A 72,089-nucleotide genomic window follows, 5' to 3' on the forward strand; every position below is an offset into this window, starting at 1 on the left:
AGAGTGGGACGCAGTGTTGGAATCCTGCAAGTTAGTTTCCCTGAAGTTGTCTGACCGCTTAACTCTATGTATATATATTACATAGGTCCTATTTTAACTCCTGTCCAATTGGCTAGATATAAACCATATTACAGGCCATTATGCCCTACGTGTGGTGAAACATCTGGCACCTTATACCACTTGCTATGGTTGTGGCTTGGGTGTGGCTTTGAGCCTTGCTGCCAACCATACAGGAGTGGATTGCTGCAGTAAACCGTACACTGCCATACAATAAATTTATATATACACATAGGCGCTGCCCAACTAAATGACATAAAATATGGGATAGATGGTTAGATCGATCCCTTACAAGCACAGAGGAGGAGCAGCTTAATATGTAATCCTTGCTGAATTACTTTCCCTGAGATGTGATGTCTATGTTACCTCATTTACCTTTACCATCTCTTGAAGCCTTTGTTTTGTAATGGCTAAACTCATGATAAAGTTTTAGCTTCTGTAGAGCTTTTGTACGTATCTCCAGCCACTCTAATGTGCCTCTTATTGTTAAGCTGTCACAATTGAGTATGTCTCCATTCTTTAGACATTGTGCTGGGATAGCTTCTTTAGGATTGTCTCTGTCGTAATGTTGTATGTATCCATACCTTTTTTGTAGCCATTGTACATTGCTAATCTTTTTTTTCTTCTAAATAAAAAAGTTTGGTTTGATAAAAAAAAGTTGTGCTGTATATGTAGAGATGACTGCCTAGTAAAAAATCCATCCTGGGGTTTGATTGAGTGTAAAATAAACAGAAACACTTAGCCCTATGTCCCACTAAATTAAAAAAAAAAGCACATACGCCACTTTTCTCATCCAGGTTAACTAACGCCCAATGTAATTCATCCAACTTCGTCTGATCCCAGGGCATCATGGACATGCCACCTAGGGTTGTGTAATAAGGTCAAGGCTCACAGGAGAATGGTGTTCACATCACTATGCTGGGTTTAACTACAGTTGGCTCCATGTCAATCATTTCTCTCACTTCCCTCTTCTTACTTATGAAATCAATTAGAGCAAGACTGCATAAAGACTGGTTGCTGTTTATATATAATAGAATTTCTAGTACAAAATGATCACCGATAGAGTTCCCTGCAGGGAAGCACTTTGCCTGTATAATAAAGCAAACCTATAATGAACATGAAGTAAGGCTATGTAGTCATTAAAAACCATTCAATGTATTTTTATATGTAATTATATATATATATATATATATACATACAGTTGTGTTCAAAATAATAGCAGTGTGTTGAAAAAAGTGAATAAAGCTCAAAATCCTTCTAATAGCTTTTATTTTCATACACACAAATGCATTGGGAACACTAAATATTCTATTCCAAATCAAATCATGAAGAAAAATAGATCAAATTTGTGTTGTTCCTCTAAAAATAATTGAAGAAAAGTGCAAATCAGACTGTTCAAAAAAATAGCAGTGTTTTGTATTCTTCTTTACAAACTCAAACATTCACTATATAAACTGAAAAATGTTTGAAGATTTTGCTTTCCTTTGAATCACTTAATATTTAGTTGTATAAGCACTGTTTCTGAGAACTGCTGTACATCTACATTGCATGGAGTCAACCAACTTCTGGCACCTGTGAACAGGTATTCCAGCCCAGGATGATGGGACTACATTCCACAGTTCTTCTCTATTACTTGGTTTTGCCTCAGAAACTGCATTTTTGATGTCACCCCACAAGTTTTCTATTGGATTAAGATCTGGGGATTGGGCTGGCCATTCCATAACGTCAATCTTGTTGGTCTGGAACCAAGATGTTGCACGTTTACTGGTGTGTTTGGGGTCGTTGTCTTGTTGGAACACCCATTTCAAGGGCGTTTCCTATTCAGCATAAGGCAGCATGACCTCTTCAAGTATTCTGATGTATTCAAACTGATCCATGATCCCTGGTATGCGATAAATAGGCCCAACACCGTAGTATGAGAAACATCCCCATATCATGATGCTTGCGCAACCATGCTTCACTATCTTCACAGTGTACTGTGGCTTGAATTCAGTGTTTGGGGGTCGTCTGACAAACTGTCTCCGGCCACTAGACCCAAAAAGAACAATCTTACTTTCATCAGTCCACAAAATGTTGCGCCATTTCTCTTTAGGCCAGTCAATGTGCTCTTTGGCAAATTGTAACCTCTTCAGCACATGTCTTTTTTTCAACAGTGGGACTTTGCGGGGGCTTCTTGCAGATAGCTTGGCTTCACATAGGTGTCTTCTAATTGTAACAGTACTCACAAGTAACTTTACACCTTCTTTGATCTTCCTGGAGCTGATTGTTGGCTGAGTCCTTGCCATTTTGGCTATTCTTCTATCCATTCGAATTGTAGTTTTTCGCTTTCTTCCATGTCTTGCAGGTTTTGGTTGCCATTTTAAAGCATTTACGATCATTCTAGCTGAGCAGCCTATCATTTTCTGCACTTCTTTATATGTTTTCCCCTCTCCAATCAACTTTTTAATCAAGGTATGCTGTTCTTCTGAACAATGTCTGGAACGACCCATTTTCCTCAGAATTTCAGAGAGAAATCCACTGTAACCAGCATTTACAACATTTGCTGCCTTCCTTCCTTAAATAAGGACAATAATTGCCACCTGTTTTTCAAAGAATGAATGACCTCACTAATAGAACTCCACACTGCTATTATTTTGAACATGCCCCCTTCAATTAGTGATTCAATTACACAGAATTGGCAGCATGCATGTCATGACTGTTGGGTCTGTTGGATTTCTATTACTCTACTACACCTGCTAGTAAATTATTTGCCATGTAGAAATATCATTTCTACCAAAAACAGTGATTGATCAGGTTAGTGATGTCTGACTGCTATTATTTTGAACACAACTGTGTGTGTGTGTGTGTATATGTATATATATATATGTATGTATGTGTGTGTATATATATATATATATATATATATATATATATATATATATATATATATGAATCCTTTTTGAGATCCGCATCCTGTGGTCTTTTGCACAGCAGAACTGGAAGATGGGTCATCACTACTAGAGCTCTATTAGATGCAAGTTGATTTTAAGCACAGTAGCTCTTGCTCAATGCACATGAGATTTGTTACCTTGTTGAACAGATATTCCCTGAGAATACATTATGGCAGGGTTTGGAAACACTCCAGTAAAATAGTACTGAAGTACACAATACTGTTATAATACAGGAATTGCTCTGACTGCACTTATTCTACCTTGCATTTACAAGGAAAATTATTGGCAACAATTATATTCTTCAGCAGAATAGTATATTTACATAGTAACATAAATTTTAATCACATTAAAACAACTACATAAACTTAAAATAGGATTGTAAATTGATCTTAATATCGGGTAACCAATATAGATAGACAATAGCAGGTGCTGCAAGTTAACAAGGAACAGCACAGATCTGATAAGGGTGAGGCTGTAGGGTAAGTTTGTAGATGTATTTTGTGTTGACTTCGGTTACACCTTCTGGGAGGTGAAATCTGAATGATCGCATGAGAGTGGTGAAGAAGATAAATAGCTCATAGCGGGCAAGCTGCTCCCCAAGACATATCCGGGCACCTATAAGTAGGGAAAAAGTATGTATATCAGACAAAACCTTAAAAGACAATTGGCATCTCTTAGTTATCACTTAATACCCATGAGCATAGGATGAGAGTTGGCTGATCTAGCCAGTTTCAACTGGGTAACAAGCATATGTTAATATGGAGCTCCCGACCTTGTTTGGTCAGGGAAACATCCATCAGGCAGAATCAGGCAACCATTTCCTCCTCGCATGAATGGCTCGCATGACTAGGAATGCTCTACTGAGCATGGACTCTCTTACTGATCCCACTATCTAAATTGTTGTGAATGTTGTTCTGACCACTCTATCAGGTTTACAGCCAGCCTATTTGGAAAAGTAATATTATCTAAAAAGGTAAACCTACAGGTATGTACTTAAAAGGTCATCCGCATATATTCTTTATTACATTATGTCCACTTGGAATGCCAGTGGCTATTGAAAAATATTCTTATCAGTAGATGGCATTAAAAGTTAAAATGGACAATAAGGTGTCATTTCAGTTGTTAATTTTCAATGCAAAACATGCCAGATAGAAAAACACTTCAATATTAATAAATTAGCAGATCAACCTACCACTTGATCATATTTAAACTTAGTATAATACCTATTCACTGATACTATCTAATAGTTTGAACCTAATCAGTTAAAATGTTAACTTAATACATATGCCTACAACAGTTTTTCCAGTTTTAAAGTAGAATTCCACTTTTACTTTAGTTTGTCTGGGCCAAGCTAGCCCAAATTAATAATTTTCTTTACTTATGCATGATTGTGTCGAGGTGCCCTGTCCATACAATTTAATTTTTCAGTGGACACCACCCCTAATTGCAATGAACATTGAAGAATCCTTTTACTGCCCACAAAGGACAGAAATAGGTGAGTGTAACTTTATATGTGCCATTGAGAAATCACACAAATAAAATAAATGTTTTAATCCTAATTTAAAATACATAAAAGCAATAAGCAGCTTATTAAAGGATCTTATGTATATAACCAATGTGTGGTATCTGGTGTCTAGGATTGGCGCGTTTCGCGAGGAGCTCTTTTCCCTCGGGATCCACGCCGGTTATATATACAGTAAGTCAATTGTTCTCTATACATAGCATGTATTAATATGAGAACATACAGAGATCCAAAATAAGAAAAAAAAAATCCTCAAGTGCCTTAGAATGCAGCCACTCTTTAATAGTTGAATTTCACATTTGATATGTACAGTATGCCCATGCATAAAATGTACGTGGGAGTCTCCTATATGTATCCAAGCATGCTGTTAGGACTACTTTTAATTAAACAGGCATATCTTCAGTCTCTCTAGAGATCTCTCTCAGAGCAAGTCATGTATTCATTGATAAAAATTTGTGTCATTGATGCATTCAGGCCAACTCCATTTAGTTGCGGCAGAAGAAGTAATCCATACTGCTGCTTTAACACAGCACTGCTTACTGTATGTAGCTACTGCTAGTATATTATGAAGACACACGGTGGCTGTATAGCTATGTAAAAGAAATAGTTCCTATGGGCAAGCTTGGCCCAAACAAACAGTTTCAAGTCATATTAATGCTGAAATTCTTCCTTAACAATGCATGAAAAAGCTAGATAAAATGAGGGGAAGAGAAAAAAGTTCTAATATTCTTTTTTTTATGATAAATACACATACTTATTAATTTCACATTAAATAAGAGCATGCACAATGTTTTGTAATACACGGAGGGGTTAAGGCATTTGTGACCAGAAATGACAATAGCGACAAAGCAACATGGTAATCTCTGATGTCTTTCAGGCTGTACATGAACAAGAAATCAGACAATATGAAAAATGTAAGTATGGAATACCCAAAGTAAATAGCACAGTCATGTACACCCTTGTGTGATTCAGTTCCCATTGCTGTCACACAAATAATGTACTATAGCAATACGGTGTCAGCCAAAGAGAGCAAGCTAGCTGAGGTGGGTAGAGAGCATCCTCAGCCTCTTAAAGCCTGAGACAATTATGTCAGATATAACTTTATTACAAGCCTGTACTATGCCATTTATGTTAAATAAAAAAAAACACAAAACAAAAAAAATAGAAAAGGTAGGGAAGTGAAAAAAAAAAGAAAAAGATAGTGAGAAGATTGCAGATCCCTCCACTTTCTGATCCAGGTGCTCAGCTCAAATATCCTAGCAAGCTAGGTCTAGGTATGGAAACCCATGCTAAAGCAGGCCCTCCCTATAATGGCATAATCCCCAAACTTTATTTTATTGCTCAGGAATATCATGTAATTGTGCCACAAGGTTCTCTATCAGCTTAACATCACTAATTCTAGTACGTAGTGTTAGAAGGGATGGAGTATCTCTTTTTCCATCTGGATGGCTCCAGACATTTGGCTGCACTGAGCAGGGGCGGACTGATCGGGCACTGATCGAGGGCCCGAGGTCAGTAGGGGGCCGCATGAGATGCCCCTGGTACCTTTTTCATAGGCTTTTTTGAGTTTGGCAAGGACACAGGGGCCCCATGATCCCCTATTGCCCGGGGGCCCCATGAGTTGTCAGTCCGCCCCTGGCACTGAGTATGTGTGGTAGTAGGTTCTTGGCATTTTTGGAGAAGGCCCGTGGAAGCAAATCCATCAGGAACATTTTAGGAGTAAAGGGAATACGTTAAACGAGGATGCAGTGAATAAGAGCATAGATTGATTCTCAGTAAGTTTTTCTCTTTTACATCTATAACAGTGATCACTGACTGTGGGGAGGATAGAATGGAGAATCTCTAGAGTTTGGTACTAGTGAAAGGGTATCTTATATGGGTTTTCTTTATAGAGTGTACAAAGCAAACTTTCTGACACCTGGGACCAAATTACTTGCCACCTCTCTAGGGACATCTCCTCCTAGAATTTATTATTATTATACAGAATTTGCTCCCCTTTATACATGTAATAATGTTTCTCTGTGATTTGCAAAGAGAGTGTATTCACTATTTTGTTGATGTCAGATACTGATCCCTTTTGCAAAAGGCCTATGAGGACGGTTCTTTCAAATGATGCTAATTTGAAGAATTACAAGGAGGATGTGGATTGGGCATAAATATCCATACAATGAATTATTTGGTAAATTAAATTTATTGTGGAGTTCTGCAAAGGAGAGTAGCTTCCTAGTCCTAACATCTACTATGTGCCCAAATTTTAAAAAAAAATCTTCGACATCCAGGGAGAGGTCATAGATAAGGTCAGGCTGTTCAGTATTTTAAGACTGAACAGAATAGCTGTCAATAAGGACGCCTCTGAAATCAGAGGCTTATGGTTTTCCAGAAATGACAGAGGAAAGACATAGTGTGGAAAAGCCTATGTGGTTCTACAGTTGAATTTCTATTCTGCAGCAGGGAATTAGGGTGTATAGGCACCATCCATAGCTTTTCTACGTCACTCCATTGATTAAAGGCATATAGGATAGACCATAAAAGTACAGCTCGCAAGTGGGGTACTTGGCAATATTTGATCAAATTTGAAAATGCCAGGCCATCTTCATTCTGAGAGGCAAACAGAACTGACTTAAGCCTAGTACACACGATCAGAAAATCGTATGAAAAACTTCACTTTAGAAGGGGCAAGCTCGGAAATGTTTCTCATATGTTACCAGATCATTTTTTGTCTAATAAGTACAGTTTTTGTCCGAAAATATAATACAGATACAATACAATACATAACATGACTTTCAAATTTTTATTCTGTTGTACAAGAATATGTTCGAAACTATAGTAACCTCTTCACTTTTGATATGAGACTAGCATACAAAATAAAAAAAGGACAAACATTTGTCCGATATTCTCACCATGTGTACAGGGCTTTAGAGACTCAAATGGGGTTTATTTAATAAAGGCAAACAGACTGTGCACTTTTCAAGTGCAGTTGCATTACTTTTCCTTAGAGCTTTGTGTATGTGGTAAAGGTTTGCTGATTTCCATCATCCAATCATGCGAAAGTAAAAATGCTCTTTTCGATGTACCTGACTGGATATTCTTTACAGAGTGAAGCTTCACCACATCACTAAGTTCTGGGGAAAACGAGTGCAACTGCACTTGCAAGTGCACAGTCTATTGTATTTGCCTTTAGTAAATCAACCGTTACGTATTTAGTAGTCCCAGGTGTAGTTCAGTGGTAGTATCTCAAGGAGGAGCTTTGGGAGGATATTCATATTAATAGCAGCTATGCAACCAAAGAAGGGAAATCAATGCTTCTGTTCTAATATCACGAAAGAGAGGAATAAAGTTTTCCCTGTATAATGTGTTATATATGGGGGTAATTTTTTCTGCCAGATATTTTATTGTGGATGTCTGCCATGTATACGAGAAGCAGCTGGTGAAGTTCTGGATCATGAGAATTGTTTTATATCATGACAGGAATCTATAATTATCCAGGGCCTTTGCGAGTTAGGAAGACACAAGTTGGAATTAGGGTGGGAAGTTTGTAAAAAGCAATATTTTAAAGGATAAGTTCACCTTTAAAAAAAAAAATACACATTTTATGCAAGTAAAAAAAGGTGCATTTACTATTTTTTTTTATTAGGAGCCTGGAAAGCATTGCATTCGCTATCAACAAATCGGTCAGACACCTGTAGGCTATCAGTGTAGCTGTCTGCCCATACCTCCAATAAGGTCAGACAGTTACTCTATTAGAGCTATTATTTCCACAATAACACTAATAATCATAATGATAATTATTGCCAGTCTTTCCTCATAAGTTGACAATTTAGTAAAGGAAGTGCAATGGACTACAAGAGCGTTGACTAGAGCCCTTGCAGTTAATTGATAACTATAAGCTGTCAGCCACAAAGGTTGACGGTACTTGTAGGGATCCACTCACAGAACAGTGAGTGGATCCCTACAACTGAAATGTAAATGAATGACCTGCACGGCTGTGCTCTTTTAAAATTGTGACAGTGGCTGCAGGAACAGGAATATGTTACATGTTCCTCCATAAAAACAGGTGGAACATGTGACATGTTCCCAAAGGTGAACTTATCCTTTAAATTATCCATTCTTTATTGATTGAAATGTCATGTATATTTGGATCTTTCCATTAACTAGGAAAAAAGGTTGAAAAGTGGCCTAGGGAGTTTTGATCTTGGTGGAGGGATGGGCATAAAGTGCTTTGGTGGCTTGAAGGAAAGGGCCTTTATGGCCAATATGTTCAAAGGTGGCAAAGAGGCTAATTCAGCCTGTCAAAAGCCTTTTCGGCATCGAGACTCAAAAGTAATGTGTCCTGTATTTCCCTATTCACTACATCTATTAAATCTATGACTCGCCTGCTCATCGAAATGGTATAAAGACTACTTGATCTTTATGTAATAAAGGATAAATTCCCCTTTTATAAAAAAATAAATAAATAATAATAAATGCACATCTTTTGTGCAGGTAAAAATTAGCAGTTTTTATTTTTTTACAATGCAGTCTGTAAAGCATTGCACCCGCGGTCAGCAGATCGCTGCTAATGCTTTACCATGTGCTGTGGTGCGCTACATGGGAAAACATGGTGCATGTCCAAATTTTTTGTCTGGCTTGGTGCATTATATGCAACATTAAGTGCATGTATTAATGTAACACACTGGAATGGTTAAGTGTGAATCCAGCCTTACATGTCTTGTCCTCCCCCTCCCCATATAACTGGATATTGAAAGAAGAAGCTCTGTGCTCTTTCAACTGCAGCACATATCATTGGCTTCTTGTGCTGCTTTTTATTCTTCCAGTCAGAGCTGTACTGGAGGCTGAAAGAGGCTCATACCAGGCCAAATTCAGGAAATTATACTGCTTGCATTTAAAAATACATTTAATGATGTAATAATGAATTCAGAGCTACGTTATTTGGTTGTTTTATTTCTGCAAGAATATCAGCTTCAACAGAGCTATGAAATGCCTCTATTAAAGTGGAACTAAAGTCACCATACTTGCCTCCTCTTCAACAGTCTGAAGTCTGCAGGGCGGTTCTTTATTGGTGCTGGCATCTTCTCCCTGCTCCTTCTGAGTGACATAACTCGTGGACATACAATTCCTCTTCTGTAATAAAATACGATTACCTCTCTGTTCGTAATTTTTTGTGGCATGAGTCAGTCATCCCAGTACACAGGGACAATGAACTGCGCATGCACAGCTGAATTTAAATGCCATAGAAGACTGTGAGCAGGCAGGTAAATGTAAAATAGTAGAAGAGGTATTGATTGTTTCTTTTGTGATAAATAACCTGCCTGTTCGTACATTTTTTCATGCTGTTTTCAGGTTGGCTTTCAATTATAATTAACTTAATACTATGCAAATGTTTATTAAAAACAAGACTTTTGTACAATGTTGATGCTAGGCAACTGAAGTGCTACATAATAGTCAATTAAATCAGTAAGCTGTAATTACCTCCAGAAAAGGGTAAAAAAGCTTCATTTGTTAAAAAATTCCCATCTTTATCCAAAAAATTATTTGGATTAAATTGATCAGGTGTCTTCCAGTACTGGGGATCAAAAAGCACAGAGTCCAAATTGGCCAGCACCATTGTATCCTGACATAAGAAAAGATGAAAGAGCTATTTAGCATTAAGTACTGGATGTATAATGTATATTAACATATGCAAAAAAGGGCAATTCAGGTGTTAAGGACTTGAATGAAGGGTCTTTTGTGAAACTTCAGTGAGGTTAAGAAATAAGTAAACAGTAAACACAAATGTAAGGACTCATTGCACCTTTAACCACTGCCCCTACACAATGTAAGCCAGCATATTAGAGTGCAGACTGGTGTGAACAAGTACTAAATGATGAATACGTGAAATCACAGAACAAATATGTACTTGCCTTTTTCAAAAAGTAATTATAGAGATCAACTTCTTTTACACATGTCCGTGGAATGCCTACAGCTGAAATGTTGGCATAACGCTGGATTTCATGGATTACAGCATTGGTGTATGGAAGTCTTTTCCGGTCTTCATAGCAGACTAGTTTGGATCCATCAAGAACAGTATCCAGTTCCTCATGTACTTTTTCTGTAACAGATGACAGAGAGCTATGAAAATGTGTTTTGACTACCAGTGATCAGCCTGTTCTGTTAGCACTGATATGCAGATATGAGCTATTCAAGCATAGCAATGCAGGGAAGCTGCTGTTGCAGATCTTACCTGTTCTGGCAGGCAGTTCACGTCCTGCCCACACAAGCAGTGGCAGTAGTAAGATGCTCCCACTTTGGGGGTTCTTTCTTAACCCTTGCAAAGCACCAAAAGAGCACCAGAAACTGTGGAAGGGGGGGGGAGAGATGTCATTCAGATTGTAGATTTAGCCCAGGGATAGCCTGCCAGAACAGGCAAGATCTGTGACAGCAGATTCCCTGAGCTGCTCTGCTTGAGGAGACCATATCTGTAAATACCTTATTGGCCCCCTATACTGTGTCCTCCTGTACTTTGCCCTCCTGCCCCCCTGTACTGTGCCCTCCGTCTCCCTGTACTGTGTCCTCCCACCACCCCATAATGTTTCCTCCTACCCCCTCTGTACTGTGTCCTCTCACCCCCTTGTACTATACCCTCCTGCCCCCTATACTGTACTCTCTGGCCACCTGTAATGTGCCCTCCTGCCTCAATAATATTGTACCCTCCTTCCCCTCGTGCCATGCCCTCCTGCACTGTGCAGTCCTGTCTCTTTGTACTGTGCTCACCTGCCCCTATACTGTGTCCCCCTGTATTGTGCTCTCCTGCCCCCTGTACTGTGTCCTCCTTTCCCCCTGTACCATGCTCTCCTGCCCCCCCCCCCCATACTGTGCACTTCTTCCTCTTGTACTATACCCTTCTGCCCCTCCATACTGTGCTCTCCTGACCCCCGTTTTGTGCCCTGCTACCCCCCTGTACTGTGCCCTCCTGATCCCAGTATTGTGCTCTCCTAATCCCCCCTGTATTGTACCCTTCTGCCTCCTCCTGTACTGTGCCCTTTATGTTGATAAGTCCTTGATTTATGGCATGTTTTCTCATTATTTGTAATCAATTCTATTGAAAGTACTAATAAATATTTGTTTAATTTTATCAACTATTTAAACTTACATAGAGAGTAGTAAACTGAGGCAGGCTGGTAAGGGCTCCGGTGCATTACTTTGCCCAGGGCCCATGATGCTGAGAAGACAGCCCTGCCAGCAACTCCAGAGAATCAAACTTAAAATGGAGACAAATAATGTGTAATTCTATTCAGTTACTGTTATGATTCACATACCCCTCCGCATTACATAAGCAGGAAGATGACTCCACAACTTCCTAGTTTATTTTTACAGCTTCCTGTGTTTCTTGCATGCTCAGTTGGGAAGCTCCAAAGCTGAGCCAATAAAGAGAGGTATCATCAGCCTGGCTGTGAAGTATAGTAGCGGTGTGGGGATCAAAAGACTGACTGAACAAATTTCAAATCATATGGCTGATACCAGCTTCATCATATTATTATGTACCTGATGAAGACTGGAATGTTGGGGAGGCCTCTTTGCTGGGCAGCACCTCCTGCCCAACACTCCTGAAGGTGGAGACAGAGAGTGTAAGGGCAAACAGTGGCACAAGTGCCGGAGTAGATGGCTGGCGGTGTCTACACTGTAGATGGGTAGAGCTGGTAGTTGCAGTCCTTGGAATGGGACTCAGGAGCAGCTTGGCACCAGAGCAGAAGACAGAAGTAGGACTAGGAGACGGGCAGCATTCAGCAGTCAAAAACGACCAGGCAGTGAGGGACCGAATCAGCAGGCAGGGCAAGTCCAGAAGGCAGGCCAAGGTCAGTAACAGCTGGACAAAGCAGTACAGAAACAGCAGGCAAAGGCAAGTCCAGTAAACAGGCCAACGTTTAGGCAGGAGCAGAAGCAAAGTCCAAAGGCAAGCTGGGTCATACACAGATAAGCAGGTACAGCTGATCAGGTCAAAGGAACAAGCTGAAGACCATTCAGCAACTGCTCATAATGACACACCAGTTTAAATAGGCCATTGGGCGCCAAGTGTGCATGCGAATTGGAATGTGGGCGTGACCATTAGCATGTGCACATGCGTTCACAAACGTGTGCATGATGAACTGAAATGGTACATCTATTGCTTCTTCTCTGAAAAGTATCAGCATGTGAGCAATGCATAGGAATATGCGCATAAGCTTGTACTGCTTTTCTGGTGCTAGGAATTCGGTTTCCCTTACACATATCTGTAGCTTAGCTGTATTGTTAGCTGTTTGCCTAGAGGTTTGCTTTTTGAATCATATTTCTGTTTAATGAGAATAATGGATATACCAGGGGTCAGCAACCTTTTTCACATAAAGTGTCAGTTTGCAAGCATTAGGCCTCATGCACTCTGGGTATATTTACAGCTGCTCTTTTGGGTGTCAGGCCTTTTTTTTCTACAGCTGGTGAACTCGCCTGCATTTTATTCTATGCGTTCATGTACTTATAGGCATTTATCAGCATTTTTGGCAGGGGCGTTCTCAGACTGAAAAAAAAAACCAGAACAGAATGCTCTAACTCTGAAAACGACAAAACTCGCGTTTTTTAACACATTATCCTACAGATAATGCTACTGGCGTTTTTATAACGTCCAGTGTGCATGAGGCCTTAGACAAACAGTGTGCCAATAAATGATAGTGCGCCATAGACATATAGTTTATTTTTCAGTTTTGCACCCAGCTGCTAATGGTAAGATATATTCATCACTGATACCATGTATGGAACAGTAAACTGAATTTCCACTTTTGGTATGATCCCTATCTCTGTTATTCATTGCTTTGTTGTACTATTTATGGACAATTTGATGTTCATTTCAACACACACTCTTGCTTCTGAATTATCTGTTGTAAGTCGGCTTGAAATGGAATTAACACCCTGCCTCTACCAAGATGTGCCACGGTGTGAAAAAAGTCAATAATAATTTCTCAATAATAAGTTCTCCTATAGGGAGTCATAGACAATACTAATGCATCCCTCCCAACTTTTTGAGATGGGAACGAGGGACGCCTATTAGCAAATATATGTGGGCATAGGTCACACCCCCTGACATGCCTTCTTAAAGGAAGAATTATACAAAAAAGAGATTAATTAAAGTCACATGTGCTTTTTTTTTACTACTACTATTCTGTTATACTGGCTTTTGAAATGTACAAATGCAGCAATTTAGAAATTGAATGAAGCTGAATGTTTAGCACTGTGAAACACTTTTTGAAAGATAAAAAGTGCATTTTATATACAACTATACAGATCAGACCAAAATGAGGGACAAATGTGGAGGAAAGAGGGACAGAGGGACTTTATTCCAAATCACGGACAGTCCCTCAAATTCAGGGACAGTAGGGAGGTATGCTAATGTCTAGTTTTTCACCATTTGCCTGCCTTTTTTTGGCCACAGCTTCTAGAGTTCAGTTTCCCAGTGTGGTGTGAGGAAAAGCAGCAATGCTTTGTGATATAATTAGAATAACAGTAATACCCAGCACTTATCTGAGGACTACCCTATGATTTTGTTTTTACAAAATTCTTGAAAGAAATTGTAAATAGGCCAAATATCAGCTGAGCACCACAGAATAGACAATGGCTAGGAATTTCTTTAGGGTCCTTTCACACGGGGCATTACGTTTTTTTTCTTCAGTTCAGTCAAATTTTTTTCGAAGAAAAAACGGATGAGTTTACATCGGTTTTTTTCATCCTTATACATCCGTTTTTCATCCGTTTACATCCGTTTTTCATCCATTTCGGGGTTTTTTTGCAGAAGAAAAATAAGGTTTTCTTCTGTTAAAAAAAACAGATGTTAACGGATGCGGACATTAACAGATGTAAAAAGATGTTCATCCGTTTACATCCACAAGTCCATAGAAATACATGGGGGTTCGTTTTTCATCCGTAAACGGACAAATGAAAAACGGACATATGGAACGCCCGTGTGAAAGGGCCTTAAAGTAAAGGTTTATCTGCACTGCCCACAACTAAGTACAAGTCATTGATGTGGCTTCATCCTGTCCTACTTACGTTGTATATGAGGATAAGCCACCATGTACAGCAGAGCCCATTGTAGGGTGGTGGCCGTAGTTTCTGTTCCAGAAGGAAAAAGTTCTGTCACTAGTGAAATCAGATTTTTCTCATTAAATGTAGAAGATGCATCTTCTCTGGTCTATAAATTATGGAAAGCAGATGTTAATACAACAAACGCAAAATAAACATGGGGTATATGAGGCTGGTTATATTGTGCAACATATTTATATGGTAATCTAGGCAAAATGGTGTTTGGATTTTGAGTTATGCACAACATTATTGTCCCATCAGACATGTTTTAGCTGTAAATCTGTGATTTTGTCAAATGTGTCATCAATCTTAAATTGATCATTGGGGGTAGACAGAGTGTAAGCTGATCATGCAGTGAAGGGGTTTAGAAGATAAAGCAGGAGCTGGTCATAGTCCATAAAGGAAGGCATAAGAGGCAGAATTAAAGCAGTATTAAATCCATAACCATAAATGTAATATATTGCAGCTTACCAATCATTAGATGTGGTGGCTGACTAATGCCGACCATACATGGTTTGAAATTCAACTGATTTTTCGTCCGAAAATCGGACCTAAGAATTTTCACTCTGTTAGTGGGTTAATGGCACGACCGATTTTCGTGGTTCCTCCCCTTTTTGGTATTCGGGCATGTTGGAAAATTTGTGAAAAACTAAAGATTTTTGACTCAATGATGGTCAAATCATACAAACTTTTTCAGAAAAGAATATGCTCATGAGCCGTGACCTGGAAGAAACAGAAGTTTCACCTGTTATATGGGTTGAACCTTATGACTTGGTTGGCCGATTTTCGAAATCATTGATGGCACCATCGGATTACCGAGCCAATTCGATTTTTGGACGAAAAATTGTTCAGAATTCGACCCATGTATGGTCTGCATTAGTTTTGTTTTTAGGTTTTCTTTCCTCAGCTTGGCCCTGGTGATCCGGCTAGTAACACACATCCTGTTTTTGAGTGCCTTCAGTTTGGATGTACACCCTTGTACAGCAGCATTGTCAGTCTGGGCAGAGGGGAGTGCTAGATGTACTAGCAAATTTAAATACACTAACAAATTGAGGCCATAACTCCAGCTCACACTTATTAAGCAGTCACAGTATTTTTTTTTCCTTTTGGGATACAGGTTTTACATATATAAAAGCCGACCACTGTGACTGCCTCTGTCAGTGTCAAATGTTTTTTCTCAACCCTCTTACAGCTACATTTACTGGACAGCCTGTTTTGTAGCAAAGCAACAGACTGGCTGGATCACCAGGTGAAAATAGGAGAAAGAAAGCCTAAAAAATAAAACTAATGCATGTAAGAATTGGTAAGCTACAATATAATAAATGTTTGCTTTTGAGTTTATTACTCCTGTAAGGTTATCATGGACATGGGAAGGAAGATTGAGGAGGCAGAAAGGAAGTTGTACATTGCTAGTAGTTATGGGCAAAACTGCCCAGGGTTGATATGCCAATGGTTTGGTGAATCATCTTAGAATCCTGGCAAACCTGAACATAGAGGCAAATCCCAATGAAGTCTATGGGTGATGAACCTTGTTGTCGAATTCTGGCCATCTATTGCTAATACTCATGGGCAAAACCACCTGGGTTTGATTCACCAAAAGTTTGATGAATCTTGTTTGAAATTTGGTGAGCCTGAACTTAGAGGCACATCCCATTGTAGTCTATTGGTGAAGAATCTTGTCAAATTCTGGCCATTTTTTACTGCTAATAGATGAAAGAGACATGGGAATCCAGGCATTTTCACAGTACACATGTACTAATAAAAAAAAGTAGCATACAGTGGGGAGATGGCCTTTTCATTTGGCTTTAGGGCCAACATTTAAAAAACATTAATAAGTGTCATTAAAGCAGAGTTCCAGCTGAAAAATAACTAATAAAAGTCAGCAGCTACAAAAACTGTAGCTGCTGAATTTTAAAATACAGACACTTACCTGTTCCTCGGTCCAGCGGTGTCTTCACCACAGCTGGTTTCATCGGCCGTCTTCAGTGTGGGCACCCGGCTGTGACAGCTTGCGGCTTCACAGCCAGGTGCCCACTGCACATGTGCGAGAAGTGCTGCGCTTTGTGAATGGCCCCGTAGTCTTCTGGCCACCATGTGCAGCTAAGCACAACTTCCAGCCACTATGTGACCTATTTTAATTCTTTATACTCCTGACGAAGCTCTGTTTTCTGGAGCAAAACATGTAGAGTTTCTTTTTTTCTTTGGGCCTTTCTTTGAGAGCACTTTTTGAATGCACATGGTATTCACTCCTCACCCCCCTTTTTTGGAGTGGTCTGTACTGCGTTTTACAGTGCATCATTTGCATACCTCAAGACAGTAAGGTATTTTTGATGGATATGGTGACGTATGGGGCTTGTCCATGAGAGGCTGACATTTAAGCCCATGGATGAGTGTACCATATTACATATCTGTAGCAAGATAGATTATACTATCTAATTAGTTTTTTCCATCGGGTAACTCCATTTCCTTAACAGAGATTATATATTCGAGCTGATAGGCTTATGATCAAACTACAGTGTCTCTTTTTATGCTGTCACTTCATCTAAAACGGTATGGTATTTGATTTGGTCTGGTGTTAACCATTTGGATGTAAGGTAAATAATTGCAATGGTATCCAGTCATATTGTTGTGTGCAGTACATTGCACTCCAACAGGCATTAATTACAGCTGAGCATACATTTTTTATATATTTGAATAAAGGTTATATATTTTAGATTCATCAATTGGCCAGATGGTGTGTAGGGAAACGCACCCTCGTCCAGTATAGATTTGTTATTTGCCAAAGATGATGATTTACAATTAGGGCTTAGTTCAATAGTGGTAGTTGCAATTTTTTTCTGTCACACAATATCACTGCAAACTTCAGTACCCTATATTTTTCATAGGCAACGCTTTAAAGCTGTATGTGGCATCAGTACAATTTCCACTGACAGTCTCATCCAAGTGCTACCTGTGAACAGAGCCTCCGACCAACCCCAGATGCAGACATTGTGCTCCCAGGGTCAGCATTTCTACGAAGTTCTGGCCGCACCCAAACTTGCAGCAGCTAATCAGACAAGTCAGTGAGCGGCCATAGCACAGAATGATGCCGTGTCCAGAGGCGGCTTTTTACCACATCTGAACACAGCAAACTGTCCACAGTTACAATGTGTGCCTGTGTGTATGTAGCTGTAAGTATCACCATACATGGTACAATCTGTCCATACAATCTTTGTACAATCAACTTTGGATTTACCAATATTATGTAATAGGAAGACCTACCTAAATTATCCGATCAATTTATATTCACTCAGGTAGGCCTGTACACTACATAATTGTTGGTAGAACTAAAGAAGATTGTACAGCCAGATTGTGTGGGCCATGAAAGAAAAAATATAGAAGTGGCCCCATGGGATTGTCACCCCTATCACCCATATCACCCATTTGTTTTTTTATATAAATTTCACTCCTAATAGAGGGCTATGATGATTGTTAATTCCATGTCTCTCTGTGGCTGCTTTGCTGGTTCTTTCTACTTTGTGTTTCAGGTAATAAGCTGCCTGCTGTTGCTAGGAAGATTTACCTCAGCAGCTGAGCACTGGATTGGTGACAAATCTTTAGGTGGAAACATCTAGCCAATAAGTGTAACCTTTCACTTATATCCTCTCCTGCAACTGGGCGGAGTCAACATTTACCTCAGGTCTGTCAGCTGGACTCACCTCTGGATTCTCCTCATCCTTCCTTCTGGATCTTTTGACCTGCTCTCCCAACCTCCCTCCCTCCCTCCCCTTTGTTAATTTTTCCCTGGTTGCGGTCCACCTTTATGTGGGGTAATGCTGCCCACTTTGTGGGTGGACATTGGTTGGTACGCTGTTATTTGGTTGGTATAAGATATTGCTGCTTGAGCCTTGGTGACTAAGCATGTTGGTCTGTTATTGGTTAACAACGGTTCTGTTTTTGATATTGAAGGTCCATCTTTATGAGGTTGCCCACTTTACGGGTGCACAGTGGTTGGTAAATGGTTATTTGGTTGGTATAAGATATTGTTGCTTGAGTCTTAGTGACTAAGCATATTGGTCTATTAATGGTTAACAGCGGTTTTGGTTGGTAATAAAGGTTACATTTTATTTTATAATTAAAATTGACTTAAACCCAATAAAGGGGCCGCGGCCTAAACTTTTCCTCAATCCTTATTGCGTGTTTATTTTATTAATTAGGTATGTTCTTAAGGTATGACGGGTGTTCATGGGGTGTATAAACCCATGAAATTTGTGTGATGAGCTCAATATTGAGGAAAACAATTACTTTTTCAATCTGGTCCAGATAATAGTCAATGACATCTTGAGGTTCTTCCAGTGAGCCATTCTCCTTATGGATCTGAATCTCCTTTATTGTAAACTGTCTCAGATAATTCATTTTGGCAAAAGCAGTCTGGTGTGGTCCTGGCACACGTTTCATCAGCCAGGGAAAAACGTCATACATCTAAGTGGAAAACAGAAAGCACACAACTTGTTAAATCTGTATTGTGATAAAAACAGCAGCTCTGTGCAATAAGTATTATACTTGCATTTCTGGTGCCCTCTATGTCTCCTACCTTAACTTCATTGCATCAGTGCAGCATCTATCAGGCTTTTTAGCATGCAATACTTTTGGGAATGTTGGATGCCTGTGTTCCTGTGCTATGGTTCCATCGTCCAACCCCTACAACTCCTACATCAGTGCTGTGACCTTGACTGTACTAAGTTGTATTGAACAGAGTATGGAGTACTTCAAACAGCTTCCTGACCTTCTTGAGTGTTGTAATGATCCACAGTGCCTTTGTTTTTATTCTATACTGAGGTAGGGATCATGTGATATGTTGCAGCTTACCATTCCTTATATATGCATTAGTTTTATTATTCAGGCTTCTTTTATTTTATTCTCACCTGGTGATCCTGCTAGTAACATACTTGTCTTAGGGTGACAATGCTCACTTGATGTACTATCTACAGATGAGCAGCATGGTTATCCTAAGCTGCTCTCCTGGTTTGGGCTATAACACCTCCCCTTCCTCTCATCTTTATTATATAGGAAGGAGGTGTACTGTAGTTCACAAAAGATAGCTGGGAAGGCTGATAAGATTGAAAATGTACTTTAGCTTCCAAAAAAAAAAAAGGAAAGAAAACTAGTACAGCCACTACATCTGAGGATTACAGAGCTGCAATATATAAAATTTTTGTTCTTGGGTTTAGATATACTTTAAATATTAGCACACTCTGGTACCTGTGCTGACCCAACTCCCCCACCCATACCTTTACCTCCCTTCAACCGTTCATATAACTGCTATGGAGGAGCAAAGGAAAATATCATAGCATGTCACTTGAGTGACAATTCTGCATTTGCTGGGGCTGCTGATATCACATTCAATATAGCTCAGGGCTTGTGAGTGTCTATACAAGGGAGGCTTTTACGTGTACTATAGATAACATACATAAAATATTTCAAATGCATACACCATGCCTTGAAAAAGTTTTTTCATGTTACAATCAAAAACATACATTTATTTTATTGGGATTTTATGTGATAGACCAACACAAAGTGGCACATAATTGTGAAGTGGAAGAAAATGATAAATGGTTTTCAAAATGTTTTACAAATAAATATATGAAAAGTGTGGCGTGTATTTGTATTCAGTCCCCCTTTACTCTGATACGCCTAACTAAAATCTAGTGGAACCAATTGCCTTCAGAAGTCATCTAATTAGTAATTAGAGTCCACCTGTGTGTAATTTAATCTCAGTATAAGTACAGCTGTTCTGTGAAGCCCTCAGAGGTTTGTTAGAGAACATTAGTGAACAAACAGAATCATGAAGGCCAAACAACACACCAGACAGGTCAGGGATAAAGTTGTGGATAAGTTTAAAGCAGGGTTAGGTTATAAAAAAATATCCCAAGCTTTGAACATCTCATGAAGCACTGTTCAATACATAATCCAAAAATGGAAAGAGTATAGCAAAATTGCAAACCTACCAAGACATGGCCATTCACCTAAACTGACAGGCTGGGCAAGGAGAGCATTAATCAGAGACGCAGCCAAGAGGCCCATGGTAACTCTGGGGAAGCTGCAGAGATCCACAGATCAGGTGGGAAAATTTGTCCACAGGACAACTATTAGTTGTGCACTCCACAAATCTGGCCTTTATGGAAGAGTGGACTAAATGCAATTTCTCCTGCGCTCCGGGACCCAGGCCGGTGGTGAGTAGATCAAATCCCAACAAAACAACCGCCGGGGCATACAAGGTCGTGCAGCTCCAAACCAAGGCTGGAGAAGTAAAACAGCTGACGCGTTTCAAAGGTCATGCCTTCTTCCTCAGAGCTCTGAGGAAGAAGGCATGACCTTCGAAACACGCCAGCTGTACTGAGTGTCCACCCCCATGATGGGATTCGCGCTGGCCTCTTGCCTTTGAAGTCCCTGGGAGGACTTACATGCCTGTTTTATTTGCTGTTTGTGAGTACCATTCTTTTACTAAATACATTTGGTTACTGAGGTAATGCGCAAGGTTGGTGCGCTTCTTCTTGTTTTACTTCACACTTTATGGAAGAGTGGCAAGAAGAAATTCATTGTTGAAATAAAGCCATAAGAAGTCCCATTTGCAGTTTGCAAGAAACCATGTGGGGGACACAACAAACATGTGGAAGAAGGTGCTCGGGTCAGATAAGACCAAAATGGAACTTTCTGGCCTCAAAGCAAAACGATGTGTGGCAGAAAATTAACAAAAACATGGTGGTGGCAGCATCATGTTGTGGGGATGCTGTTCTTTAACAGGGACAGGGAAGCTGGTCAGAGTTGATAGGGAGATGGATAAAGCAGCAGGCAAGGCAATCTTAGAAGAAAACCTGTTAGAGTCTGCACAAGACTTGGGAGTGGGGCGGAGGTTCACCTTCCAGCAGGACAACGACCTTAAACATACAGTCAGAGCTACAATGGAATGGTTTAGATCAGCAATGGGCAAACTACGGCCCGCGGGCTGTATACGGCCCGGCGGACCTTTTAATCCGGCCCGCGGAGCGTGATACTGTCAGGATGGCTGTCAGGATGTGTGTAGGCGGGCCAGCATGACGAACGCGAGGGGAGCTAGGCTCCTCTCACAGTCCACCCTGAAGACCGGTGTAGCATGAAAATCTGTCTCCTATGAGGATCTGTCCCCCTCGACGTATCTGCGCATGTGCCGGAGATCACCGATCAGCTGCTAATGCCTGAAACTGGCACATGCGCAGATACGTCGAGGGGGACAGATCCTCATAGGAGACAGATTTTCATGCTACATCGGAACGGCGCGGGAACACGGCGAGAGGAACGCGCGGAGCAAAGGTAAGTGAATTGACACAGGGGGGACTTGGGGACTTAATATGGGGGATGAATTAATATGGGGAATGAATTACTATAGGGGGGATGAATTACTATATGGGGGATGATTTACTATGGGGGATGAATTACTATATGGGGGATGAATTACTATGGGGGATGAATTACTATATGGGGGATTAATTACTATATGGGGGATTAATTACTATGGGGGATAAATTACTATGGGGGATGAATTACTATGGGGGATGAATTACTATATGGGGGATGAATTACTACGGGGGATGAATTACTATATGAGGGATGAATTAATATGGGGAATGAATTACTCTGGGGGATGAATTACTATATGGGGGATGAATTACTATGGGGGATTAATTACTATATGGGGGATGAATTACTATGGGGGATGAATTACTATATGGGGGATGAATTACTATGGGGGATGAATTACTATATGGGGGATGAATTACTATGGGGGATGAATTACTATGGGGGATGAATTACTATGGGGGATGAATTATTATATGGGGGATTAATTACTATGCTTACTATGGGGGAATATTACTATACTTACTATGGATGACACATACACATCATTCATCTACTCTTGGTCCGGCCCCCGGGTCCAATATATGAACCCATTGCGGCCCTCAAGTCAAAAAGTTTGCCCACCCCTGGTTTAGATCAAAGCTTTTTCATGTGTTAGAATGGCCCAGTCCAAGTCCAGACCTAAATCTAATTGAGAATCTGTGACAAGACTTGAAAATTGCTGTTCACAGATGTTCTCCATCCATTCTGACAGAGCTTGAGCTATTTTGAAAAAGAAGAATGGGCAAAAAATTCACTCTCTAGATGTGCAAAGCTGGGAGAGACATACCCAAAAAGACTTGCAGTTGTAATTGCAGTGAAAGATGGTCCTACAATGTATTGACTCAGGGGGGCTGAATACAAATGTATGCCACACTTTTTACATATTTATTTGTAGAAAAATGTGAAAACCATTTATCATTTTCCTTACACTTCACAATTATGTGCCACTTTATGTTGGTCTATCACATAAAATCCCAATAAAATACATTTATGTTTTTGGTTGTAACATGACAAAATGTGGAAAATTTCAAGGTATATGAATACTTTCTCAAGGCACTGTGTATGGGAAGAATACAACTTGGTGTCTTTAAGTGCAAACCTGCCTGCAACATACATCTTGTTCATGTTCAATGCAGCAGCTATGTTAGCTAATCTTTTTTATACATTAAATTATGCACAGATTTACATTAATGCAGTATGAAATCTCCTCTTTACAGGATTGTCAGTGAAGCCAAAATTACCAAGACAATACCTTTGCCCAAGCTGAGCCTCCTCCCTCCAGAAGTCCACGATTGCTTTTAATTAGTAATTGATATGTAGGGTCATCAACAGAGAAACGATGTCCGTAAACCACAGCAGATATTATATTTCCAACAGTTGCACTAACAATATTGAAGGGGTCAAATGGGGCTCCTAGATAAAGAACACAGTAATTTCATTTTTTTTTTTGCATATTAGAAGTAGCATTTTGTTACTCTAACCCAGTGTTTCTCAACTCCAGTCCTCATGGACCCCCAACAGGTCATGTTTTCAGGATTTCCCTCAGATGAAACAGCTGTGGTAATTACTAAGGCAGTGAAACTGATCAAATCACCTGTGCAAAATAATGGAAATCCTGAAAACATGACCTGTTGGGGGTCCATGAGGACTGGAGTTGAGAAACACTGCTCTAACTGTACATTTACAATTGTTGAAATCAGAACAGCACATCATTTATTTCTCACCATATGTGATCAACAGTCAACTTCTCTGCATTAGAGAACAGTGAAAAGTAAACCTGTAAGCAGGTATAGTTAGCTAGTCTGCCATTAGGTGACTCTGTCCCAGAATAGTGCTTGTAACAGAGAATAGTATAATCCGGTAATCGGTCCCTTGTAGACAAGAGACCTCCTGTAGTGATGTAATCGGTGAGTTAGTGCCCATATTTAAGCCAGTTTGGAAGAAGCCCTAGTGCAGTTGGGGCAGGGGAGCCAGAGACCCTGCCATCATGTAGATGTAGTCAGCTAGTGGAGGCCCTGAAAAGGGTTGGAGGACAGCGAGATGTTGACCTGGACCCAGAAAAGGCAGCATCCTGGCTCTTATGGAGGAGAAGGCTAGAGTGAGTCGCTAAAGGATTTTTAGGCCAGGCCAAGTGTTCCCTGGAGTGAGGCTATCCCCTTGGAGGACTTGGGGGAAGTGTACAAAAGCCAGGGGTGATAGCAGTGATACTGTTTCAGGAAGGCTACCTGTAAGGAACAGTTAGCTGGATACACACTGCCTAAGGCAAACTAGGACCCTCTGAGTGAGTACTGATGACCCCAGGGAGGAGAGAGACTGAGTAGTGAGGATGGCTTACTAAAGTGTACTGTGTGCTGCTTTCATATGTGACTGCTGTGGTTCGTCCACTATATGTTATTGAGAAAATGTAGTCAAGTGATGCCAGATAGCATGTCTATGTGATCTGACTGTAATGCCATCTTAAAGTGACATCAGTAAAGTGCAGCAATCCGAACTTTTTGTGTGGACATTCCTTCCTTGGGCTATAAAGATCAATGGCTGGAAATGTCATGAGAAGGCCTCTGGCAAGGGGATGGGCACAAGTTGACAGGGGGTTAAAACCTCAAGCAAGAGGGTTTTTGTTATGGCAGCAAGAAGAAGAGGGGCAGGGACTTGGCACCATTACACAGCCATAAGCCCCCTTACAAACCCATAATGCATTTTTAGATTTTTAAAAGTAAACAACTAAGATTAGACACAATGTGATACTCCTATTACGTTTATTGGCTAAAAAACCTGCTCCGTGTTACTGGGGCCCTGACTCATGGCTAATTCCCAGCAACTACCACTGCATTGTCCAGTAAGAGCGGCCTTAATCTCTGAAGAAGTACTTTTACTGGACATTGGAATGGCAGCTGGAAAAAAAAATGTTATGAAATTTGAATTACTTGTAAAAGCAGGCGCAATGTAAAGTGATATGCAATGGAGGGCAAATCATCATACCCACTCTCCATTTTAAATAAGCATCTTGGTTTATCAAATGTTTTGCTCCAGAAAATATTACCAATAATGCCCATTTGAAACCTCTGAATGCACCGTAATTCATATACAGTAATAAATATGCCTCTTTATTAACTTTTGTTTCAGCTAAGTGCTTCAGACAGTCAGATAAGTGCTGCAGCAATAAATGTGCTGACAACACTAGGAGAGTTAGACTACTACTTTCACGCACAAGCAGCACCCCGGCTCTCCAGCGGCTCCCACCATGCCCCTGAACTCTGCTCTAATCAACACAGGCTTGCTCCCTAAGCATACTGTGGATTACTTCAGCATTCCAGAGGGGAGTGTGTTAGGGAACTGGGCTGCTGCTTGTGTGTTAACAGTGTTTTATTAACCCTTGCTACAGTTGGTATAAAAAGTAAAATGGAGCATATTTATCACTATATATATATAGCCTGACTCCATTACAGTAATAAATATAAAGGGTTCAGTTTGTCTTCAAATGAAAAATGTAATAGAAGGAATTAGCAGCTTGCTAACACCATTAGCTTCCAAAATGGTAATTAAAATGCTATATTCTTTTTGAAGTCCATGTAATACTCAGCAGCATACAGCCTCATACAGCCTAATTAATAGACAATAGAAATGATCATATCTCAGGATCCATAGTAAGCTTCATGTGTCTGACTGTTTTGCTTGTTGTGGAAAGTAACAAAGAAGATTTCCCTTAAGATTAAATCAACCAATCAATTCAATGACACCTCTAACCATTGTGTGTGTGTATATATATATATATATATATATATATATATATATATATACAGTTGCAAGAAAAAGTATGTGAACCCCTTGGGATTATGTGGAGTTTTGCATGAATTGGGCATAAAATGTGCTCTGAACGTCATTTAAGTCACAACAATAGAAGAACACAGTCTGCTGAACATAATACTACACAAACATTAGATGTTGCCATGGTTTAATTGCACATAACATGTAAACATTCACAGTGCAGGGAGGAAAAAGTATGTGAGGCCCTAGTTTAATGACTTCTCCCAGAGCTATTTGGAGCCAGGAGTGAGCCAACCTTGACTCCAATCAGTGTGATGATATTGGATGTGTTGCTGACAGCTGTCCTGCCCTTAAAAAACACACACCTGTTTTGGGTTTACTGGTTTCAAGAAGCACTGTCTGATGTGAACCATGCCTCGCAGAAAAGAGCTCTCAGCAGACCTACGATCAAGAATTGTTGACTTGCATGAAGCTGGAAAGGGTTACAAAAGTATCTCCAAAAGCCTTGATGTTCATGTGTCCACGGTAAAACAGACTGTCTACAAATGGAGAAAGTTTAGCACTGTTGCTACTCTCCCTAGGCGTGGTTGTCCTGTAAAAATGACTGCAAGAGCACAGTGCAGAATGCTGCATGAGGTAAAGAAGAATCCCAGAGTGTCAGCTAAAGACCTACAGAAATCTCTGGCACATGCTAACATTTTTGTTGACACATCTACAATAAGGAAAATATTAAACAAGAATGGAGTACATGGGAGGACACCACGGAGGAAGCCATTGCTGTCCAAAGAATATTGCAGCACGTTTGAAGTTTGCAAAAGAGCACCTGGATGTTCCACAGCACTACTGGCAAAATATACTGTGGACAGATGAAACCAAGATTGAGTTGTTTTGGAAGAACACACAACACTATGTGTGGAGAAAAAAAGGCACAGCACACCAACATCAAAACCTCATCCCCACTGTAAAACATGGCGGAGGGAGCATCATGGTTTGGGGCTGCTTTGCTGCCTCAGGGTCTGGACGGATTGTTGTCATTGATGGGAAAATGAATTCCAGAGTTTATCAAGACATTTTGCAGGAAAACGTACGACCATCTGTCCGCCAACTGAAGCTCCGCAGAGGATGGGTGATGCAACAGGACAATGACCCAAAGCATACAAGTAATTCAACAAAACAATGGCTGCAACAGCACAGAATACGCCTTCTGGAGTGGCCCAGTCAGAGTCCTGACCTCAACCCGATTGAAATGCTGTGGCATGACCTTAAGAGAGCGATTCACACCAGACATCCCAAGAATATTACTACACTGAAACAGTTTTGTGAAGAGGAGTGGTCCAAAATGACTCCAGATCGTTGTGCAGGTCTGATCTGCAACTACAGGAAACGTTTGGTTGAGGTTATTGCTGCCAAAGGAGGGTCAACCAGTTATTAAGTCCAAAGGTTCACATACTTTTTCCTCCCTGCACTGTGAATGTTTACATGTTATGTGCAATTAAACCATGGCAACATCTAATGTTTGTGTAGTATTATGTTCAGCAGACTGTGTTCTTCTATTGTTGTGACTTAGATGACGTTCAGAGCACATTTTATGCCCAATTCATGCAAAACTCCACGTAATCCCAAGGGGTTCACATACTTTTTCTTTCAACTGTATATATTTATATATATATATATACAGTTAGGTCCATATATATTTGGACACAGGCACAATTTTCATGCTTTTAGCACTGCAAGCAGAATAAATTAAAATGAAACAATCCAAATAAATTTGAAGTGCAGACTTTCAGCTTTAATTCAAGGGGTTGAACATAAATATCAAGTACAAATTTTAGAAACTGCAATCATTTTTATAGACAGTCCCTCCATTTTCAGGGGCTCAAATGTAATTGGACAAATGAATATAATCATAAATAAAATTTTTAATATTTTGTTGAAAATCCTTTACTGGCATCGACTGCCTGAAGTCTGGAACCCATAGACATTACCAAAGACTGGGTTTCCTCCTTTCTGATGCTTTGCCAGGCTCTAACTGCAGCTGTCTTCAGTTTGGGTTAAGATCAGGTGACTGACTCGGTCATTGCAGAATATTCTACTTCTTTTCATTCAAAAGCTCCTGGGTTGCTTTTGCAGTGTGTGTTTGGATCATTGTCCATCTGTACTGTGAAGCACCATCCAATCAACTTTGCTGCATTTGGATGAACCTTGGCTAACAGTATATCTCTAAACACTGCAGAATTCATCTGACTGCTTCTGTCTTCTATCACATCTTCAATAAACACCAATGACCCAGTGCCACTGGAAGCCATGCATGCCCATGCCATCACACCGCTTCTACCATGTTTTACAGATGACGTTGTGTGCTTTAGATCATGAGCTGTTCCAAGCCTTTTTCACTTTTTTCTTCTCGTCATTCTGGTACAGATTAATCTTAGTTTCATCCGTCCAAAGAATGCTTTTCCAGAACTGGTCTGGCTTTTTTAGATGTTTTTTGGCAAAGTCTAATCTGGCTTTTCTATTCTTCAGGCTTATTAATGGTTTGCACCTTGTGGTGAACCCTCTGTATTTGCTCTCGTAAAGTCTTCTGTTGATTGTAGACTTTGACAATGATACGCCCACCTTCTGGAGAGTGTCCTTCACTTGTCTGGATGTTGTGAATGAGTTTTTCTTACCATAGAAAGGATCCTGCGATCATCCACCACTTTTGTCTTCCGTGGATGTCCATGCCTTTTTATATTACTGAGCTCACCAGTGTGTTCTTCTTTCCTCAGAATGTACCAAACTGTTGATGTGGCCACCAGGGGCGGACTGACCATTTGGAAACTCGGGCAGTAGGGGGCCCCATGACATGCCCCTGGTACCTTTTTCATAGGCTTTTTTGAGTTTGGGCAAGGACACAGGGGGCCCATGATCCCCTATTGCCTGGGGGCCCCATGAGTTGTCAGTCCGCCCCTGGTGTCCACTCCTAATGGTGATGCTATCTCTCTGATGGATTTGTTTCCTTTTTGCAGCCTTACAATGGCCTGTTTCACTTCCATGGACAGCTCCTTTAAACACATGATGTAGGTTCACAGCAATAGATTCCAAATGCAAATACCACACTTAGAATCAACTCCAGGCCTTTTACCTGCATATTTGATGAAGAAATAATGAAGGAGTAGCCCACACCTGGACATGAAACAGCTTTTGATTCAATAGTCCAATTACTTTTTGGTTGTGCCTGTGTCCAAATATATATGGACCTAACTGTGTGTGTGTGTGTATATATATATATACAGTTGTGTTCAAAATAATAGCAGTTAGACATCACTAACCTGATCAATCACTGTTTTTGGTAGAAATGATATTTCTACATGGCAAATAATTTACTAGCAGGTGTAGTAGAGTAATAGATATCCAACAGACCCAACAGTCATGACATGCATGCTGCTGATTCTGTGTAATTGAATCACTAATTGAAGGGGTATGTTCAAAATAATAGCAGTGTGGAGTTCTATTAGTGAGGTCATTCATTCTTTGAAAAACGGGTAGCAATTATTGCCCTTATTTAAGGAAGGAAGGCAGCAAATGTTGTAAATGCTGGTTACAGTGCATTTCTCTCTGAAATTCTGAGGAAAATGGGTCGTTCCAGACATTGTTCAGAAGAACAGCGTACCTTGATTAAAAAGTTGATTGGAGAGGGGAAAACATATAAAGAAGTGCAGAAAATGATAGGCTGCTCAGCTAAAATGATCGCAAATGCTTTAAAATGGCAACCAAAACCTGAAAGATGTGGAAGAAAGCGAAAAACTACCATTCGAATGGATAGAAGAATAGCCAAAATGGCAAGGACTCAGCCAACAATCAGCTCCAGGATGATCAAAGAAGTTCTAAAGTTACCTGTGAGTACTGTTACAATTATAAGACGCCTATGTGAAGCCAAGCTATCTGCAAGAAGCCCCCGCAAAGTCACACTGTTGAAAAAAAAGACATGTGCTGAAGAGGTTACAATTTGCCAAAGAGCACATTGACTGGCTAAAGAGAAATGTTTGTGGACTGATGAAAGTAAGATTGTTCTTTTTGGGTCTAGTGGCCGGAGACAGTTTGTCAGACGACCCCCAAACACTGAATTCAAGCCACAGTACACTGTGAAGACAGTGAAGCATGGTTGCGCAAGCATCATGATATGGGGATGTTTCTCATACTACGGTGTTGGGCCTATTTATCGCATACCAGGGATCATGGATCAGTTTGAATACATCAGAATACTTGAAGAGGTCATGCTGCCTTATACTGAAGAGGAAATGCCCTTGAAATGGGTGTTCCAACAAGACAACGACCCCAAACACACCAGTAAAAGTGCAACATCTTGGTTCCAGACCAACAAGATTGACGTTATGGAGTGGTCAGCCCAATCCCCGAATCTTAATCCAATAGAAAACTTGTGGGGTGACATAAAAAATGCAGTTCCTGAGGCAAAACCAAGAAATAGAGAAGAACTGTGGAATGTAGTCCAATCATCCTGGGCTGGAATACCTGTTCACAGGTGCCAGAAGTTGGTTGACTCCATGCAACACAGATGTACAGCAGTTCTCAGAAACAGTGCTTATACAACTAAATATTAATTAAGTGATTCAAAGGAAAGCAAAATCTTCAAACATTTTTCAGTTTATATAGTGAATGTTTGAGTTTGTAAAGAATACAAACACTGCTATTTTTTTGAATAGTCGAATATTCACTTTTCTTCAATTTTTTTAGAGGAACAACACAAATTTGATATATTTTTCTTCATGCTTTGACTTGGAATAGAATGTGTAGTGTTCCCAATGCATTTGTGTGTATGGAAATAAAAGCTATTAGAAGGATTTTGAGCATTATTCACTTTTTTCAACACACTGCTATTATTTTGAACACAACTGTATATGTATATATACAGTGCTCAGCATAAATGAGTACACCACTTTTTAAAAGTAAGATTTTAATCAATATCCCAATGAACACAAGAACAATTTTAGTTTTATAGAACATTTGTTTAGCTCATTACATGAAAGTAAGGTTAATAATATAACTTAGATTACAAAATCTTCAGTTTTACTCAAATTAGTTGATGCAAAAATGAATACACCCCACAAAAAAATCTACTACATCTAGTATTTTGTACGACCTCCATGATTTGTAAGGACAGCACTAAATATTCTAGGTATGGAATGAACAAGTTGGCAACATATTGCAAAATGTATCTTTTTCTATTCTTCAAGAACGACCTCCTTTAGAGCCTGAATGCTGGATGGAGAGTGATGCTTAACTTGTCTCTTCAGAATTCCCCATAAGTGGTCAACTGGGTTCAGATCTGTAGACATACTGGGCCACTGAATCGTTCTCACCCTGTTCTTCTTCAGAAATGTAACAGTGGCCTTAGATGTGTGTTTTGGATCAACGTCATGTTTGAAAAGTGCACGACGACCAAGGGCAGGAAGTGATGGTAGCATCTTCTCTTTCAATCTAGAGCAGTACATCTGTGATTTCATGATATCATCAATGAAATGCAGCTTCCCAACACCAGCAGCACTCATGCAGCCCCACAGAAGGACACTGCCACCACTATGTTTCACTGTAGGCACCATACATTTTTCTTTGTACTCCTCACCTTTGCAACGCCATACAGTTTAAAATCATCAGTTCCAAAAACATTTATCTTGGTCTCATCACTCTAAAGTACAGAGTCTCGGTAGTGTTCTTCTTCAGCTTAGGCCCTTGGCCCTGGCAAATTCAAGGTGGCTTCTTTGTGCAGGGGCTTTTGGAGAGGCTTCCTTCCTGGACGACACCCATGCATGCCATTCCTCTGCAGTATACAACATATTGTGTCACAGGAAACAATCACCCCAGTTTGGCTTTCTACTTCTTTAGCTGACTGCAGTGAACTTGCCGATTTTCTTCAACCTTCCTTCCTTATTATCAGAAGACGCTGCTGTCGAGGTGTTAACTTCTGTGGAAGGTCTGGATGTCTCTGTGAGATGGTTGCAGTTCCATCTTTGTTAACTTTTTGTATCACTTTTGCTACAGTATTCTGACTGTTAAGTAAAGCTTTGCTGATCTTCTTGTAGCCTTCACCTTTATTGTGTAAAGAAATTATTTTCTTTCTCAGGCCTTGTGACATTTCTCTTCCATGCGGTGCCATTGCTGACAGCATGAAATGGGAAGGGGTTTTCTTTGTTAAGCTACGCTCTTTTATAATCAGCTGTCTGCTAGACACCTGTTTAATGAATAATTAGACTCACTTGTAGTTTAATTCTTGTTAATTAACATTTTGTTGTCTAAAATTTAGCTTTGCTCCTAAGACTTTCATTGGGGTGTAATCATTTTTGCAACATGGTTTTGAATAAATTTGTTAGGAAAAATACTTTTTTGTGTGTGCAAAGTAACAAATATTGTTTGCAATCAATGGCCTGCATTTGTGGGATAGTTTTGTAGTAGGTTGTCCCATAGAAAATGTTGATTCTGAAAGGAAAGTAAAGGCTTTCTGACAAATCTGTTGGGGTGTACTCATTTATGCTGAGCACTATACACACACACACATATATATTTTTATATATATATATGTACACTATATTGCCAAAAGTATTGGGACTCCTGCCTTTACACGCACATGAACTTTAATGGCATCCCAGTCTTAGCCCGTAGGGTTCAATATTGAGTTGGCCCACCCTTTGTAGCTATAACAGCTTCAACTCTTCTGGGAAGGCTATCCACAAGGTTTAGGAGTATGTCTAAGGGAATGTTTGACTATTCTTCCAAAAGCCCATTTGTGAGGTCAGGCACTTATGTCGGACGAGAAGGCCTGGCTTGTAGTCTCCGCTCCAATTCATCCCAAAAGTGTTCTGTCGAGTAAAGGTCAGGACTCTGTGCAGGCCAGTCAAGTTCCTCCACCCCAGACTTGCTCATCCATGTATTTATGGACCTTGCTTTGTGCACTGGTGCGCAGTCATGTTGGAACAGGAAGGGGGCATCCCCAAACTGTTCCCACAAAGTTGAGAGCATGAAACTGCATTTCACTTGGTGATGTAAGGCTTGGATGCAGCTACTCAGCCATGGAAACCCATTCCATGAAGCTCTCTACGCACTGTTGTGCTAATCTGAAGGCGATACAAATTTTTGAGGTATTTAGTTATTGACTCTGCAGACAGTTGGCGACTTCTGTGTACTGTGCACTTCAGCATGCGCTACCCCACTCTATCATTTTCTGTGGCTTACCACTTCGTGGCTGAGTTGCTGTTGTTCCCAGTTGCTTCCACTTTGTTATAATACCACTAACAGTTGATTGTGGAATATTTAGTAGCAAGGAAATTTCACTGATGGACGTATTGCACAGGTGCAACCTATCACAGTACCATGCTTGAATTCCCTGAGCTCCTAAGAGCGACCTATTCTTTCACAAATGTTTGTAGAAGCAGTCTGCATGCCTAGGTGCTTGATTTTATAACTGTGGTCATGGAGGTGATTGAATCACCTGAATCCAATGATTTAGAAGGATGTTCCAATACTTTTGGCAATATAGTGTATATATACACAGTATGTAGCGCTACCCTCGTAGGGGTCACTTGATAATGCCTGTCCCCAGTGGTTGCCCTGACCTTGCAAGCCTCCCGACACCTATGACACTCTGTGTTCAGACATATTTGAACATTATGAAATAAGAATGCAAGAGACACAATTCTTTAGTAACACCTCTGTATTCAAACCGAGCATCAGAATGGGGAAGAAATTGGATTTAAGGGAATTTGAACGTGGCATGGTTGTTGGTGCCAAATGGGCTAGTCTGAGTATTTCAAAAACTGCTGATCTACTGAGATTTTCATGCACATCTCTAGGGTTTACAGAGAATGGTCCAAAAAGAGAAAATATCCAGTGAGTGGCAGTTGTGTGGACAAAAATGCCTTGTTGATGTCAGAGGTCAGAGGTGAATGGGCAGACTGATCCTAGATGACAGAAAGGCAACAGTAACTCAAATAACCACTCGTTACAACCAAGGTATGCAGAATACCATGTCTGAACACACAACACGTCGTACTTTGAAGCAGATGGGCTACAGCAGCAGAAGACCACACCAGGTGCCACTCCTGTCAGCTAAGAACAGGAAACAGAGGCGACAATTCGCACAGGCTCACCAAAATTGGACAATAGAAAAGTGGAAAAATGTTGCTTGGTCTGATGAGTCTCGATTTCAACAGCAACATTTAACTGGTAGGATCAGAATTTGGCGTAAACAACATAAAAGCAAGGATCCATCCTGCCTTGTATCAAAGGTTCAGGCTGGTGGTGTAATGGTGAGGGGGATATTTTCTTGGCACACTTTTGGCTTTTTAGTACCAATTGAGCATCGTTTAAATGCCACAGCCTACCTGAGTATGGTTGCTGACCATGTCCATCCCTCTTTGTTTACAGTGTGCCCATATTCTGATGGCTACTTCCAGGATAATTTGCAGGATAATGCACCATGTCACAAAGCTCAAATCATCTCAAACTGGTATCTTGAACATGACAATGAGTTTACTGTACTCCAATGGCCTCCACAGTCACCAAATCTCAATCCAATAGAGCACCTTTGGGAGGTGGTGGAACAGAGATTCGCATCATGGATGTGCAGCAGACAAATCTGCAGCAACTGCATGAAGCTATCGTGTCAATATGGACCAAAATCTCTGAGGAATGCTTCCAACACCTTGTTGAATCTATGCAACAAAGAATTAGGGCACCCTAATATGAATAACAATGGCTTAGATGTGAAGAGGTCCCTTTAACTAGAAATAGCAACTTGAGCCTGAGATGTTTAAAGTTCCTGATGCGATAGCAGCTGTTGTCTTCTGCTAGTAATGGTGGGGCCCATATACAGTGAGTAATGATAATTCAATGAAGATAACAGATAGGCTGATGTAAATGCAAAGGGCTCCTGTTAACTGACATATAAAGGTGTCTGCACACAGTGTCTCTAGAGTGTTATCAGAAAGAGATTAGGCATCCGCCCACTGACCATTCCCATGGATAGCACAGCCTCCTAGGAACAGAGTTCTTGCTCAAGCTCTTGGCTGTTCACAGAGAAGTTCAGAGTTACCGCCTGACAGCCTATTAGCACAGCAAGCAAAGATGTCTGTGTAAAGACAGGATAGTGACAGTTCCTATGCAAAGAAGCTGATGTGATCCCAGTGTGGTGATCAATGTCACCACTATGCTGAACTGGATTACAGAGTCCCGCTGTAGTAGCCAGCAATCTGTCTCTGGAACTCTGGAGGAGAACGGCAGTCCCCCTGTGTTCAGTTTATAATCCTGCCCCAAGACAGCGAGCCAGTTCCTTCTTATAGAATATATCTGCTCTCCCAGGAACCTTGTGGTTCCCCTGCTCTCCTGTAGCTGTTGTTCAATCAGCACTCAGAAATACAGTATGTATTGGCTATAGGACTACAGGTCCCAGGATCCTCTGCTGTCAGAAGAACTGGATTCACTCTGCTAACAGGAAATGATGTAGCAGTCCTAATACTGGGCACTAGGGATAAAAAGGATTAACCATACTCTCATTTGTAAATGTCCCTGAATGGCATAATGATAAAGCCAATACCTGGCTATGAGTATATACATACACATATATTTAGTTTTGAAAACAGCACTTATCACTCTCCTAAAGAAGTGGAGTCTATCTGTGAAACATGTCAAGAGCAAAATCTCCTGTCCACCACCTACCTAGCTAACAGAATATGCTATAGAGTTACCTAATGGCAATAATGCTTGGTAAATAGGAGCATAATGGAATTTGTACATACTGTATATAGCTAATGGGTGTGGATGGGGAAAATAGGATTAGGGAGCTATAGTGACTACACTTGAAAGTTATCTTTTTTTCTATGCTTTACTTTTTTAATTGACATTAATAATAAACTGAATTTATATTTATGTTAGTTGGTACCTTATTTTGGTACCTAAAAAGGCCACTATTTCTCTTTCGTTGGTATATTCTTGTCACTATCTTGGATATGGCACCCTCCTCTAGCAGCCCATAATATTTTACTCTTATTCCCAAAAGTATAAAAATATAATGACATGAACCAAAAAAGGGGAAATTGAGAGATTCCTCTTTAGCATATTGGTGACAGTGAAACAGGTAATTTCTTGGCAAAATCAGTTTTACCAAAATCACTCTTTTTACCACCTAAAACTTTCTTCCGTTCAAGTCAAGTACACCTTTCCTAGTGTTTGCACTGTTTTAGTGATTTTTCTGGGTGGTGTTGGTGAGGCTATAGACAGGAATAAAAGTGAAAACATGTCATTACCAAAGCTAACTACAGATAAAGGAAGTCTGTAGATGACAAATCATGCTGGTGTTCCTAAAACAGAATAATGAATCTAAGTAACAAAACTAGTACACTGACCTTTTTGGGCTCTAAAGGACTCTACCATGCACTGAGCTTCATCTTGTATCCTAGACTCTAGTCCACGTTTTCCAAGTCCCAAATTCCTCAGAGTGATCAGTGCAAACCGTCTCTGCTGTTTCCACAAATGTCCATTGGATGTCAAAATGCCTAATGAATGAGAACTACAGTATACATTTCCAGACTCTATGTAATTTTATAGAAAGATTGTAGTGAAAATATAAATAAATATGTAGATACAGAACCTAGGATACATAATCTAATAGTGTTTAACTTATATAAGGCTTGCCTGTGGTTAGCACTTCACGCTCCAAGGTTTGCAATATTTATACATTTAGTAAATAAAAGTAGTAATTAAACCAGTCATTACTTTAGTAGGAGACTACAACTGAAGCTTAATAATTGTTTATAAAAATATAGAAACTTTATTTGCTAGCATCTGTGCTTTTTTCTCAAAGAATAGGTCCTGGAACTCAATCACACCCCCCCAACCACATGCATTGAACCACGTGGTAGGCATGGACAAATTGTATAGTGGGAGGGTCCTAAAGGGGCATGAAATAGTTGCGCTATGCACAGATTGCAGAATTCAGGACTGCAATGATTTTTTAGGCCCTGCAATAGTTGGGTAAATGTTTATCAAATCACTATTTTGGCTTAAAATACACTAAATCCTTGTTAGCGGACACAAATACACCTTAATTTGCAAAATTCCTACTAAGGTCTTTTTCACATGGGTTGTACTACAGCGGACACCCGTGGAGGGTCGTATTTACCCACATGGGGATGCATAGGTGCTTTCCCGTGCAGGCAGTCTCACTGATGTCAATTGGGACACAGCAGCTGCTCCCAACCTGACATCGGTGCTGGTGCATGGCCTCCAAAGTAGACAGTATGATTTGGGGACATGCAGATGCACTCACACTGATGTCAAATTGGGGGCAGTGGATGTGTCTGTGCAGCCACTACTTCCCAATTGACATCAATGGGACAGCCTGCATGGAGATGCATGAAACAGCTGTGCATCCCCATACAGGTAAACATTGACAGACACGGGTGTGCGCTGTAGCATGCCCTGAATAAACAAAGCTTTTTTTTTTTTTACCTTTTACAACTCTATTTAATAGGTTTTATAATTTTTTACAGCCCTGTTGGGGGGCTTTGTTGAGATTTAAGGGGTCTTCACAGACATGTCTATTTTTTTTAGACATAGAGTCCTTAGTCACTTTCTCTGCAACTTCAGCTGCACTGCAGAGGAATGAATAGAAGCACTCTACAGAGAAGCTCCTATTCGTTCAGAAACTGAAGCATAGCGAACACAGTTTACTATGTTTCAGTGATGAATGAACATAGGAGAGATTGGCACCCATCGCTCTCTATGTTAATTTAGGAAGAGGCGAGTAGACATGACATGTTTACCAGCCCCCCACCCCTTCTTTCCATACTGAACACCACACTGAGCTCCTACCCTAGCAGCAACTTCAGCCAGTGGGAGGGGAAGGAGGGGGAGCCGGCCAGCAGTGCTAAAGGTCCGGGGGGGGACGACAATGACGGGGATTGGTGGGTTTTGATGGATGTTCAAGTACAGGAAGGGAGGAGGAGTTGTAACATCAGTAGGGGCTTTTTGTATTGTGATCAATACTCCAGTTCTTCCCCTGCAGCAGATGACGCCAGCTGAGGGAGAGGAGGAGAAGCCAGCAGCAGGGGTGCCACAGGGGGATCGGTAATGTGAGGGTTCGGAGCTCCAGGGGCAGAGAAGTGCATGGGGGAGAAATGTTGGAGAGGGTCAGAAGAGATGCATGGGAATGCAAGGGGGATGTGCAATGGCTGGGAAAGAGAGCAGACAGGGCTTGTCAGGAATGGACTCACCACTGGTGGTGCTGTGGCTCACTTGCTCTGTGGGCTGCAGTACCAGCTCCTACCAGAGGGTGCTTTCAGCAGCCAGGGTCTATTTAAGCAGGACCAGGCCTGCAATCAGTGCCTTGGTGTTTGTTTCCCATGAGCCCCTGTACCTGGTATCCTGTGTTCCTGCATATCTGCCTATCTGATTTGTTGCTGACCCTGCTTTGATCCTGACCTTTGCTGACTGCTCCTGCCCTGATCCCTGGCCTGTGTGACTTCTCTTTGGATACCCTCATTGGAACTGATCTCCTGTTGCTGTTCCGGCGAGTGACCCGACTATTCTGTGCCTGCTGCCTTGCACCGCGCTGTCCCCACCGTTACCGACCCAGCCATCCATCCATCCTGCACGGCCCCATCCGCCTCTTCACGTCAGGCTCTCCTCCAGAATATACCTCTGGCGGATCCCTCTATCACGGGTGGGTGTACTCAGGGGCCGCGACCTGGTCTCTGTCTGCTCCAAGTCCATCCCCACCATTAGGGGCCCTGGTGAACAAGCAGACTGGGACTTAGACTCCGCACTTTGGGGAATCCTATTCTGTGGGTTGCTAGAGGTACCGCCAGGTGGTGCATTACAGACCCATACGGCCTGCCTGACCATTCCACCTCTCCAGCCCTGACCACGCCTGTGTTCCCACACATTTCTGGTCATACCCGGATCCCTGACAGGGCTGCTGTTGTCCCCATGGCCTTGATTTCTGGAATACAGACCAGAATACAGCCATCCTGGGACAGTTTACTAAAGAAGAGTGACTCTTCTGGCAAATTCAGGACAGTTGGCAAGTATGATGATGCAAAGTTCAGGGCTATGCTATGCACAGAGTGCAGAGTTAAAAAGTGCACTACTCACAGTGCAGAGTTAAAGCGGAACTTCACTCCTTCTGTCAGCATTGGTTATTTGAAATCCTTATGCTTTAAGCATTGGTAAACAGCTAGGAAAGTATGTCATATTTACTTGTATTAAACTTTTTTTTACATTTCTTCAGTTGCTTCCTGGTTTCCATGCTTAGGCAAATTATGTTATACATCCCAGTAGTCTTCAGTAGGGGAAGAGGGTGGGAGGGGTTTTCTCAGCTAAGCACACCCTACTGTCTGCATGCCTGACCTAAGGGCAGAGGGATTCCAGAAAGTAATTGCTACATGAATCATCCGCCCTTACTCAAGATGGCCTGAGCCAGAAATTCTAGGGGGGTGTTTTTTAAAGTGATTTTCCAGGAAAACAAAGTATGGAGATATGGATGGATGGGGCAGTTTACTTTGAATATTAAAAATGAATTAAATAACATATATGGTTTGTGGTGCTCAGATGCAGTGTAGTTCCACTTCAAGGAATGTGCTATGCACAGAGTGCAGAGTTCAGGAGTGCGCTACACAGAGAGCGCAGAGTTAAGGAGCGTGCTATGCACAGAGTTCAGGAATTGTATATGCGCAGATTGCAGCGTTCAGAGTGTGCTACACAGAGTGAAGAGTTCAGGGCTGAGCTAAACACAGAGTTCAGAGCTCAGGTGTCCCATATGCAGAGTTCAGGAGTGTGCTACACAGAGAGTGAAGTATTTAGGAGTGCCCTATGCACCGAGTGCAGAGTTCAGGAGTGCCATATGCACAGATTGCACAGTTCAAGAGTATGCTACACACAAAGTGAATAGTACAACTCTCCTCCCACTATACCTATACTATACTTTACATATTAAAGGGCCCCAACCATTGCTAGCAGAAGATTCAGCCTCAAACATGAACTGACTTTTCTCTACCCCCCACATACAGATATCTATAACCCACCCAGGGGTGTCTCACCTATACCTATATAGAACTACTTCTTGCCTCCCACTGCACCAGGGGCTGTGTGAAGCCTGACTGCATTGGTGGCAGGCCTCCTTTCCACAGCTAATTCCAAACCCTCAGAAAGCACTACTATAATCTATACTACTCCACCCAGTGGTTCGTTGTTATCTGTTTCAAGCTGCCTGTTCATTATTACCTATGTTTAATTTGCATACTTTTATAATATAATTTCATTGTGTATTGCTGCATAATGATTTGATAATTTGTTTCTAGCCTGAGCTATGTTGAATTACACAATACAACAGTATTTATTGAAGTCCAGGTTCATTGACTTTACTTTGTGCTGGGAACTGTTTGTGACAAGCTTACTGGATGGAGCAACTTGAAACGATGATAATCATATCACTAAAAGTGAACCTCTATTTTTACTAAGCCCAGGTAATTGAAATTGGACCCTAAAAATGACTTACTTGGCATCAATTATTTCCTGATCTGAAGTGAATTACTGTTCCTTTTATGCTGCAACTTACTATTGCAGCTTGTGTATTCCAACAAAATGGTGGCTGGCTGCACACAGACACCTACCCCCTGTTGCATAAATGTGATTGAGATGGATAAAAGATGGCTTCAGCTACTGTTCTCCACTTGTGGAGGACTCCTTAGATGCATTTCACCCTTTTAGGGGCTGAAACCATCTTTTATCCATCTCATTCACATTTATGCAACAGGGAGTCATTGTCTGTGTGCAGACAGCCACCATTTTGTTGAAGTCTACTAGACCATCCGACAAGCCTGTCTGTCCTTCAACAGTCTACTCACATTCTGAGCCGACTGACAAGGCCATCTTAATAGTATCATGGGCCCCTGGGCAAAGTAATGCACTGGGGCTCCTACCAGCCTGCCTCAATTTACGCACCTACCCTCAAGAATTAAAGTATAAATAGTTGAAAGAATGAAACATATATTTATTAGTACTTTCAATAAATATGTTTTTAACCTCCTTGGCGGTATGATTCTTTCCAATTTTTTGTGCTGAAAGCGGTACCATTTTTTTGCATGGAAATATGTAGTTTTTTATTGTAGGCTGTAATTTTTAGGAATAACTCACTGAAATCTGTCCGAAAAAGAGTCTATTAAACATTCCGGATATAATAAAACTTGAAACACGAAATCATAAATTATAATTTAATAAATAATCATAAAAAATAATAATATAATAATAATAAATTGAATTCAATAATATAATCAAACCAAAAACACTGAAATTTGAAATACAGAGGCAAATTCGCACATCGCTGTCGCTGAGCAAAGTCGCAAAATCGTTTTCAGTGTCTGATGACGAATTTCCCCACAAATCATTATCACTCAATTCTGCAAGTGGTTCTGATTTACTATCGCTGTTCTAAAACCGCTTTTGACGTAAAGGGACGCTTTTTGGCAGCCATGGACTTTTCTAAGTTTCCAGGCAGAAAGAACAGTCAAAATGCAGGCAGGGCACAGGACAAAGCAGTAGGGACAACATGTATGTGAAATGCAGTGAAAAAGCAATGACAGCAAAAATGTCATTTTTTAAAAATTTCAAATTTCCCGCCGGTTCCGCCGCCCGAACGTTCCGACGTCACAGGGACCGGAACACGGAAGCCAGATGCCGGCATCCGCCGGAGGAGATGGACGGGGACGCTGCAGGGGACCCATCGTGGGAGCGAAGGACAAGGTAAATGCTGCAGGGACCCCCAGAGAACGCTGCATGGTAAGCCCGAGTGTAGCTCGGGGTTACCGTTCTTGGTATAGAAATTCTACCCGGAGCTACACTCGGGAATACCGCCAAGGAGGTTAAACAATAGGAAAACATGACACAAATGAAAGACTAATCAACACAAAAGGCACAGTATGGGGGGGAGGGAGGCAGAAGGGCACAGTACAGGGGGAGTCAGAAATGCACAATACTGGGATAAGGGAATAATACATGTTCAGGGACACTTCACAGGCCATCCTGGGACAGCTTAGTAAAAAGTATGACTGTCCCAGCAAATCCAGGACAGTCAGCAAGTATGGTGTAATGCAAGATTGCAATGGGTCCCCATGCACCTAGGGCCCCTGGGCAGTGCCCAGGGCTGCTCTTGCAATAAGACAGCCCTGCCGATTGACACAGGTTTGGGGTAATTTGAGTGGTTATATTTTCATTGTTTTGAGGGCATTTTTATTTGCTGTGCAATCTCTGGAGTTAACCCATTGTACTCTTGGAATCATTGATCGTGTATTAAATTTGATTTGCAAAAAAAATGCATGCATTTTAAAATGTGTGTTTCACATGTTGTTACATGGTTTGCATTAGGTAGCACAGGTTTATATCATTTAACTATGCTAAAATCTGAATTGGCACCTTAGTCTAAGAGAATAAAGTACTCTACCTGCTCCACCTAGAAGATCCTTTAGAAAGCTGGCTACGGGTCGCCCAGACAGCTCCTCGGAATGAGATACAATACCATCTTTCACTGCTCTCCAGCCATTCAGGACAATAAGAGGAGAATCTCCAAGCCACACAGTATAGATCTTCCCATAGAGCCTAGAGAGCTATGGTTGAGAGGAGCATAATTTATAGGTACAAGAAATAATAAATATATTTATATAAAGACCCCAGTTCAGGACTTGTATGCAGATATGACACATCTCATTTGTAAACAGACAAAAACCTAAACAGTTTAAAGTAGAACTAAAGGCAAATCTTTTTAATCATTTAGGATCGAATAAAGAAGGGTTATAACCCCTGTTGGATACATTTTTGCAATTTGTGTTCTATTGAGGAGATTTACTTTCACTTCTGGTCCCACACAGGGCCGCCTTTAATATTGATTGGGCCTTGGGCAAACATTTTCTTGGGCCCCCCAGTGCAATTTTGCTCTCCACCTGCTTTGAGACATACAATAAATAGCAGCTAGACTCAAAATCAGTTTATTTAGCAGATTAGGCAGCAACTGCAATTGGTTGCCAGAGGTTGCATATCATTACAGCTCACTGACTAGTTAATAGAGGTTACTGCACACATAATGGCTCACTGATTCATTGCTAGAGGTTACTGCACATTATTACCACTCAATGATTTCTGCTAGAGGTTACTACACATCATTACTGCTCACCCATTGGTTGCTAGAGGTTACTGCACATCCTTACCACTCACTGATTGGTTGCTAGAGGCTACTGTATATCATTACCACTCACTGATTGGCTAGAGCTTATTGCACATCATTACTGCTCTCTGATTGGTTGCTAGAGGTTACTGCACATCATTATTGCTCACTGATTGGTTGCTAGAGATTACAGCAGATCATGACTGTTTATTGATTGTCTGCTAGAGGTTACTGCACACCATTGCCGCTCACTGGTTGCTAGAGGTTGCTGCACATTATTACTGCTCACTGATTGGTTGTTATTGGCTACTGTGCATCATCTCCTAGATTGTAAGCTCCAAGGCGCAGGGCCCTCCTATCCCTCTTGTATTGAACTTTATTGTTGCTGTATTGTCTCCCGTTATATTGTAAAGCGCTGAGCAAACTGTTGGTGCTATATAAACCCTGTATAATAATAATAATTACAACTTAATTGATTGCTAGAGGTTACAGCACAACATTACAGCTCACTGATTGGTTGCTGATGGTTACAGCACATCATCTCCTCACTGCCTGCACACCATGGACTGGGAAGATGAGGGGACCCACTAATAGACAGAAACGTTGTAGGGATTCTAGGATTCCTGGAATCAGTAGCAGTGCTGGGGGCAGGGTGTGATCAATGGCAGTGCTGGAGGTTGATGGAATCAGTGGTAGTGGTAGGGGGGATGGGATCAGGTCGAGTGGTGGGGGGATGGGATAAGAGGCAGTGATGGGGGGGGGGATGGGATGAGTGACAGTGCTGGTGGGGAGATGGGATCAGTGGCAGAACTTGGGGGGATGGGATCAGTAAAGGGAAATTTACGCTGACCATCCAATGTAATGGGGAATTTATTTGCACTGACAACCAGTGTAATAAAAAATTTCACTGACAACCAATGTAATGGGGGATTTTACACCATCAACCAATACATTTCTACACTGGGCACCAATGTAAGGTGGAATTTAAAATTACTCTAGTATAAGTGAGTCGGAGATATTATAAGGATACAGTTTCGTATCAATTAGTATGCAAATCTTTTCTTATTTTCATGTTAAGGTGGAATTTACACTGGCCACCAATTTAAGGGAAGCTTCTGCATGGACACTGACCACAAATGAAAGTTAGGATTTTTTACCGACTACCAATATAAAGAGGACTTTCTACAGTGGCCACCTATGTAAAGGGGATTTACACTTCCCACAAATGTAATAGGAGCATTCACAGTGACCAGCAATGTGAGGAGGGATTTACACTGGCCACCAATGTAAGGGGGGCATTCACTATGACCACTATGAATGAAAGGATTCTACCCCAAGCCCCAATGTAATGAGAAGATATACAGTTGCAAGAAAAAGTATGTGAACCCCTTGGGATTACGTGGAGTTTTGCATGAATTAGGCATAAAATGTGCTCTGAACGTCATCTAAGTCACAACAATAGAAGAACACAGTCTGCTGAACATAATACCACACAAACATTAGATGTTGCCATGGTTTAACTGTACATAACATGTAAACATTCACAGTGCAGGGAGGAAAAAGTATGTGAACCTTTGGACTTAATAACTGGTTGACCCTCCTTTGGCAGCAATAACCTCAACCAAACATTTCCTGTAGTTGCAGATCAGACCTGCTGTCAGGAATGGACTGGCCAGCAATGGTGGGACTCACCTGCCTTTTGATCTGCAGTACCAGGGCTGGCCAGCGGATGCTCCCAGCAATCAGAGACTCAACTTTGCAGCCAGCTAACACCTGGAACTGATTATGCTGGGGTATTTAAGGGATGGCCAGACCCACAGACTCGGCCTTGGTGTTGTGTTTGTCCTGGGCCCTGTATCCTGTGTCTGTCCTGCATCCTGTTTCTGAACCGCTGCTGACTTCTCCTGCTCTGATCCCGGCTCGCTCTTGACCATCCCTCTGCCTGACCCTCTGTACCACGCTGCTTGCTACCTGTTCTGATCCCTGGCTTGTGACCCTGACCATCCCTCTGCCTGACCCTCTGTACTACGCTGCTTGCTACCTGCTGAACCTGGCCTGTGACCCCGACCAATCTCCGCTTGCTCCCCCTGTACCTACCTGCCCTATTGATATTGACCCGGCCTGCCTGACGACGCTTGCTTGTATGTACTGTTATCTGTGGGTGGTTGGTTTGGTTTGGTTGCACTGTATTATGTTTTAGTATTGCACTGCGTTTATGTTTGTATTGTTAGTGTTAATAAATTATATTGTTTATAACATATCTGAGGTCTGCATTTCCCTGCGTCAGCCACACACCTCTGGTCACACCTGGGAGCCCTGACATTACACCAAGGCCAATCCTGACCAGAAGTGGCTGCACAGGGAAGCCATCTTGGCTTGTTGATGGGAAGGATGGATCTTGATGAGGTTGCATATTTATATCTGCTAGTGTTTGATGACAGAGAGTATGCTTATCAAACTCTGAAGGAGTATACCCGGGATGAACTGCTAGAATGTATACGGCTCGCTCATGTTCTAGTAGATCAGGGCACAGAGTTCTCTGAGGTGCAGCCTTTGATTGAGGTTTGTGCAGAGTTGGTTTCATCTGGTACCCCCGAATGCAGGGATGAATTTTTGCCACCATTTAGTGCAGACCAGGTAGAGTCCCTGGTGTGGTTATTAGAGGATGATGTGGGTTACTTTCTGGAGCGTTATTCCACATGTTCACCACAGACACTAAGAGATTGTATAAACGCAGTGCAGTCATTGACCAGACAGGCTTTGTGTAAGCTCAGCTTTGTTCAACCCATACTGCAGACATGGACAGACTTGTTGCACCCAGCCTCAGTCAGCTTACAAAAACCCAGTCCTGCTTCTAACTCTACTTCTGTATTCCCACCAGCTCCTCCAGTTACAGCCCAGTATACTTGGCTATCTACCGCATGTCAGTCCCCTGTTCCCACTCGCTGCACCTATCCTGCCTTTAACCCTGTAAAAAAGCCCTCTGTAGCAACTGCTCCCTCTCCTGTTCCATCCTCCAGTTCTTCTCTGTCTCCAGCTGCTCCATTCGTTTGCAGACCTGCGTTTACTTGCAGTGCTCCAGTAGTTAAAACCAGAAAAAAGCGAAAATTCTTTCCAACCAATACCATCCTGCCAGTATCCAAACCGGTGAACCTGCCTTCCGTGGTTCAGCCTGATGCCTGTACTCAGCCTGATGCCTGTACTCAGCCTGATGCCTGTACTCAGCCTGATGCCTCTCTTCAGCCTGAAGCCTCTACTCGGCCTGAAGCCTCTACTCGGCCTGATGCCTCTACTCGGCCTGATGCCTCTACTCGGCCTGAAGCCTCTACTCGGCCTGAAGCCTCTACTCGGCCTGATGCCTCTACTCGGCCTGAAGCCTCTCTTCAGCCGGATGCCTCTCTTCAGCCAGATGCCTCTCTTCAGCCTGATGCCTCTCTTCAGCCGGATGCCTCTCTTCAGCCGGATGCCTCTCTTCAGCCGGATGCCTCTCTTCAGCCGGATGCCTCTACTCAGCCTGAAGCCTGCATTCAGCCTGATGCCGCTACTCAGCATGATGAACTGATCCAGCCCGACGATCCTATTACGCCAGTTGACTCGATGCCCGCTGTTGATCCAGATGATCCGGTACCTGATCCAGTGCCCGCTGTCGTGCCAATTGACTCAGAGCCCGCTGTCATACCTGGTGACCCGGTGCCCACTGCCTTGCCAGATGACGCGGTGCCCGCTGGCAAGCCAAATGACCTGATGCCTGGTGACCCAGTGCCCGCTGTCATACCTGGTGACCCGATGCCCGCTGTCGAGCCAGACAATCCGATACCTGATGACCCGGTGCCCACTGTCGTGCCTGTTGACTCGGAGCCCACTGTCGTGCCAGACGACTCGGTGCCTGCTGTTCCGCCAGACGACTCGGTGCCCGCAGTCTTGCCAGACGACTCGAAGCCTGCTGTTCCGCCAGTTGGCTCGGTGCCCGCAGTCTTGCCAGACGACTTGGTGCCCGCTGTTCCGCCAGTCGACTCGGTGCCCGCTGTTCCGCCAGTCGACTCGGTGCCCGCAGTCTTGCCAGACGACTCGGTGCCCACAGTCTTGCCAGACGACTCGGTGCCCGCAGTCTTGCCAGACGACTCGGTGCCCGCAGTCCCGCCAGTTGACTCGATGCCCGCTGTTCCGCCAGGCGACTCGGTGCCCGCAGTCTTGCCAGACGACTCGGTGCCCGCAGTTCCGCCAGTTGACTTGGTGCCCGCTGTTCTGCCAGTTGACTCGGTGCCCGCAGTCTTGCCAGACGACTCGGTGCCCGCAGTCCCGCCAGTTGACTCGATGCCCGCTGTTCCGCCAGTTGACTCGATGCCCGCTGTTCCGCCAGTTGACTCGGTGCCCGCAGTCTTGCCAGACGACTCGGTGCCCGCAGTCTTGCCAGACGACTCGGTGCCCGCAGTCTTGCCAGACGACTCAGTGCCCGCTGTTCCGCCAGTTGACTCGATGCCCGCTGTTCCGCCAGTTGACTCGGTGCCCGCAGTCTTGCCAGACGACTCGGTGCCCGCAGTCTTGCCAGACGACTCGGTGCCCGCTGTTCCGCCAGTTGACTCGATGCCCGCTGTTCCGCCAGTTGACTCGGTGCCCGCAGTCTTGCCAGACGACTCGGTGCCCACTGTCGTGCCTGGTGACTCGGTGCCCGCCGCTTCTTCTGGGGGCCCGAGACCTGTTGCTCCGCCTGAGGGCCCGAGACCTGTCGCTCCATCTGGGGGTCCGGCGCCCGCCGCCCCGCCTGGGGGCCCGATGCCTGTCGCCCCGCCTGGGGGCCCGATGCCTGTCGCCCCGCCTGGGGGCCCGATGCCTGTCGCCCCGCCTGGGGGTCCGATGCCTGTCGCCCCGCCTGGGGGCCCGAGGCCTGTCGCTCCATCTGGGGGTCCGGCGCCCGCCGCTCCGCCTGAGGGCCCGAGACCTGTCGCTCCATCTGGGGGTCCGGCGCCCACCGCTCCGCCTGAGGGCCCGAGACCTGTCGCTCCATCTGGGGGTCCGGCGCCCGCCGCTCCGCCTGAGGGCCCGAGACCTGTCGCTCCATCTGGGGGTCCGGCGCCCGCCGCTCCGCCTGAGGGCCCAAGACCTGTAGTTCTGCTTGGGGGTCCGGCGCCCGCCGCTCCGCCTGGGGGCCCGAGGCCCGTCGCCCCGCCCGGGGGCCCGAGGCCCGTCGCCCCGCCCGGGGGCCCGAGGCCCGTCGCCCCGCCCGGGGGCCCGAGGCCCGTCGCCCCGCCCGGGGGCCCGGTGCCCGTCGCCCCGCCCGGGGGCCCGGTGCCCGCCGCTCCGCCCGGGGGCCCGCTGCCTGCCGCTCCGCCCGGGGGCCCGCTGCCTGCCGCTTCGCCTGGTAGCCCAATGTGCCTCTGCCCGGAGTCCTGCCCGATGTGCCTCTGCCCGGAGTCCTGCCCGATGTGCCTCTGCCCGGAGTCCAGCCCGATGTGCCTCTGCCCGGAGTCCAGCCCGATGTGCCTCTGCCCGGAGTCCAGCCCGATGTGCCTCTGCCCGGAGTCCAGCCCGATGTGCCTCTGCCCGGAGTCCAGCCCGATGTGCCTCTGCCCGGAGTCCAGCCCGATGTGCCTCTGCCCGGAGTCCAGCCCGATGTGCCTCTGCCCGGAGTCCAGCCCGATGTGCCTCTGCCCGGAGTCCAGCCCGATGTGCCTCTGCCCGGAGTCCAGCCCGATGTGCCTCTGCCCGGTGTGCCTCTGCCCGGAGTCCAGCCCGGTGTGCCTCTGCCCGGAGTCCAGCCCGATGTGCTTCTGCCCAGTGTGCCTCTGCCCGGTGTGCCTCTGCCCGGTGTGCCTCTGCCCGGAGTCCAGCCCGATGTGCCTCTGCCCGGTGTACCGCTGCCCGGAGTCCTGCTCGGTGTGCCAGTCTTTGATATCCCGCTAGTTACCAGACCCGGGCGGTGGAACATTTTTCCCAGCTAGGACTGTTTGGAGCGTCCTGAGGCCGCTCCTTGAGGGGGGGGTACTGTCAGGAATGGACTGGCCAGCAATGGTGGGACTCACCTGCCTTTTGATCTGCAGTACCAGGGCTGGCCAGCGGATGCTCCCAGCAATCAGAGACTCAACTTTGCAGCCAGCTAACACCTGGAACTGATTATGCTGGGGTATTTAAGGGATGGCCAGACCCACAGACTCGGCCTTGGTGTTGTGTTTGTCCTGGGCCCTGTATCCTGTGTCTGTCCTGCATCCTGTTTCTGAACCGCTGCTGACTTCTCCTGCTCTGATCCCGGCTCGCTCTTGACCATCCCTCTGCCTGACCCTCTGTACCACGCTGCTTGCTACCTGTTCTGATCCCTGGCTTGTGACCCTGACCATCCCTCTGCCTGACCCTCTGTACTACGCTGCTTGCTACCTGCTGAACCTGGCCTGTGACCCCGACCAATCTCCGCTTGCTCCCCCTGTACCTACCTGCCCTATTGATATTGACCCGGCCTGCCTGACGACGCTTGCTTGTATGTACTGTTATCTGTGGGTGGTTGGTTTGGTTTGGTTGCACTGTATTATGTTTTAGTATTGCACTGCGTTTATGTTTGTATTGTTAGTGTTAATAAATTATATTGTTTATAACATATCTGAGGTCTGCGTTTCCCTGCGTCAGCCACACACCTCTGGTCACACCTGGGAGCCCTGACACCTGCACAACGATCTGGAGTCATTTTGGACCACTCCTCTTCACAAAACTGTTTCAGTGTAGCAATATTCTTGGGATGTCTGGTGTGAATCGCTCTCTTAAGGTCATGCCACAGCATTTCAATCGGGTTGAGGTCAGGACTCTGACTGGGCCACTCCAGAAGGTGTATTCTGTGCTGTTGCAGCCATTGTTTTGTTGAATGACTTGTATGCTTTGGGTCATTGTCCTTTTGCATCACCCATCCTCTGCGGAGCTTCAGTTGGCGGACAGATGGTCATACGTTTTCCTGCAAAATGTCTTGATAAACTCTGGAATTCATTTTCCCATCAATGACAACAATCCGTCCAGGCCCTGAGGCAGCAAAGCAGCCCCAAACCATGATGCTCCCTCCGCCATGTTTCACAGTGGAGATGAGGTTTTGATGTTGGTGTGCTGTGCCTTTTTTTCTCCACACATGGTGTTGTGTGTTCTTCCCAAACAACTCAATCTTGGTTTCATCTGTCCACAGTATATTTTGCCAGTAGTGCTGTGGAACATCCAGGTGCTCTTTTGCAAACTTCAAACGTGCTGCAATATTCTTTTTGGACAGCAATGGCTTCCTCCGTGGTGTCCTCCCATGTACTCCATTCTTGTTTAATGTTTTCCTTATTGTAGATGTGTCAACAAAAATGTTACCATGTGCCAGAGATTTCTGTAGGTCTTTAGCTGACACTCTGGGATTCTTCTTTACCTCATGCAGCATTCTGCGCTGTGCTCTTGCAGTCATTTTTACAGGACGACCACGCCTAGGGAGAGTAGCAACAGTGCTAAACTTCCTCCATTTGTAGACAGTCTGTCTTACCGTGGACACATGAACATCAAGGCTTTTGGAGATACTTTTGTAACCCTTTCCAGCTTCATGCAAGTCAACAATTCTTGATCGTAGGTCTTCTGAGAGCTCTTTTCTGTGAGGCATGGTTCACATCAGACAGTGCTTCTTGAAATCAGTAAACCCAAAACAGGTGTGTGTTTTTTAAGAGCAGGACAGCTGTCAGCAACACATCCAATATCATCACACTGATTGGGGTCAAGGTTGGCTCACTCCTGGCTCCAATTAGCTCTGGGAGAAGTCATTAAGCTAGGGCCTCACATACTTTTTCCTCCCTGCACTGTGAATGTTTACATGTTATGTGCAAATAAACCATGGCAACATCTAATGTTTGTGTAGTATTATGTTCAGCAGACTGTGTTCTATTGTTGTGACTTCGATGACGTTCAGAGCACATTTTATTCCCAATTCATGCAAAACTCCACGTAATCCCAAGGGGTTCACATACTTTTTCTTGCAACTGTACACTCACCACCAATATCATTTAGACATTTAGCCTATGTTCACATTTGTGTGTGTTGAGAACACATGCAAAGATTGCTTTCCTGACACCACAGAAATGTATTGCCCTTTATCAGATACACAGCAGTGCCATTAATTGTTAATGACACCCTCACGCATCTGTTGACGTTTGCGTTTCCACATGCACCAAAACTCAGGGTGCTGTGGCTTGCTGGGATTTTAAAAAAGGGTTGAGTACTTTATTTCTGCATTTTTAGAACATAGAGCAGCCCATTGAAATGAATGGGCTGCCCTACACGGGACATACATCTTTATCCCCCCCGTCAGTACACCTTTGCATCTTAAATCTCCCTGCTAACCTCTGCACCCCAAATCTCCCTCTCCTCTTCACTCTAACCTCACCCCCCTCCTTAACTCTACATGCCTCCTCTGCTCCTCATTGCACCCACCTTCCTTACCTCTGTACATCCCCTCCTTACTCACCTGTGCACCCCAAACTGTAATTCTTTTTCTGCCTGCCTCTGCACACAAACACACCCCCACACTTTGCTTACCTTTGTAGAACAGACTCATGTGACCACAATTGCAAGCAAGACTTTTAAGCATGCTCCTGTTTACCACCCCAGTGGGCAGCATTCAGCAGAGGTGATGGTGGCTGGAACCTCAGGGGGGCATAATATACATATGAATGCTGCCAATATTTACATATGATTGCCCATGTTATTTACATATCAATGCAGGTTATTTACATGTGAATACTGACCCAGTCTGCATGTAAGCCATGGCTATAGGGCAGAGCTGCAGCATAAGTAACAGCACTTCACACTGAGATTTCGGGACCCAGTGTGGGATGAAGACTTCAAGGGACAATGTAAACTGGAACAGTTGGCAAATATGTGGCAGCTGCTTTGGGCCCTACAACTATGACTAGGCCTATGGCTGCTGCCGCTTTTGCCCCTCCTTAACCACTTGCTGACCGCCCTATAGCAGAAACACTGCTACAGGGCGCAGCGGTGCACAAAATCACATGATTTTGCATTTCCGGTGCGCGCACCCTACCCACGCCGCCATTCGCGGCTGCGGCTGTCACTCACTGGGTCCCGGTCGGTATTTACCCACCGGTGCCCGGTGATTACCGAGCATATCCAATGGGGAGGAAGACTGTTTTGTTTACAAACAGTCTTTTCCCCTCTCAGCTCGGGCACACTCGAGCACAGCACAGCCATCCTGATCAGTGAGCTTATAGTGAAGCACACACCCCCCGCCCCCTAGTAAAATACTCTCTACATATAGTTAACCCTTTGATCACCTCTCATGTTAACCCCTTCCTGCCCAGTGCCATTAGTACAGTTAGTTCCCCCCAGTGTCAGAATGTCCGCCACAGTCCCCCTAAAAGTCGCTGACCGCTGCCATTACTAGAAAAAAAAAAGAAAATTCCAGTATCTATACATTTGTAAATGCTATAACTTTCACGTAAACCAATTAATTTACACATATTGGGATTTTTTTTAGCAAAGACATGTAGCAGAATACTTTTTTGCCTAAATTTTACTTGACTTGTTTAATAGCAAAAAGTCCAAAATATTGTGTTTTTCTCAAAATTGTCTGTCTTTTTTTTCTTATAGTGCAAAAAATAAAAAACACACAGGTGATCAAATACCACCGAAAGAAAGCTCAATTATGACCGCGCAATTGTCAGTTAAAGTAACATAGCACCATAACACAAGAAATGGCCTGGTCAGGATGGGTGGTAAATCCACAGGAGGGTAAGTGGTTAAAGATGCCCTGGTCTCACAGCCAAAACAAGAAGTGAGACAAAATATCTGCAAATTAAAGGAATCCCTTCCCCCCCCCCCCCCCCAGTTTACTAGAATTAGTGTCCCCATTGGAAGATTTCCCCTCGATCACTGGGATTTTCTTTTACTTACGCTTTCAGTGATGATCGATCGTAAACAGGACAAATAGCAGGGGGAATTTCCCTAAAGCGGCACGGACAGAAATAAATACCTAACAGGTGTTCTTTATTCATGTTTCTTCCTCGTATACATTAGCATCACATTCTATGAACAAACAAACAGTACTTCCAGCACCCGCCCCCCACAAAAAAAGAAAAAAATAACAGAACACAATAATTAATACTCCTCCCCCTTTACACACATGTAGCATTACCCCCAAGAGGTCCACTAGTAACTGGTTCCCTTGTCCTTGCACAGCCAGGCAACAAGCATTTTTCTCCACTTTTGTCCAGACACAATGAAACAGTCTCTGAGTTTTGTTTTGTTTTTTATTAAGGGGAAATAACTTGGATAGGGTAATAGGGATTATAGGATGTCCAACTTGACTGAAGCAATGCACAGGGACAATTTCCTTCCTACGTACAGAGAAGGATCTGGACAGTTCTCCTCCCTGGATATGGTCAGTCTTTACAGATCAGTAGCAAAAAGCCCTTTACAGACTGGGAACTCTCAGGCCCCCTTTGAAAGTTAGTACAGATTGTAGCAAACTGCATGCACAAGTATCTCCTCTCCTCTGTAGAACTGCTCCTAGCTCCACAGCCTGCAGGCACTATCAGCTCTCCTGGCTGCTCTGAAGATCTCACAGGACAAGGATAAAGGGTTAGGCACAGTGCTGTCCTTTGAAAGCTTGCTACACATGGCAGTATCTCCCCTTGTAAATCACTGGGTGTGCTGATGTACTCACTCTGTCCTCTTTGGTCCCTGCTGCTCCTTAGGCAAGATTCCTGCTCAAACTATGCTGTTGATGAGATCTTCCCAGGCCTTCCTGAGCCCAGCCTGGAAGTAAAGACCCCCCCCTACACCTAGGAGATCTCTCCTAGGTCACTGACAGCCTGCTCGGCACTCCATCTTCCAGCCCCCCCCCACTAGCACGGCTCTCTCATATTTATGGGCTAGTCTTACCACACTACCAGGGCCTCCTAGCCTGGTAGCCTGGGATTGGTCAGACTCCCATAAATATGCAGATTTACTGTAGGTCTTAACCCCTTCCGCCCGCTGGCTTGTGCAAGCTTCCTTGGGCCTCCAGAACCAGGTGGAGATGATAGAGTCCCAACCAGCCTGACCAGCAGTATCCCAACCTAATTACAGACTCACACAGTTACCATGAGTCATATCACAATAAATTTACTTGCGCTAACACTAGTAGCACGCTAAAGGTGATACACACAAAATTGAAATTTATTACTGCTCTCCTATGCTTGATCTTTAGCTACCTGTTTATTGTAGGCACTTTACCTTCTCTGTCTTCCTTTTATACTTCCATCAATTCTGCGTATGTTTTTGACCTTTTAAACGTGTACAGCAAGAGGGTTATTCATTTTTAAACAAAAACGAGAACCCTAAAAACTTGGTATCCAGGAATCTGTAAAATAATATATATGTAACAGTAGCTCCAGTCTGGAGTTTTTCTAACACTGCAGGGTGTTCTGAGAGTGCACAAAACCAAGCACAGAAGAAAAATCTTGATGTCGGGTAGTTCTAACCCAGTATTAGAATTCTTAGAAATTCTGGGTTGGGACTAGGGTTCTTGGGGCCTGGAACAGTGGTACAATTTGCCAGTCAGATGCAGCTTCATTGCCAGTACAGCCTACTGTGGTTGCTTTAGAGAAACCTAGTGGAAGGAGAAGGCTTTCAAAAGCCTGGGGTCATTAGGCTTAAAAGAAGCTCCATAGCTGTTGAAGTAGGTGATCGAATTAAAGACCACAGCCCATTTAGAGCAGAATTCTGGCTTGCTGGAACATCAGATAGTTGTACATTAGCTGAAGCAGAGAGTGGTGCAGTAGTTTTAAATATATTCTCAATCCTGCAATCCAATACCTTTGTACCATTGTGAAATTAAGAGGACTAGCATGGAAGGAAGGATGTTGGCTTATATAGTTTCTGTGAACTTTTGATGTGTTTTTTGTGTGCCTTATCTGCAATAAATAGGCTATGACTTTTCTTTTCTGGGACTGCTGATCAGCCAGCATGTGTGTGGGATGCTGTATCCATTTGGAACTCCTATAGCAAATCTCTTCCTGATAATGTAAAGCAGTGGCTCTCAATGTCTTTTTCAGTGGCAATTGGAAGAGCCACTGCTGTAGCTTGTAATTGACTCCCAGTATCAGCATAGGCTTACTGGTGGATGAAAAAATAAGTGTGCATTGTGAAGAATGTGTCTGCCTACCCCCCTTCTTCCTTTAAGTGAAACTACAAGCTGCAGCAAGTACCGTATGCATGTGAAACCCCTGCATTTCTAATGGTGCAGGATTTAAGGTAGATCTGAGGTCTAAAGATGCATGATATGTGGTCTGAAGGTGATAGAACTGGGTTTGATCTGAAGTCTGAAGGCGCTATTATTCAATGGCACACTGGTCTGGTTGTTTAATACTTCCAAATTTCAATTTCAATGTGGAAAGGGCTGCTGACCATAGTTATGACTATAATTAGATACAAATGCATATCAGACTATTTTAGTTACCATGAGTCATATCACAATAAATTTACTTGCGCTAACACTAGTAGCACGCTAAAGGTGATACACACAAAATTGAAATTTATTACTGCTCTCCTATGCTTGATCTTTAGCTACCTGTTTATTGTAGGCACTTTACCTTCTCTGTCTTCCTTTTATACTTCCATCAATTCTGCGTATGTTTTTGACCTTTTAAACGTGTACAGCAAGAGGGTTATTCATTTTTAAACAAAAACGAGAACCCTAAAAACTTGGTATCCAGGAATCTGTAAAATAATATATATGTAACAGTAGCTCCAGTCTGGAGTTTTTCTAACACTGCAGGGTGTTCTGAGAGTGCACAAAACCAAGCACAGAAGAAAAATCTTGATGTCGGGTAGTTCTAACCCAGTATTAGAATTCTTAGAAATTCTGGGTTGGGACTAGGGTTCTTGGGGCCTGGAACAGTGGTACAATTTGCCAGTCAGATGCAGCTTCATTGCCAGTACAGCCTACTGTGGTTGCTTTAGAGAAACCTAGTGGAAGGAGAAGGCTTTCAAAAGCCTGGGGTCATTAGGCTTAAAAGAAGCTCCATAGCTGTTGAAGTAGGTGATCGAATTAAAGACCACAGCCCATTTAGAGCAGAATTCTGGCTTGCTGGAACATCAGATAGTTGTACATTAGCTGAAGCAGAGAGTGGTGCAGTAGTTTTAAATATATTCTCAATCCTGCAATCCAATACCTTTGTACCATTGTGAAATTAAGAGGACTAGCATGGAAGGAAGGATGTTGGCTTATATAGTTTCTGTGAACTTTTGATGTGTTTTTTGTGTGCCTTATCTGCAATAAATAGGCTATGACTTTTCTTTTCTGGGACTGCTGATCAGCCAGCATGTGTGTGGGATGCTGTATCCATTTGGAACTCCTATAGCAAATCTCTTCCTGATAATGTAAAGCAGTGGCTCTCAATGTCTTTTTCAGTGGCAATTGGAAGAGCCACTGCTGTAGCTTGTAATTGACTCCCAGTATCAGCATAGGCTTACTGGTGGATGAAAAAATAAGTGTGCATTGTGAAGAATGTGTCTGCCTACCCCCCTTCTTCCTTTAAGTGAAACTACAAGCTGCAGCAAGTACCGTATGCATGTGAAACCCCTGCATTTCTAATGGTGCAGGATTTAAGGTAGATCTGAGGTCTAAAGATGCATGATATGTGGTCTGAAGGTGATAGAACTGGGTTTGATCTGAAGTCTGAAGGCGCTATTATTCAATGGCACACTGGTCTGGTTGTTTAATACTTCCAAATTTCAATTTCAATGTGGAAAGGGCTGCTGACCATAGTTATGACTATAATTAGATACAAATGCATATCAGACTATTTTAGCCCCTACACTGTCCTGACAGCGGTTCTTCAACTGGTCATTACATATCAGGCTGGCAGCATACAACCCTAAGCACACAGGCATTTCTTGATCATCAACTATACTAAGCATTTACAAAACATCTGAAAAAAAAACCTGAACCCTTTAAGCACCTCTCTATTTAGATACTGTTACTTGTATCTACATTTGTAAGTATTTTAGAAAATGTGTAAGTATATTAGAAAAGAAGAAATCTTACACATAAAACCATCACGATTATATTAAATATACATCAGGAAACCCAATTCTACTAGTAAGTAATGGTACTTGAAGTTTCAGGAATTATATACCTACTTGTGTTATCCTCTCTGGATGAAGTTGAAAGTTCAGTGTCCACAAGTTTCCTATTAGAGGCAATGGAAAAGGCCCAGGGGGGAGACTTCTCAAAGTCCATAGGACTTTCAAATAATTGATTATCAACAGAGTCCCCAAAAATAGAAAAAATAAATCAGAGATAGTCCACATTGCTAGGTAAATGTGAGTTAAACAAGACAGTATGAAAATAAAAAAATCTTTATCTACTGTTTGTGATGCAATTAATCTGTGCTCAGTTTGTCTATTAAAGCACTGACCATGATAGGTTACAGTCCAGATATCTTTTATACAAGTGCTGTTAATATGTAACTACTATTCAGCAGTTTCACAGGACTACTTATCTTAAAGGGAAATTACAGTCAAGTTATTATATTTTTGTTTAACGTATAGGTATTAAACTGTTTATTACTGTATTTGTACAATCTGTCTTCTACAAATAAATAAACTGTCTGTAAGTTCAAAAAACCGGTTTGTTTTTATCTATACATGTAGATAAACTATATTCCTGAAACTTATTGTCCCACCTGTAGGTATATTATATGATCAAAAGTTTGTGGACACCTGATAATCTCACATGCTATATGGCAAAATATGTGACACAACCTTCGACAGTAATTATTGAGTGCAGGTGTTTTCAATGAAGGTTCTTGTTAATGTTACAACATACAAAGAAATAGTAAACAACCGTGTGCTTCCAACCTTGTGATGACAGGTTTAGGATGTGACTGTGCCCAAAAGTAAAGTCCAAAATGATATGGTTTGAACTTGGTGTGGAGGAACCTGAGTTGCCTTCACTGAGCCTTGACCTCAACCCTATTGTAAATCCTTGGGATATACTCAAATGCCTATTGTGTGCCAGACCTTCTTGTTCAACATCAGTACTAGACCTCACAAGTGCTCTTTTGAATAAATGGGCCAAATTCCCACAGACACACTTTCCAGTGGAACCTGTTATAGCCCCAAAGTGCAGTTGTGTATCAACGCTCATGGTTTTGGAATGGCATATATAACAAACTCGTATATTGTAGGTGTGATGGTCAGGTGTTCACTTTTGATCATATAGTGTATGTGAGGTTATATGCATGTCAGGTTACATGAAAATTCTGCATGGTTTGTCAGGCTTTAGGACAGTTAGGGGAAATACTGTATTAAGATATTTGCATAGATTAAGATATTATGCTTTCCAACAATGTGGCTCAGTTAGCATTAATACTTTTTTCTACAATACCAATTTGTTTTTATGTCATACTATAGGAATCAAAAACTAATGATTATATTTAAAATGCAGTAACTTTTCTGACCACACTGAGTAAGAATGAATGTTAAAACGCAATAGTATAAATATTGAAAACAAAAAGCCATACCTCCAACGTGGAAACAAGGCTAAGCGACTCAAGTATGCACAAAAACATAGGAACTGGGGTGCAGAAAAAATGGCAGCAGGTGCTATAGACTGATGAGTCAAAATTTTAAATATTTGTCTGAAACAGGAGGCAGTTTGTTCACTGAAGGGCAGGAAAGCTGTACACTAATGTACTAATGAGTGTCTGCAGGCAACATTGAAGCATGGTGGAGGTTCCTTGCAAGTTTAGGGCTGCATTTCTGCACATGGAGTTGGAGGATTGGTCAGCATCAATGGTGTCCACAGTGCTGAGAAATACAGGCAGATACTTATACATCAAGCCTTACCATCAGGGGGCGTGGTATTGGACCCAGATTTATTCTGCAGCAGGGCAGTGACCAGAAACATACAGCCAATGTCATTAAGCACTATCTTCAGCATAAAGAAGAACAAGGAATCCTGGCAGTCATGTTTGGCCCCCACAGAGCCCTGATCCCCACATTATTAAATCTGTCTGGCAATACATAAAAAGGAACACTTTTTAAATAGAGTATAGCATCAAGTCAATGAAACTCCTGGGATATTGATCTGGTCAAGTAGCAGAGGGGGTTGTTAATCAGTTTCAGCTGCTTTGTTGTTAATGAAATTAAAAACAGATGCACTAGATGGGCAACAATGAGGCGACCCCTAAAACAGGAATGGTTTTACAGATGGAGACCACTGACATTTTTTTCCCTACTCAGTGTTACTACTGGGAGCATGAGACGATCCCTGGACCCTACAGAGGTTGCACAGGCAGTCCAACAGTCTGGGGAGACATATCCATGGAAAAACACTCAGACCTTTACAGGCTAGACAATGGCACCCTGACGGTCATTAGGTATTGGGATGAAATCCTTGGACCCATTGTCAGACCCTATGCTGGTGCAGTGGGTCCTGGGTTCCTCCTGGTGCACGAAAATGCCCGGCCCCATGTAGTGATGAAGAAATTGATACCATTGAATGGCCCCCATGCTCGCCTGACCTAACTCCAGTAGGACACCTCTGGGATATCATGTTTAGGTCCATCTGATGCCACCAGGGTACACCTCAGACTGTCCAGGAGCTCAGTGATGCCTGGTCCAGATCTGGGAGGAAATACCCCAGGACACCATTTGTCATCTCATTAGGAGCGTGCCCCAACGTTGTCAGACATGCATACAAGCACGTGGGGGCCATACAAACCATACAAAGTAGCATTTTGAGTTGCTGCAATGCAATTTCAGTAAACTGGATTAATCTGCTGCATCATTTTTTCACTTTGACTTTTGGGGTGTCTTTGAATTCAGAGCTCTGTAAGTTGATAATTTTCATTTCCATCAAACGATGGGGCATCCTTACGTTCCTAGCACATTACACAGTCCATATCAGTATAGACATCCAGCATGATCTGATGTGTTTTTAAAAGTGCTCGTTTAAATTTTTTGATCAGTGTATATATACACAATATATATATATATATATATACACAGACTTTATATATATATACAGTGCCTTGAAAAAGCACTCATCTCTGCTGCTCTTCCAGAGTCACCATGGGCCTTTTGGTAGCTTTTCAGATTAATGCTCTCCTTCCCCAGCTTGTCAGTTTAGGTGGACGGCCATGTCTTCATAGGTTTGCAGTTGTGGCATACTCTTTACATTTTTGGATGATGGATTGAACAGTGCTCCATGAGATGGAATATTTTTTATAACTTAACCCTGCTTTAAACATCTCCACAATTTTATCCCTGATCTGTCTGGTGTGGTGTTCCTTGGCCTTCATTATGCTGCTTGTTCACTAATGTTCTCTAACAAACCTCTAAGGGCTTCACAGAACAGCTGTATTTATACTAAGATTAAATTACACACAGGTGAACTCTGTGTACTAATTAGGTGACTTCTGAAGGCAATTGGTTCCACTAGATTTTAGTTAGGGGTATCAGAGTGAAGGGGCCTGAATACAAATGCACACCACACTTTTCAGATATTTATTTGTAAAACTTTTGAAAACCATTTATCATTTTCCTTCCACTTCACAATTATGTGCCACTTTGTGCTGGTCTATCACATAAAATCCCCAAAAAATACATTTACGGTTTTCATTGTAACATGACAAAATGTTGAAAATTTCAAGGTGTATGAATGCTTTTTCAAGGCACTGTGTATGGGAAAAATACAACTTGGTGTCTTTAAGTGCAAACTTGCCTGCAACATACATCTTGTTCATGTTCAATGCAGCAGTTATGTTAGCTAATCTTTTTTATACATTAAATTATGCACAGATTTACATTAATGCAGTATGAAATCTCCTCTTTACAGGATTGTCAGTGAAGCCAAATTTACCAAGACAATACCTTTGCCCAAGCTGAGCCTCCTCCCTCCAGAAGACCACGATTGCTTTTGATTAGTAATTTATATGTAGGGTCATCAACAGAGAAACGATGTCCGTAAACCACAGCAGATATTACATTTCCTACAGGGGTTATTAATACTTTTTCAGGGCACTGTGTATATATATATACCAATGATCCTCAATTTTTACTTTACCATATTTAATAGTTTTTCCATTATTTTCATAGTCTGAAAACAAAGCAAGTTTCCCCCTTAAGACCCTTAGGCTCACTTAGTATGTCTAATGACAGCTTCCAATGAGGCTGACTATGCCCAGTTATTGAAACAGTTTTGTTCCATAACTTTTTCTCTTTTTTTCCACCATTGTAAAGCATTTTTCTGTTATCTTTTTTTTCTTTTTGTATATCTTCTCTTTAGCACCAGGTCAGCATTGTGATGATACCTCACTTCTCTGGGGCGTCATTTCCACTGGTTGATATGCATGTGAAATGGTGTATTTCTGATCTGTCACACAGACATGCACAGTAGCACTTTTCGTCTAGGATTTTGTATGACATTCAGATTCGGGGCTAATTTGGATTGTTGGATTCTTTGAGGGCAAGCAGTCCACTTCCCTTTTTACTACTATAAGTGAGTGTAAAGGCAAACATACTTACCTGCTCTGTGCAGTGGTTTTGCACAGAGCGCTGATCCCCCACTTCTCAGGTCCCCTGCTGGCGCTCCTGGTCCCCCCCTCCTGCCAAGTGCTCCCATAGCAAGCAGTTTGCTACGGGGCACCCAGCAGGCTTGCTTCCAAGTCACTGCTCTGTGTCCATTCACATGGCTTGGCCCAGCCTCTACTACCTCATTGGCTCACAGGCTGTGATTGACAGCCGATGAGTAGGGAGAGACCCAGGACAGCCGCAAGTCTCATAAACATCGCTGGATCGAGATGGGGCTCAGGTAAGTATTAGGGGGACTGGGGGGTTGCTGCACACAGAAGACTTTTTTTCATGCATAGAATACATGAAGGTAAAACACCTTGAGTCTTTACAACCACTTTAATGCTTAAGCCTGGTGCCCCAATTTTTTTTTCCAGCAAAAAACTCCCTGTTGCAGTTTTGGTTAACTTTTGATTCATTTTTGGCTAAGCTTAAGTATGATTTTGCTATAAGCAAAAGGGTAGACAGGGCTGAGTATCGTGAGCCTCTATTTTTGCTTATTGATTTTACCAATAATGACTTAACAGTGATTTTATCCCATTAACAATCTATCCAAATCTAAAAATAAGTTTTGCTTTTAGGTATACTTTAACAATTATTGAAAATAGTTTTTTTTAGTACACAAAGCTTATAAAGGTTAATCAGATAACTAATCCATTGGTAAATGTATATTGTGTAATCAAAATAAATGCTATCAGTAAAAAAGCAGGTTGTTCCAAAATATCAGAAAAGAAAAACTTGGCTGAACTTCTAGCTGTTAGGAACACAAATAAAGTCCTCTGAACAATTTCTGCTGATAAACACACTATACTGTATTCCTTTGCAGCTTGACTCCTGTATGATGTAAAAAAGAGAAAGAAGCTTTCTTATTCCTTTCCTGAGGTACTGGCACATTAATATTTACACCTTCCTCTCCTCTTCAGTGTTCCACTCCCCCCTCCGCACTCCCTTTTCTGTGGGCCGTATTACTTTGATATTACACCCCCTTGCTTTCCTAACCTAGCTGTCCACTGTTGTTCTTGCTCAGTGAGTTGCTTCATCTAACCCTCAAATCACCTATGTATGTTAACAGCTATTTTCAGCTGTGGGGTCCAATGAGAGCTGAAAATATCAGTCACATGGCTTAAATTAACTATGGTAATGCCAAATAATACACATATTTTAAAGCTTGATAAATTGAGCATTTTTTTGGTGAAATTAAATATTGATTTATATGAAATCAAGGCTACCAATAGTCAAATGCCTTTTTGTACAGAAGAAAGGCTCCATACCTAAGCTTACTATGTAATATGTTGTGATCAATCCATGTTGCACTTCCACAGAAAAATTACATTATTGAACAAAAACACATTATACTGTATCATGCTATGCCAACAAAATCATGGTTACTTAGTTGGTAAGGTTGAATAAAGACACCAGTCAATCCAGTTCAATCTGTATGGGTGTATGTATGCATTTATGTCTCTACCACTTCCCATAACCCTGTATATTGTGTTCGCTAAGATACCCATCTAGAAGTCTTTTGAATTATCAACACTTCCTGCTGACACCACTGACTGTGGAGGGGAGTTCCACATCCTTACCGTTCTAACAGTAAAGGACCCCTTACTCAGGCTAAGCTTGAACTGCTTCTCATTCAACTTCATTAAGTGACCACATGTCTTCTTGAGTGACCTGAGATTGAATAGTTTCCTCCCTATGCTAGAATCACCATTTAGATATATATATTGCTATCATATCCCCTTCTTAAGTGTCCCTTCTCCAGGAAAATAAGCCTAATGTGTGTAGCCTTTCCTCATAACTGAAGTCCTCCAGCATCCTTATTAGTTTTGTTGCCCTTCTCTGGACTCTTTTTATTTTCAGCACATCCTTCCTGAGGACTGGTGACCAGAACTGGATGACATACTCAAGATATGGCTCAACCAGAGTTTTGTAAAGTGGCAAAATTATTGATTCATTGCTTGAGTAAATACCCTTTTTATATATGCTAATAGTCTGCTGGTCTTGTTTTCTGCAGCTTGGCATTGCATGCTGTCATCTACAAGGACCCCCAGATCCTTTTCCATCCTCTATTCCCCCAGAGGTTCTGCCCCTAGCATGTAGCTTGCATTCATAGTTTTAGTCTCCAAGTGATTCATTTTACATTTTCCTACAAAGATATGGCGAGTGGCTGACAGACACAATGTTTCACCACATCCCTATATAAATATATGCAGTTGAAGAGAGGTTGTGGGATTTTATAGGTGCATGTTTTTTTTTTAATTTTCAAAATTTATTGATATCATTAAAATTCCATTTAATATAAAACCAATTTCAACAAACTTTACAATCACAAGACCCTTGACTGTTTATTGCGGTATAGAGATGACACTTCCCAACATGTTTTGCCTGGCCTAGGCTTCTTCAGGGGAAAAAAAGGAGGTATCTGCAATACAGTCTAGAATTATATAAAAAATACAAAATTAATCAGAAATGTACACACACATATACTTTTAGTCAAGAACAAAACAATTGTCCAGATACATATGATCCCCCTGCTCACCCTTTGTGACCCAAATATCAATGTTGCTCTTGGGGTGAGAAAACCCATGTGTTGAATAAGGGACTAAAGCATCCATGTGATTGCAGAAGGTACATAGATGACTGGATTCTATCAAAACATGCAGAAATAACCATAAACCTAAACATAAGAGATTCTCCTCTAAAAAAAACAAAGGAACAATAACAATGGTCACTTACAAAAAAGTGGTTAAGAATAGATGGCCACACCTGGGTGTCAAAGGTCTGTTTTGCTAGCATGGATTCAGTACTACTGAAAAAAGCACAGTACATACCAATAAACCTGCCTGAATATTATCAATTGGCAAATATATAACATATAGCCACGTCAGTAATACAGTTCATTAGAATTTGCCAAGATAGGATTGCCAACAAACACTGGATCAAATTAATATAAGATCTAAATCAGTAAGTGATTGCATAGTGTAGCACAGCAATAGTGAGATTACCAAACAATGTGTCCGTGGTGCATGCAGCCGATGGTTAAGTGAAGCAAAGTTTACAAATCTTTTTGTGCCTCAGTGCTGGAACATTGCCCATGTGGCCAAGAGACCAACTCCATCTTCATCGGCCCATTATGTACCTTCCACCTGGCCGGCGTGTGCCTGGCGCAGATGCCCGTTGTGTCACATTTTTCTACAATAATCCTCATTTGCCATTTGTTTGCCCACTCCTCTATTTTATTAAGGTCTTTTTGTAAAGTTTCAAACTCCTGTTGTGAAATTATTGCCCTGCTTAGCTTCATATTGTCAGGAAGCACTGAGATTGAACTATTTATGCCAACCTCTATATCATTTATGAACAAGCTGAATAGAATTTGGCCCAGGACAGAGCCCTGTGGCACCCCACTTACAATTTCAGACCATTTGGAAGATACGCTATTTATCACCACCCTTTGGACATGCCCCTGTAATCAGTTTTCTATACAGGTACATACACTGGCATCAATGCCAAGAGACCTCAATTTGTAAATTAAGTATTTCTGGGGTACTGTGTCAAATGCTTTGATGAAATCTACATACACTACATACACTATCCAGATTACAGCTCTCTTCCTCACAGAATGTTAATCAGATGGTCTGGCAAGAACAATTTTTATAAATCCATGCTGGTTACTAATAATGAAACTATTTTCTTCAGCTAATTCTTGGATATAGTTCCTTATCATCCCTTCCAATAGCTTACATGCTATTGATGTTAAACTGTTTGGCCTGCAGTTATCAGGTATATATCTCGGCCCTTTTTTTAATATTGGTACCACTTCAGCTTTCTATCAGTCTGGTATGATTACAGTCAGTATGCTGTCCTTAAAGATTAGGAATTATTATTATACAGTATTTATATAGTGCCAACAGTTTGCTCAGCGCTGTACATTATAAAGGGAGACAGTGCAGTAACAATACGATTCAATACACGAGGGGTTCGAGGGCCCTGCTCCTTGGAGCTTACAATCTAGGAGGAATAACGATCTGGCCATGACCTGGCTAAATTCTTTGAGGACTCTCAGATGTAAGCCATCTGGTCCTGGTAATTTGTTCACATTAAGTTTTTCAAGTCCTTTAAGAACACTAGCTTCTGTTAACTTCAAGTGTACCCTCCTTGCTGTGTTGCTAACACTACCGTTTTGTCTGTTATACCACTCACTCCCTGTCTTCTCCCTGTCACTTCTAATCAAGTTCTCCTTAATATCCTCTATGGGGCCAATATGTTCTGACTTTGTCTTTTTTACTATTTATATATTTGAAACCTTTTTTTGTGGATTCCTTTTACTTTCCTCTGCTATGTGTCTCTTGTGGTCTCTTTTTGCTGCTCCAATCAACCTCTTACATTTCTTATTGCATTCTTTGTAGTGCTGGAATATTTACTGTATCCCCTCGATCTTGTATTTTTTTTTAAAGGTAAGTTTTTTTCTCCTTAATGTGCCTTTTTAGCCACCCAGGTTAAACTGTAGATCTTACTGCACAACAGTCTATTATATCACCCACCAAGAACATATCAGACTGCAAAACCACATAATATCACCCAACAAAATCACAATGTAATACAAAAGCAATTTTCAATATTCCGTGACCATCATCCCCCCTTGTATAAAACCCTCCTTGTGTCCATCTAGCAAACTGTGCCCCTACAGGCCTACACCAATAACACCCTCATACATTGTTGATTAGTGTAAATTTCCTGGTTACATTGGTGGTATTTGTAGAATCTCCTATTGCATTGGTGGTCAGTATAAATGGCCCAGTCACAGTGACTGCAGTGAATGGCATTCTTCCAGTGTGGAAAACCACCAGTGAACAAGCTCTAATGGCCAATGTAAATGCTCCTGTTACATTGTTAGTCAGTGTAAATGCACCTATCACACTGATGGTTGGAGTATATGCTCCGTTACATTGGAGGCCAGTTACATCTATTATTATTATTTATTTATTATTACAGGTACTTATTACTGGTATGTTTATGCCAGTGCACATTTCTCATTGGACTGGTAACCAGTGTAAACGCACCCGTTAAATTGTTGGCCATTGTAGATGCTCCTGTTTCATTGTTGGTCAGTGTAAATGCACCCATTGCATTCTTGGTGGGAGTACATGCTTTGTAAGATTGGAAGCAAGTGAAAAGACTCTGTTACATTGGTAGTCATTATAAATGCCCCTCTTACATTTGTGATTAATTTAAATGCCAACATTGGTGGTCTTTGTAAATGCCCATACCATGCATGGTCAATGTTGAGATGTGGAGATGAGGAAAGGTGAAATGTTTGTAGACAAAATACAGAGAGAATCCAATGACAGCACCTCCATAGATATAGTGCTGTGAGTAAGCTTTGTCACCCTAGGGTTAGAAGTGTGTTACTGACAGGATCACGAGGTGAAAATAAAGGAAAAAAAGTCTCAGAAGAGAAAGCTTATGAAGCCACCACATGTAAGGACTGGCAACCTGCAATTTATTATATTTTTGCTTCTGGGTTTAGATACAATTTTAGAACTAGTTTATTAACGGCTTAAACTGCAGACAACAGTAGAGAGTAGAAAAAGATGAGAATGACAAAGCTGGTAAGCAAATGCAAGTAACTTGGACTACATAACTGTCACCATACTTGACAGATATGGTGCCACTCAAAAACTCTTGCATACAATCCCACCAGCTCTCTTTTTACTTCAGATGCTGGTCCCTCAAGAAGCACGTCCTGAGAAATACAAAGCCCTGGGTCACACTCTATATGTATCAACCACATCTCAAAGGGAAAGTACAAACTTTAGCTACAGTCCCTGCCCATTGGCCATGCCCCTATGACGTGTTTCTTCTTAGCAGAAGGGAGGTCTTCTGAATTTTTAAATTAGACACTCGGATTCCTAAATATACTATATAATATAATATAATTATGAATGACAGGTTTAACCTTACCCCTTTTCCATTTATATATTTTTCTATTTACTCTTATTTATAGTCAGTTCTATGCTCTACCACCTTTTCCATTTCCCCACCACCTCCCTCCTCCTTTGCTCTCCCCTGCAGCAGCTGCTTACTGAAAAAGGGAAGCATGAGCTGCAGAATCTCATGACTGAAGCGGAGCAGATAAAAAATAGATAAGTTCATAGATCCTTTATTACACAGGGTATGCAGGATAGGTAGGAGGAGTTGGATGGATTATTTTTAAGAATAGTTAGTATTAGCCTTATCTTCCCCTTTAACATTTTTGCTGCCAGGTCAGTACTTTGTATGGACCTGACAGCAATTGGTTTTATACACAATCCAGTGGCTGCAGCCACCGGGTTTGTGCTTAACACTGACAGGCAGACTCCTGCCTGTCAGGTGGAAGCAGTTGGGAGGATGCGCTGCCGCCCAATTGCTTCCACAGCCCCTGTTATTGGTGCCCCCCTGCCTGCGCTCTCCCGCCATGTATCCAGGCCCCACTTGCCCATCTCGGGGCCCGGTGAGCACCATAGCAGGTGCTGGTGGCTGGAGGTGAGAGAGGAGAGTGAATGTCCACTCTCCTCCCCTTCTTTCTCTGACCCAGAAGGCATTGTGTATTACAACACTTCTGGGTCCCGGCTGTTACTTTCTTTGACTAGAATAGTCAGGGATACATGTATTGCAATGCAATCTGCATTGTAATGCATTCAGTGGAGACCAGAGGAGACATGCAGGGTCTTTTAGAACCTGCATGTCTCAATAAAGAGAACCTGTCACCTTTCTTTATTGCAAAAAAAACAAAAGGTTACAGGCAAGCACATAACATCCCCCCCAATTTTTTTTTAAGGAACTCCACCCCCACATATATGCACATATCGACATAAACGCACATGATGGGGTGTCTACTTGTGAAAACAATTATTGCGATACACATATTACATCTCGCCATGCACGACGGAGTGAGAGCAATAATTCAAGCATAAGACCTCCTCCATAACACTAACGCCTACAGAAAATATAGGGTACTAAAGTTTGTCGCCATTTCATAGGTGCACACGAATTTGAGGTTTTGCATGTTGGGTATCTATTTACTTGGCGCAACCTCATATTTTATATTTTTATATTTTACCAAAAATGTGGGTAATTTATTGCGTTTGTGTGCCCTAAAACTAACTTTAATGTGTTTTTTACTGAAATTTTTTTTGCGACAATATCATAAAATCATAAAAACTCATAAATCATAAAAAATTGGAACTACAACAATTTTTTTCTCTAAGGTGTCTGCTTTCAGAAAATGTATAATGTTTGGAGGGTTTGTGTAATCTTCAGGCCTGAAATAATTTTTTAAACATGTGTCCAAAAAAATGCAAAAACAGCTCTGGCAGCAAAAGGTCTAAACCCCCAACTCCACCAAGGACAAATTTTTAAATTTCCTGCAGCTCAGCTTTAATCTCTGAAGTAGTTGAATTTTCTGTACCTTTCAGCGCATAATCCTTACAACTGTATATAATAGGTAAATATGGTGAGGTTTAAGGTTTCCTATTAAACTATGTTAAACAATTCTCTTGCTGTGTATTAAATTTCAGTACAACAATAAAATCATGACTCTTTTGTTGAAACTTACCTGGAACATGTCTATAGACTTTTATGGAATCTATACATATACAAATTAAGTACTGATTTCAAAGTTGTACCACTGCGGGAGTGAGCGCCTTTATCTGGATTAACAAAACACACACATTCTGAAAAGCACAGGCATATAATCATACAGATCTTCTGGTTCATAAATGACAATGGTGTCTATTAAAGTGCATGTAAACCCTGACAATAAACTTTCCATATTTACTCCTTTTTGGTCTGTTAAATATACTGTAAAATAAATTTGTTATATCTGTTCATATAAATGCTGTGTGTTGCCAGCCTACAACAAGAAATCAGGAGCTACGTTTATTTTTGGCAAATCAACTGGTATTTTTCTATACTTGCATTGTTTTAAAGGGAAGGAACACCATGAACCTACTGAAACTGGAGCAGACACGGCAGTCAATCAACTCCTAGAGGGTGATTGGTTACTATGCACTGCTGCTCCAGATTGCTCTGGTTTTATTAAACAAGCCCCCCCCCCCTCACAATGTGCATACATATTGCATATTTGCCCGCACATGCATGTGTATGTTCCAAGCTCTAAGCCACTGTTTATCATTTTTTTTAGAAATGTATTAATGGCTAGCTTGGTAAAAATGGATTGGCAGAGATGTAAATCTGACACCTATGTAGCACTACCCCCTTAAGAGTTGCTAAAGATTTGGGTCCCCCTATAGTCCTGCACTGCCAGGCAACATGCATTTTCCACAGACTTGCATTCCAGAGACAGTAAACAGTCCTTAAACTTTTTTGGGTTTTTATTAGGGGGAATTATCTTGGATGGGGCTGAGGGATGCATGGGATGCCCAAGGTACTGCAAACTGGGGACAACTTCCTGGCAACTATATACAAGTCTTTACACAGCAAAACTGTTCTGGGAGTGAGTTCCAGCATCTCCTGGTGTACCACCCCAGACCCCAGATAAATCCTCTTCTTTACCCAGATGTCTGGAGGAATCCCTGGGCAATGGTATACAGAGCCTGCTACTTTCAGATGAACAGTCCCGGGTAAGCTAATCAGGTTTCCCACCAGAGTTCTCTTTTCCCCTTTAGCTGGCCCAGGGGGTGTAGGATTACTCACTCAGTCTTTGCCAATGTGCTGGTTGGGTTGGTTGCTGCCTTCAGGCCTTCTGCTAGGCTGGCTCCTTCCCTGGCTCCACAGATGGTCCACCCTTCAGGGACCAGTGAGGCTGAGTGATCTTTCTTTCTATGTTTAGGCCTGTAGGTAGACCCCTTCTCACTGGGCTCCCTCCCAGACTCCTGCATTTCTTCCTCTCACTTCATCAAGTTGATGCAGTATACAAGGACTTAGGTAAACTGTTTGGCCCTGATACTCACAGAAGACTAGTTTGTATAATAAGATCTATAGGTGTAGCAAAATCTGACTTTAGATAGAAAACTGGTTTAAGACCTCTTGACTGCAGCTTGAAAAAGTTTAGTACAGCATTTTTTTTTACTGAGGTAAAATGTAGCCATTATTTACAATGTGCCTTTGTACACAGGCATGTAAATAAGCAAAAAAATAGGAAAAATCTGCATTTTTGGTCAGTAATTTACGCCGTCTGCATGCAAATGCACGTGAATACGGACATATGAGCAAAAATATTCTTGCATTTTCCTTAAGAATACATTGTGCACGCAAATGAGCATAAATATTAATTAAATTTCCGTAAGAATACATTGTGCTCGTAAACGTTAAAAAATTACCAAAATTCTGGGAAACATCCAAAAACCCTTTCTCCTGGTATAGTATACTTCACAGAAATGTGGTAATTCTATAACTTTCCTTATTGTAACTAATAAAGTCTATTTTTATCAGACCAAGCCAAGGTAGTCTCCTCCTTTTTTCAGTTGTCCTTTAAACCCGTTTTCTATTGGTCTTGGTCTATTTTTATCAGACCAAGCCTCGTTTCTGTCTTTCAAGTAGCTGCCTTTTCCTTGTATGGAAATGTATATCTATAACAAGGTAGTCTTCCTTTTTTTTTTCTGGATATATAGTATGCTTTGGCTACAATGACAGCACTGAATCAGAAAGTGGCTTGTGGGATGTAGGATAGACATTTATGCCCTCTTATTTTTCTAATAATATTAAAGCACAAATGTACTTTCAGTTAAAATCGGCTAACTGTATTCCAGGTGCAACAAAACAAAAAGTGTTCCGAATCTTATCATTTATTAAAAGTAGCCCCAGAGTTGAAAGTCTGTTATCTGCCAGTAGCCTGCAGAGAAGGACCCTTGCTCTTGTTGTGGAAGCAGTGGTCTCTCTGCAAATGTCTGCTACGATCCCCAGTGAGTCACAGCTAGAACTCTCCAAAGCTGAAAGCTCATGCTACATGCTTATTGGAGAGCTCCAGCTCTGACCCAGCAGGGCATATGTTGTACCTTTGCAGAGAGACCACTTCTACAACACAAAAAGAAAGGGTACTTTTCTATAGCATATTGGCAGGAGAAAAGCTTTTTTACTTCATGGAATGTACTGTAACTGATAGACTGAAAGTTTAGTTGGGCTATAAAGACTGTGTTCAGAGTCATTATTAATTATTTGCACTGTAAATGGTTTCAGGTTGCAAATGATGTTCCCAGTGTTTTGTTTTGGAACCTTTACTTTTTAATCTTTTCAAAACAACATTTGAGTTGGGAGTTAAAAATGCCATTTCTGTGTTTGCAGATAATGTAAAAGTGCATTGTACAATAAAGTCCTCGCAAGGTGTCCTAAAGGATAAGTTCACCTTTCCACAAAAAATAAAATCAGGTGGAACATGTAACATGTTCCCAAAGTTGAACTTATCCTTTAACTTGCGAATTGACCTTGTTACATGGGTTGATTAGGCAAATACATGACATATGGAGTTTATCATTGATAAATGTAAAATCTGGTGGAAGTAAAAATAGATGAATCAGCAATGGAGCAAGATCTGGGT

At 42.1% G+C, this 72,089-nt stretch overlaps 1 protein-coding gene across 2 annotated transcripts; it reads right to left on the minus strand.

Annotated features, from left to right (window-relative positions):
* Positions 1-3,279: 3,279 nt before the first annotated feature.
* Positions 3,280-57,372, minus strand: LOC149449912 (cytochrome P450 2J4-like). Of its 2 annotated transcripts, XM_089692594.1 has the most exons (9): positions 57,116-57,372; positions 42,260-42,422; positions 36,168-36,317; positions 23,261-23,421; positions 18,877-19,053; positions 14,560-14,701; positions 10,410-10,597; positions 9,979-10,120; positions 3,280-3,602 (listed from the first exon to the last, which is right to left on the minus strand). In XM_089692594.1, the coding sequence occupies exons 1-9, from the start codon at positions 57,284-57,286 to the stop codon at positions 3,424-3,426; spliced, it is 1,473 nt and encodes a 490-aa protein (XP_089548720.1). In that variant the 5' UTR covers positions 57,287-57,372; the 3' UTR covers positions 3,280-3,423. The 2 variants fall into 2 exon arrangements, with proteins under 2 accessions (XP_089548720.1, XP_089548721.1); XM_089692595.1 differs by lacking the exon at positions 9,979-10,120.
* Positions 57,373-72,089: the final 14,717 nt, after the last annotated feature.

The sequence above is a fragment of the Staurois parvus genome, unplaced genomic scaffold (assembly GCF_062004578.1).
Source record: "Staurois parvus isolate SC_StPar_1 unplaced genomic scaffold, SC_StPar_1.0 ptg000596l, whole genome shotgun sequence".
NCBI classification, from domain to species: Eukaryota; Metazoa; Chordata; class Amphibia; order Anura; family Ranidae; genus Staurois; species Staurois parvus.

Excerpts from the sequence above, each read along its gene's own strand:
- LOC149449912 (XM_089692594.1), bottom strand. The coding sequence starts at position 57,286 with ATGTGGACTATCTCTGATTTATTTTTTCTATTTTTGGGGACTCTGTTG. Across the intron at positions 14,702-18,876 it reads ATCTGGACCAGATTGAAAAA|ACCAGAGAAGATGCATCTTC; the intron begins GTAATTGTTTTC and ends CATAATTTATAG. Across the intron at positions 3,603-9,978 it reads TTTTTTACCCTTTTCTGGAG|GTGCCCGGATATGTCTTGGG; the intron begins GTAATTACAGCT and ends CCCTACTTATAG.